This window comes from Amphiura filiformis, chromosome 2 (genome assembly GCF_039555335.1).
Source record: "Amphiura filiformis chromosome 2, Afil_fr2py, whole genome shotgun sequence".
Lineage (NCBI taxonomy): Eukaryota > Metazoa > Echinodermata > Ophiuroidea > Amphilepidida > Amphiuridae > Amphiura > Amphiura filiformis.
In genome coordinates this window covers 31,113,468-31,185,556 of record NC_092629.1, presented here as the reverse complement: position 1 = coordinate 31,185,556, position 72,089 = coordinate 31,113,468, and the positions used below count along the sequence as shown (strand labels likewise).

Genomic DNA, 72,089 nt, shown 5'->3' with positions numbered 1-72,089 from the left:
GAGTATTAAAGTATTCCTTTGTGCAATTTTGGTTTATTTTGATTGACAGTATTTTAAGATATGACCTTGCGATTCACAAGTTGTAAAAAATTATAAGTTTCTTTTTGAGCTTAGTTTAGTTTCACCTGATATTAGTGGCATTTAACTGTGAGAGTTCTGAATATGAGAAAATTCCACCCGAAATTAGCCCTTTTCCCATTGAAACCCGTGTAAAGCATAATTAGTGGTATTTAACCAAATAGGACCAATATATTTATCCCGATGAATAAGCAGTTGGACAACCACATCATGCAAACATTTTTATGGCCATTAGCCAAAGCTACAACATGCTTTATACTAAACTTTTGGCTTCAGTTTTTAACCGTTTTCGATATACCAAATCTGTATATTCGCTTTAACCAACGTATCTTAACAACCAAAGGTCACATTTCCATCATTTTTTGTAGCCTAGATTTAAGAGTATGACCATGGGTAATTTCATCTGGCTGGCATGAAATATAACAGAGATGTGATAATGGAGGTATACATTTTTGAATGACCCTCGTAGCATACTCGCGAGATTTATTATATGGAAGCGCCGGATGACGCAATCAATAATGAATTCGTAGGATTCCGTTGACTAAGAAAGCAGTGGAAGAATTAAAATGAAATGAAATCTCATGTCACTTAAAAACTGGGGGCTAACCCCAGGAGATGGTAAATCCATAATAAAATAAAAAATGCTAACAGTAGTAACTCTTGTCATAAATATTTAAAAATATATAGTTTCTACTATCCATGAGATAATCAAATGTCAAAGGGCAATCACACAGGTCTCCAAGTTCTGTACAAATAGGCAGAAATCATATATCATTGTAGAACGTTTGAAAATGAGTCTTTCAGAATCGGATTTTCTTTTATTACTCCAAAATTACAGAATAGTTTCAACATATTAAAACAAGTTTAATTTGAAAAGAAGAAAGAAATTGATGCAGATTTAAGGAAAATATGACGGAAAAACGAAAATGACCTTGATGGTTTTGATACCATGTAACGGTCAGTTTACAAGTATTTCATTCAAAATGAAAACGTCCTTGACGGCCCAAAAATGGCCTTACTAAGCAACCGGTAGACATATCAAATCCCCGTAGTGCCTCAATGTTAAACGATCAGGATAGTAAGTGACTTTTGTTTCAATTTACCTCGTAAGGAAATTTAATATTTCGGCTAGAAATTGTCAGAAATCCTTATACCTATCACTTGTGTTGAAGAATAAAAAGAAGTTCAAATAATAGCAATCATATACCAATCGCTACATAGTGCAGTTTTGTCCACGACAAATTCACCGTGAGCTTTTCAGCCATAAACCTGCTTAGTGAAGATTAAACCGAGACATGCAGTACTAAACCATTATAGTAATCGATTGTCAAATGCAAATTTCTTACCACGTGAAAAATATTAATCCAATGAGCGATCGAATTGTCCGCTACGGGCGACTAATCCAATCGATAATGATGCTATTGATATGTACGGGCAGAGCTCCACTGACTGAGGTTTGGGTTATTTTTCACTGGTTTGCTATCATTTACTCATCAAGGCGGTCCCCCGGTATTATAAGGACTATGCTAATATTTTAAAGATTGACATGTAGAAAATAAAACCATACTTGATTGACAGAAAGTACTAAATGTGTACCTATTACGGTTTCGTGGCACCCCTCGTACAAGTGCGACCGAGTCAGGGCGGCCCAGTGAAGCAAAATGTGCATTGGATTAACACGGGAGTTTGGATAAGATGTAGATTTTCTTTCTCATACAAATGTATGGTCCCCCGTTATTAAAGCTTGTACCGGATTAAAAATTCAGTAATTGAAACATAGTGCAAGTGCTAAAATCATAGCTTTTATACTTTTTGATACATGCCGCTAACTAGTTCATCTCCTATATCTACAACACAGCGCTACCAGTACGGGTCAATTGCCTATTGTAAGTGCCACTGTGTTGTGTACATACATGTAGTTAACAATAACTGCATGCTGAATAAGACATACCCAACCACTCACAGCATGCGCACGCGCAAAGTATCAGTGGTTTTTCGTAGACTGGGTCTTATAAAATAGACGCAGAGCCGGTGCGGCGTGATGATGTGATGACTTCAGACCTGAACTGTTTCCGAGCTGCAAACAAGAAGATAGTTCAATTATTTTTCTTAATACCAACAAAAGAAGGTAACTATTTACATTAAAGGAAAGATCCGTGATGAGATTATATAGCTGTACCGCCCTACTGGTGGCCTTATCGGGTGAGTGTTATTATGTTAAGTGTTTCTTACCGTTTTCAATTAATCAATGATGTTTCTCGAAATGAAACTATGCAACTTGAAACAATGCGCACTTTCGGATTGTGTTTAATATCTTATTTCAATATAACTCTATAAAGCTGTTATAAGATAATTTAAAAACCATAATCTTTTAATCACAAACTAAATTTATATTCCATTTGAAATTGAAGTTTAAGGTTCATACTATTAAACTGCATCTTTAACAAGGAATAGCCACTATAGGATAATAGCTAGCTCTAAACCTATACGCCATTATGTGAAACGGAAAATTTGGAAAACTATGTGTTGCGACCAACGGACTAATTTGTGAATAAACAAATTCCCTTATAAAACTTATAATGAGTAGATTTTTTCAAAACACCTTATTAAAGGAAGTAGAGATGCGATGCATTACGATAACTTTATGTGTATATTTATTAAGCGATGGAGGTGCAGTGGTCCATTCAAAAAATCGAAAGTTAATTACCATGATCACTAGCTGTATCGAAGACGGGTTAATTGTTTAATGAAATATTATTTTTTTATTTGAATCATCGATATATCGTTTTATAACGTCGGTATAGAAATAAATAACAATAATTTGATCATTTGTGGTAAATTATTGTTCCATTAAGAAATACTACACCCTGTGGTAAATTGTGACTATTTTTGCATTTTTCTCAAAAATAATAAAACTATAGTAACCAAAGTTATGTATATTATCAGGGGCAAGGAATCCAAATACTACACTGATATTTCAGTGACTCAAGACAAGTGGTTCAGTATATATGATAGGAATTGAGGTACATCGTAGCGGTACCTTATTTTTGATCATAAATAACAAACCGCTTGTCTTGGGTCACTGAAATTCCAGTGTAGTAATTAGATTCCTTGCCTCTATAATAAACATAACTTTTGTTACCAGTGTGTTATTAGTTTTTGAGAAAAATGCAAAAATAGACACAAATTTTTCGAGGGGTGTAGTACCCCCTTAAAAAACCCAGAATAACTTAACAACATGAAAAAGAAACTCGGTGGGTTTAAATATTATCTGGGGTCAACATCCGGGAATAACATTTATTTTCATTTTAGACTTTTGAAAGTCTATTTTATTTTTCATTTGAGCATAATCTAGCAGTTGATGTTGTTGTTGCAAACTGTGCGCACAGTAATAAAACAATAATTTGTTTAAAATATTTAGTTTTTCTGATGACTTGCAGTTAATTCTATTTGTGTGGCTATATTGTAAATGATGATGACGACGATGATGATGATGATGATGGTGGTGATGATGATGGTGATGATGATGATGGTTTAGATGATGATGATGATGTTTATGATGTTGTTGTTGTTGTTGTTGTTGTTGTTGATGATGATGATGATGATGATGATGATGATGATGATGATGGATAATACAACTGATGTCAGATGATTATTAGAGTCGTGATGGTGACGATGATGGCAGTGATGAGGGATTTAATTTAGTATGAAATTCTCACCCCCCCCCGCACCCACCAGTCAATGTTGTTTTGATACTGAGACAGGAACGGACAATTGGTCTAGTATTGGCTCCAACATTGCTTGGGGGGGGGGGGGTTGCAAGCAATATGAAACATTAATGTTTGCCACTCATGTTACTTGCAATGTTTAAACAAAGAGCACGTTTCTATGGTATCAGTCACAGCAGAGAAGATGTAACCTGCTTACTTCTCATGTATATGTTTTTGCTTAACACGTGTGCTATGACCCAAAAAATACATCATCTCCAATACACAGTTGACCTCGAGGCCTCCATTCAACAAGAAAGTTAACCTGTTGTTATAGAAGATCATGCATTTATACCCAATACACTCAGAGGTCAATTTATGAGTGCACAAACATTATAAGGCCAACAAACTGTGTCTTTATAATCCGAACAACATGTGACATATTTTCAGCAAGGGCCCGTGCCAAGGCCAAATCGACTTTTACAATGTTTATTGAAGAGATAAGATATGCATAATCTCAGTTTGCGAGTAGATAAGAGGTCAAATTTTTTTTTGTTAAAAATAGAATTACATGCTAGGCATGTTTGTTCCTCTTTTTCGTTTGTGTATTAATCATCATCATCATCATCATCATCATCATCATCATCATCATCATCGTCATCGTCATCATTATCATCTTTGATTTCATTTGATTTGTTCATCATCATCATCATCATCATCATCATCATCATCATCATCATCATCATCATCATCGTCATCATTATCATCATCATCATCATCGTCGTCGTCGTCGTCATCATCATCATATCATCATCATTACCTGACTAATAGCCACAAACCCATACCAAGGAAAATAAAATATCAATTTTGCTGCAAGCCCTCAGAGAAAAGTAATATACAAATGTTTAAAATCATGTTTTATTACAACGTATCTAATAGTAATAGGAATTTGCACACAACCATGACAACTGCTAAATTAAGCTGCAATGAAGAAAATATAGACTATAAAAAAGTCTAAAATGAAAATAAATGTTGTTCGGGGTGAATTTCTTAAATGGAATATAGCATAATTGAGTGATTATGAAAGCGACGAATGACGCAGGCCATACTGCACTATAAGGCTGCGATCACATAGAAGTATACGGCATACGGTATTCGCTATTCGCTATACGAAATACGCTCATTCGATCAGGCTGAGTTCACATACGAGTATACTATGTGAACTCAGCCTGATCGAATGAGCGTATTTCGTATAGCGAATAGCGAATACCGTATGTTGTCGCGCCAAGAGGTTGCACTAGTATATCAGCTGGAGACATGCTTAAGATTTTCTACTGAAATTAGTTTGATTTTCGCCTTGTAAACTTAACTACTGTATGTTTGTAGGACCAGGACAACACCTGACTGTGTCATTTTATGATTTATGGTGTCACTTTCCTGCATTTTGGAGACATTTTCTGTGTTAGAACATACATCAATTTCAACTGATCTCCAACACACAGTACAGATCTGACCAGTTGTCTATTTTTACTACTGGTCAATATAATCCTTCTCAAGTAGCAGTTTTGATTTTAGTGTTTTCACACTTGACTCTCACCCATGGCTAGCTTGCTTTGGTTAATCATCTTATTTTGTACAGTAACTGTGAACTATACTGTCAACATGCCACCTCTAAGCTACTGTAGAGAAGAACTTATGCAGTTAAAGCCTAAAACTGGGACAAGAGTACCAACTGATGTGTACAAAACTATCAGAGAACTTGATATTTGCAGTGTAAAACCAACTAAAAGAGGTCACCGCTCCTTTTTGAAACAACAACAGCCCATTTCTACTGTTATAAGTAACAGACGAGTATCCACCGGGCTCTCAACTGAACGTGGTGTCAACTTTTCAAATCTCAAAACATTTCAAAATCATGACTTAGCCCCTACAAAACTCAATGTCTGTCTTTGGAATGTGCAATCCTTAAGAAACAAGGATGTTTTATTCACTGATTATATATTGGAACATGACATCGATGTCATGCTTGTTACTGAATCATGGCTTAAACCAGATGAACATGTTGTAATTGGACAATGTACTCCACCTGGATACGAGTTTTTACATATTCCGCGTCCAGCAGGGGCTGGATATGGTGGGATCGCGGTTGTGTTCAAAACTCAACTGAACATTTGTCTTAGAAGTAATCAGTTGCAAACAACATACTTTGAGTCTGCCTGCTTAACCGACAGTTCTTGTCAACTGAATCTAGTTGTCATTTACAGACCTCCACCTTCGAGTGTGAATCATTTCAAGATTTCAGATTTTCTCAATGAATTTGACAGCTTTCTGGACGATATTGTATTATTACCCGGTAAACTTCTTCTCGCTGGCGATATGAATGTCCACTGGGATGAGCAACAAAAGCCAGATGTTAGACAGTATATCAACATCATCTCTTCGGCAAATCTTGTGCAGCATATAAACTTGCCAACTCATAGGTCTGGACACATCCTTGACCATGTGTTGACCTACAAGGATGACAATCTTTTCGTGGACTATGAGGTTCATGAGAACATAATCACATGGCATCATTGTGTTAACTTCAAATTGAACCTGAAGAAACCAGCTCCAAAACGTATTACTAAATCATTCCGGAACTACAAGAACATTGATTCTGATCAGTTCTCAACCGCTCTTAGTGACCAATTAAATCCGGTTCCTGAGAGCAATGTAAATGAACTGTTGAACTGGTATTGTTCAGTTTCTAGTGATGTCCTTGAAAAATTTGCTCCAGCGGAGATCCGCACACGTACAGTAAGAAATCATCAGCCCTGGTATGATGATGAAGTTCATGCCACACGACGTGAAAGACATCGTGCTGAACGGAAATGGCGGCATACACGCTCTGAAGATGATCGCGATAAATATGTATCTGCCAATAAAGCTGTTAGTGACTCCATCACAAAAGCAAAGAAATCATATTATGCTGACAAACTTGCTGACGCAAACACCAAAACCGTCTTTCAAGTTGTGAATTAAATTCTGAATAACCAAAACAAACATTTGCCCACTTTTGATGATCCTAAAGATCTTGCCACACGATTTACTAGATTCTTCACGAACAAGATCAGTGACATTCGCGATAATCTGGATAATGATCCAGACAAGCTTGATGTTTCACAGTTCATTGATAATTGCCCAGCAAACTGCGGCCCTCTCACTGGATTTGTTGAAATGACTTGTGACGAAGTTCGCAAAGTGATAACTGCTTCATCAAATGCGTCTTGTTTTCTAGACTCGTATCCAACTTGGCTACTTAAGCAACACATTGACCAACATCTACCTGCAATCACTGCGATTGTTAACAAATCCCTCTGTTCGGGTATTTTTCCATCTGCCGCTCACAATGCTATTGTGACACCGCTCATCAAGAAGCCTTCATTGGATAAAGAGATACTGAAGAACTACCGCCCTGTGAGCAACCTGAGTTATGTTGCTAAAGTTATAGAGAGGTGTGTTGCTACCCAACTTGTTGAGCATCTCAACTCAAACAATCTTACTGATCCATTGCAGTCAGCGTACCGCGCTCAGCACAGTACGGAGACTGCTATGATCAAAGTACTGTCTGACATTACATCTGATATTGACTCAAGACGGGTTGTTTTTGTTGTACTTCTCGACATGAGTGCAGCTTTTGATACTGTTGACCACAAAATACTACTAGACCGTCTTGAACAGAGCTATGCAATCACTGGTACTGCCAAAGCATGGTTTGAGTCTTATCTTAAAGGCTGGGCTTCGAAGGTGTGTATATCTGGCTCGTTATCAGAACCTGTCACTCTCAGTTATGGTGTGCCACAAGGGTCAGTGCTTGGCCCTCTTTTGTTTACTTGTTATTCCAACCCCGTTGGGGAAATTGTGCGCTCGTACCAATTAAGATATCACATCTATGCTGATGACTGCCAGATTTACGCATCTTTTGATCCTCGCATTCCTAAAGATATGGAAAACACGCTCATCAATATAACAAACTGTATCGCTGAAATCAGGAGATGGCTGTCAGCAAATTACCTTAAACTCAATGACTCAAAATCCGAGTTTTTCATCACTGGATCTAACTACAACTTAAAACTTGTTGATACTAAAAACACCGAACTTGTCATTGGTGGCTCAAGTATCAAGCTCTCCCCTGTCATCCGGAATCTTGGCTGTTTTCTTGACGTAAACTTATCCCTCACGGCTCACGTCAACAATCTTCGCAAGACAATCTTGTTCTACATCAAAAATCTCTGGCACATACGTAGATTCATTGACAAAGAAACATGTCACCATGCAGTTCGTGCTCTAGTTATTTCCAGGCTGGACTATTGTAATGCTGTCTTCACTTTACTATCTGCCAGGGATAAGGATCGTTTACAGCGACTGCAAAATAATGCTGCACGTCTTGTGTTTGCGGTTGGACGTCGAGTTGAAGCTAAACCACTTATTCATAAACTGCACTGGCTGCCTGTTGAGCAGAGAATTCTGTTCAAAGTCCCTTTGTATGTATACAAGGCTTTTAACAACTTAGCTCCTAAGTACATCGCTGAACAATTTACTGTTTATGTTCCATCCCGGCCCCTTCGATCAGCCATGGACACAAATCGGCTTGTGATACCAATGTCTGAATTGGTCACTGTTGGTGATCGAAGTGCTGCAAATGCCTGGAACTCTTTGCCGAGACAACTGCGGACTGCTGGATCTACAGAAATTTTCAAGGGAAATCTTAAGACTTTTCTATTTTAAGAACTTTGTAATTCATTTATTTGTTGTAAACGCTATGGTACCTTGTGAATAGCGTCCTAAATACCTGTTTGTTGTTGTTGTTGTTGTTGTATATTTCTATATATGTGATCGCAGCCTAAGGGTCGCATTTACGATTTTGGTGATCGAAAGAGCAGGGGAACGATTGATGGTTGCTCAGTGGCGTAGCTTTTTCAGAGGGGGTGGGGGGGGGGGGGCAAGGGGTAAGGCAAATTTCAAGGTGGCAAACATTGACGAAAATGGGCAAAACATTACATAAAAGGGGTGGGACAGCCCCATTACTTCGGACAGACATACATCTTGTTAGTGTATATCGCAACAGTGTTATATTTATCAGCATTGTTGCATCGACGTGGGTCTGCGGCTTGAGTCCCGGGCACACCGACGTGTTAACCGGCGGGATTAAGCACTGCAATTAAGTGCAGTGGTCCAATCAAAATCGAAATTTAATCACCATGGTCACTAGCCGTGTCGTAGACGGATTCATTGTTTAATTAAATTTAAATATTTAATTAAATTTAAATATTTAATTAAATTGAAATATTTAATTTGAATTATTGATATATAATTTTTCATATAAGTCGACATGGAAATAAATGAGGACGGTGGTAATTTATAAATAAAAACAATTTGATAGTTTGTTGTAAATTATATTTCCATTGAAAGGATGTGTTTTTATTGTGTCATTATTTGTGTCTGATCCCCCTCCTCCCCCCAACAAAAATGTGTCTTGCGAGTGTTTGATTTAATATACAGTACAATACTTTTTTATATTTAATAATACGATTTTCGAACAAATATTAAAGTATATCAAACAATCTTCATGAATAATGTAATGTTGCTCACGAAATACGCTGTGGCATGATTTAAATTCGTCAGTCTGCGTATCAGTCACGATTTAAAGTCATCAACTAAAAAAAACGTCAACTCTTCAGAACATCTTAGCTATAAAAGACAAAATTAAAAGGACTGAGGTCAGGGCAAAGGAGTACCGTGATTATACTTTTTTTGTTGTGCAAAATTTGCACAAAGATAGTATTGACCCTTTTTTCTACTTCCCATCGTGCACCATTCCAGGGTGTACTTCCGCCTATCGGGTGTCGCAAAACACATCATCTCCCCGCAGGTGTACAGAGTATTGGTGCATTACATTCTGGGATACGGACATTTCGGCTGGTGCCGTCATCGGAAAACGGAATCACGAAAAATGGCGCAAAATCACTAATACATTACGGGGCAAAAAAACAAACCCAACACGTATTAGAGACCAAGAGGTGAACAAATAATGACGAGACAATATATTAGCATGATTTGTGTTGGTATTGTGAAGGTCTAGAAATGAAAATTATAATACAATAAAACGTGTGATAGGTATGAAAGGTTGTGGAATCGATAACTTAACTGCCCTCCAGCATGGCTGCCATTTTATTGTTATACCGTTCCGGTTGGTTTATTGCATACACTCTACACTGATATATCGTGTAATAATAATATAATAATATAATTGCTTATATAGCGCATTACACAATTAAGTCTCAGAGAGCGACATAGAAACAATAAAATTAAAACAGAACGATAACAAAAGGTTAAAAATTTACTATGATTACAGCAAAATATCTAGTAATTGAGTAACTTAATTAAACATTAAATAAGTATGTTTTCACAGAACATTTGAATTGATTAACAGTCTTCATTTTCTATGAATTTCCCCACCTGATTATGACTATTGCAACTTATACTACCAAGTAACTGAGTATCTCTTCGAATAATTTGACAACAGCAAAATGTTACCCCCAAAATGAGCGGAAAGGAGAGATCTACGATCCTGACGTATTATGATTGCAGGTGATTTGGTTTCTTACCTGACTGTTTTTCTTTCGCTAATTTCTAGGAAAGTGTGACTGTGTTTCTAACAGTGTTGTAGTCGAGTCCTCGTCATCCGAGTCCGAGTCCGAGTCCGAGTCCTTGGTGTCCGAGTCCAAGTCCGAGTCCGAGTCCCGGCCAATTTTTGATGTCCGAGTCCGAGTCCGAGTCCGAGTCCTCGATGTTCGAGTCCGAGTCCGAGTCCGAGTCCTTATGTATCAAATTCCAGCCCGGGGTTTTCACCAATACTTTATCAACGTAGGCCTATACTTAACCAGAATTTTAGTTCTATAATATTTTCTTGTAAATACATAATTTGCTAGTGTCTAGTATTGTTTTGGGGACTTTGCAATAATTATGCGGAGCCCAAGGAGGGGTGAAATTGTAAAAAATGCTTATCCCCTCTCGGCCTGCTAAAAATCACTTTGGTTTAGATATAGGTCTATGTTGCAAGCGCAGCGAGCAGGGAAATTTGCATATAAATGTAAGTGTTTCGGTATTGTTTTCCAAGCCTTTTAGAGCGTTTTATTTTAAAGGTGTCCCATATGTGCCAAAAAATTTTACCCTCTCGGTTTACCAAAAATTGCTTCCACCCTCCCTTTTCGATTGGCCAAAATTCTTACCCCCAATTTTACCTCCCCCATGCTCATAATTTTTGCTCAGCCCCTTTAAAGGGAGCATACCTTGGAAACAGAGTACAATCACAGGCTCACAGTAACTTATTAAGGCTTGTTTAATCAGTTTAAACTTACCTGAAATCATTATTAGGCTTTTAATGATCGAGGCAAAAGATTCAATATGACAATCAAAATATGACGTCACTACCAAACTTAGGGGTGTTGGATCTGGCTGTAGGCCTATGCAGTATTATTCCGGGGGTGGGGGGTCACTCTATGTAAAGGTCGTACGGGTATGTGCGGCGGTCAAGGGTCCATTTTTCAGGCTCTATGGCAGTTCCTTAAGACCCACATTTGCATCATGTTCCAGTTGATTGAGCCTAACACTAAATTGCAGCTCTTTGGCTCAAATTTTAAAACATTTTGAATTTGTTAACTCCAAAGCCTATAATTTGGCCCAATTTCAGTTCACTGAGGCCTCCACAAAAATGTTGCAATTTCAGTTCATCAAGCCCCTATTCCCGGTCCCTATTTTGCTCCCAAATCAGTTCTTAGTTCCCAAAGTTCGGCACCTCACCCCTACCAAAATTTAACTTGAGTGTCCCAGGATATTATTATTCATGTACATTTTAGACTTGCGTCTTACAAAGCAGTCATGTCAAAACAAACGATTACGATTAAAATCCATTTAACAATTAAAGATATAGGCTAACTGAAAGCAATCTTGCTTTTTGGTTGTACTTTTATTTTATACAAACTGAATTTATTTACATGCAAAATTACTTAAATTAATCACATGATGTGATCATTGATCAAGCAAAAGAAGAAGTTTACAATGAACGAAAATAAAAGACCTAAAAAGACCCTATTTTGCCGGACTCGAGGAGGACTCGAAGCCGAGTCCCCGAGTCCTTGGGGTCCGAGTCCGAGTCCGAGTCCGAGTCCAAGTCCTTAGCTTCCGAGTCCAAGTCCGAGTCCGAGTCCTTGAAAAAAGGACTCGAGTCCGGACTCGAGTCCGAGTCCGAGTCCCGAGTCCTCCAACACTGGTTTCTAATTCATGTGAAAATGGAGCCACTTGTCATGACAAAATTTTGAAATACATCTGTACATGCTTGTATGGATACTCTGGTGATTATTTAAGAAAAATATGTACAAAATCATGATGGTGAAGTGCCAAAATAATGAATTCCAACTGACATTATAGCCTTGTAAAATGAAAAACAAAAGATGGAAGCCGAATTTCCAGGTTAAAAGCTGTATTAACTGAAGAGTGTCGTTGCAATAGTTCATACGACCTGCTCGTTATCGCCAAGAACAACGGCTTACACTTCCGACATATAATATTTAATCCTACAACGTTTATATTTAGCTTTAGAATGTAATTTGATGCTGAAGCTATTTTTATATCATTGCTATTAATAATTATTTAGTGTACATACGACTTTCGTGCACAAACGCTGTGAGCCTTTTTTGATTTAATAAAAAAAGTATATAATTATGACACGCGACTTATGTGCATCCAGCAAGATACAGCATTTCGTCGTCCGTATTCCATAGTGGCGTATAGTGGGGCGCCGCGAATAAACAACTTTTCGAGAAAATCGGGTTTGAAGAAATGCCAATTTAAAATCGAGTTGTGTAAATCAGACATTCATTATATTTTGTAAATGATGTAAAATTTCTGTAGTAAACTAAATAGATTTTATTGTTATATATTTTTCAAAAGAAATAAATACATACTATTGCTGGCAAACTGAAAATAAAACTATACGTCACTATGGAAAACAAACAAAACGCAATACCCTAACCTAACGTTAACCGTACGCCACCTCGGTCGCCGTGTAATCCCTATGGCGTTACTTTTCGTCGTTCGTATTCCATAGTGGCGTATAGGTCCGATACGTGTACGCCACTATGACATACGATGTTTTTCATTTTTGCCGATATTTCATAATTATAAAATGTGTATAAAAAGTGGCGTATGGTCGATACGCCACTATGGAATACAAAAAATGTCACTTTGTAACTATACGCCACATTTAATTAATTAATTACTAATTAATTAGCTAATTGTGACTGATGAGACTTAGAAAAAATGAAAGAGAACATCATTAAAAACATATGTGCCAATTTTCAAAAAAATGACCAAAAATCACTATACGCCACTATGGAATACAGCCGACGATTTTAGTTATTTAAAAGCGAGTAGGAGCCTTCAGCCCATATTTTTGCTTAAATAATATATATATAGTTTATTTCTGCATGGCAATAATATACATTGTTTTGTTTTTGTAAGTGAGTCAAAGAAGCCACTTTTTGCATTTAAATTTCCATGTGTGTTGCAGTCATTGAGTTATGACAAATAATAAGTCAAGACGGTTTTACTTCTTGTCTAGGTTGTCTAGTTTTGCCTATGACTGGTATCTTGAAAATAGATCAATTAGAATACTGGTATAAAGTACTTACACATGCATCTGGAGTGCGGCCTCCCTCAGGGGTCCGTAACTTAATATCTTTGTGTATTATATTCATGTTGTTGGGAAAGTCTTACATCAGCCATAATACCCAGATTTATTTGGTGGTCAATCCTACAATTTCTGCTGATGTAGTGTGTGCTTTATGGAAGCTCGCCAGATGTGTTGCAGACATACAGACTTGGATTTTTTTCTGGCAGCATATCCCCATCAGTTTAAGGGGGCCGTTAGCTAAGAAAATGACTAAAATGAGCATATATGTGTAATTTGAGTTTTGCTACTTATTAAATTCAACAGAGTTTTAGCTTTAAAATATTTTTTACCCCATTAAAATCGGATGTTGCATTGCCAAGTTTCGGCTATTTGAAGTAAACAAGGTGTCGAGAAATATGGTAAAATTCGTTCGTTTCCTATTCTTATCCATGCATTTGAATTTTAATGTATTTTATTGTTTTTCAAGGTGCGATATGTAAAAAGAATTACTAACAAAAATATTTACCTGGCAATTACAATCATAATTTAACATTTATTTACTTTATTATTATTAAATATACTTTATTATTATTTTTGCTTCAACAAATTTATATTCTAGTATATTTATACTATATTTCATAATTCCTCACCTGGCTATTATTAGTCATTTTTAAAATGCGTTTATTTCAAAATGGTAATTTTAGCAGTAATTCAAGTTTTTTTCAGCCATTATAGGTCCAAATGACTTGAAACTTGGCAGAAAGGTGTATTTTAATTAGATCTAGAGAAGTACAGAGCCCTTTTTTAACAAAACCCCTCCAAATTTGAAATATGGTGATTTTTTCCCAAAAATGTCCAAATTTTGAACTTTTCGCATAAACACAATCTTAAAACGTCTCAAAAACAAAAACGGAGCAAATTTTGTGAAAAAGGGCTCTGTACTTCTCTTTATTATGCTTCAAACAGTTAAATATTGGTGGTTTCAGACTCATTGTTGTTTAAATTTTTCTGAAAAACTTGAATAACTAAGTGTATAAAAATCCAATATGGCTGCCGTTACCATGGCAACGGTAGATGCGGCGACGAAAAAAGATAGATTTTTGAGTTGAGAATTGTTATAGGTATACACTAGTGATAATTGTTTATCCAAAAAGTCCAAAATAGCCAAAAATGCCTTCTTAGCTAACAGCCCCCTTAAAAACATTGCCAATGTTAGCCTTATTCTTGGCGGTGTTGAAATCTTTCCATCCACTTCTGTTCGTAACCTTGTGTGTATGCCTGCTCGCATCACCAAACTATGTAAATCTGTAAACGCAGATGGGTTCATTAGGATCATTACCAGAATTCGTCCATAGTTGGATTTAAATACTTGTCAAAATACTGTCAGAACCCTCATTCTCTCACGTCTTGATTACTAAAACATGTTGCTAAATGGAATAACACGGAAAGATCTCTCCAGACTACAGAAATTAAAGAACAAATGTGCCAGGCCGATATATCGCAAGCCCATGTCTGATCATGTGAGCCCACTCTTAAGAGATCTTCATTGGCTACCAGTTCATGAGAGATTCAAGTTCAACACATTCACGCTTGTGCATAAGTCCCTGAATGGGTGTAGACTTTAATTTCTCAATATTTAGAGAATAAACGACAAGAAGTTTTGTTTTTACTATCCTCTACCGTGCAATAGACGATAGGCTGGTCCAATATTTCGAGTATTTTATTCAGCCAATTTGTAAATAATATATGGTTAAATGTACGGGGTTAAATTGTAATGCATTGTATTAAAGTGTCCCAAGACTGACTTTTTTAAAGATTGTAGGTTATCTAAAATCTTAATCCCGTCCCTTAAAGTAACCTTTGAAGACTATTTGAACCATTTACATAAAAAGTGACCCCTTGCTACGGGCTATGACATGAGTCAGTGTAGCAAATGCAGGCTTTACTGTCACCAAGAAAATAGATTGTGATCAGCATGTTTTACCTTAATTTTGTTTCAGTTGCACCTAGTATGGCTGACATAAGTCTGTTGGTTAACTCTGAATCGTACGATAACCAAGATACTGTCAACGATTTCTTGGAAGGGGACTCGTTTGATTTTTTATGCGTGGTCTCAAGTGGTCTGCATACTGCTACTGTGTCATGGACTATAAATGGCGTCACAACTGATGGAGTTTCCACCACCCGGGTTCTTAATGCAAGCTCGATAGCAACGTGTTTAATTGTTAATTTTGCAGGTGCTGCTACAAAACAGGTTAACCTGCCGGAACCTGCAGGTAAGCAGGTAAAACAAGTCGACATCGCCGTTCTAGCCGCCATTAGATTTTCGCGCGAGTGTGATTTATGTTGAAAAAGCATTCCACGAAGGATTCCGTGCGATCAATATAATAGACCTCTATTATGAATTCGGAAGTTTTGTAAATATGTAAGGCTAAAAACTTTTACGGATTACATTATTTGGGGATTTTTTCCTTCTTTTGCGATGCGAAGAATAGGGCCGTCCGCACCGCACCGAATTTTGTTTTTTGTTTACGTTGAGGGGGTCCAATGAAATTAATTAGTTACAAAATGCACCTCGCGGCCTACTAGTAATTTACCTCCAATTAGGTTGCCATATTTTTCACTCGCATGGTATTTTTTGTCTGATATCCGATACATATGATTTGGCTCAACGGTTTTCGCGTGTATTAATATTATTTATTAACATAAGCCTACTTGTTTGTGATATTTTAAGCGTTTTAAAAATTTCAAAATTATCCCATTCAATTACACGGCCGACAAAGGAAACTTACTAAATTTAGAGAATTCGTGGCGCTCAACACCCGAGTAATAGGAGGTTTAAATATTATGTAGAATATATGTGACCGTTCACGGCGAATGAGCCGTAAATTCCTCCCCGGTCAATTTTGTTTTATTTCGTGTTTAAAAATAAACATCATAAACTTAAAAATGGTATATCATTTGACTTCAAACGATATCCAGAAGCGGGGTTATGGTTTGTTAAACTTTGCTCCTTCAACAAAATTATAGCTTTTTACGTTTTTACATGTGTCTCTTTTTTCCCACATTGCTGGCAATAAATATCAAACAGTCATAATTGGCGGTCATTTCAAATCATCCCCAAGTCAACGAGGTTTAAGAAAGTTCTCTCATTGTTAATTGTTGGTTATGCATACCTGTACAAAATACAATGCCTGTTAACCCACCACTTGAACAGGATTTAGGAAAAGCAAACAAAGACCAGAGCTATTAAAAGTCCTATAGCCATCTAAGGTAGAAGCTTCTCCACTTCAACAATAGGATTATTGATTAGTTTTTGACTATCAAAATGAGACAGATGTCGGGCCAGCTTAAGTTACCGATGAATACGACCTTCGTACACATTTTACACCGTAACTCGGAATACAATTTAGGGAATTTACGGCTCATTTGTGCTGCCGGGTCACATATTGCAAAACTGGAGTTCAACTTAAACATGTTAATAACACTCAGAAACTCCCTTTAGGACTCCTAAATACAGACGCAGTACCTTTTCTTTTCCAGAACCTCAGGATTGTTATGAGATCTTGACCACACACGGAAGAAACACGAGTGGTATTTACTGGATCTATCCCATTGTAAACGGCAGCACTGCACCAACACGTATGCAAGTATGGTGTGACATGGATACAGATGGTTTAGGCTGGACTGTGAGTAAATTTCCTTAAAATTCCTTTACTATTTCGTTACAGACTTTTGATGTCACCAAAATATAATGAAATGTGTGATCATTTACCCAGCAAACACAAAACGTTTTAAATTGGTTTTAGCTTGGTTTCGTTTTTATGAAACGTTTAAAAGACGATTTAAAAACGCTGCCATGTAACAGTTGAATTCGTGATTGCTGAATCTTTGCACCAAAACGTTTTAATAACGAAATGATAACGTATGCAACGGCTCTTAAAACAATCATGATGTTAGAACGCAATTACAATGTTATAAAACGTTCCAATACAACCAATTATTTTCGTATGTATAAGCATAATTTGTCATTTTTAAACCGTATGTCGTCATTTATCATCATCATCTTCATATCATCATTATCATCAACACCATCATAATCATCATCATGCATCATCGTCATTATCAGCATCATCATTCCATCAAAGAACACATTTTCATAACATGTTTTTATATTATAAAGGTTCGGGAAAATGGTTCATGTTAAAAATTCTTTCTGATGATATTTTTGGTCATTTGTAAAATGTACAATTGAAAGTTACTTCCTCAAAACGTATTTTTTAAATGTTGTGCAAATATTTCAATGAAAAAGCTTCCCTTTTATTAGGAAAACATGCTGCATATACATGTATTGTACTCCCTGCAAAAATAGAGATATCGATGAACTTTTGAACCTGTGGCTCATTATATTGGCACGATCGTAAATGTTTTGGATTTTGTAACAGCTTCAAATAATGCAGTCTCATACCACGTGTACCATGTAGCTTTGACCTCTGCCTTGGCTGCTAGGTGATAAAAGTATATGCAGGCAGTTTGCGTAATGAGAATGCATACTTGACCCCATGGTATGTCAGCAAGACGGCCCAAAAATGGGCTCAGATATCAAAATTGAAACAAAAAAGATTCAAAAATCTAATTCCAACATTTTTTGACAAATAACTTGACACTCATTCTCTGCCAATTTCATAGAAATCCATTAAAAATGGGGTCCACAGAGTGTACCGAAGGTTAAAAATCATCATTTTGGGAAAAAATGTGTTAATATCTAGAAACACCTTTTTATATTTTTATGCAAATTAGATGAAAATTTATTGCATGCAACATGTAAAAAAGCAGCCAGTTGATTTATTACAATTTGCTGTGAAGATAACATGATAAAAGCTGATTTAGTTTTTGTTAAAATATTATATATTGAAAAACAATAAAATACATAATAAATATCACTGCTTGAAAAGCAATAAAATACATAATTAATATATTTGATCGCGCAAGATGCTTCACTTCATATTGCAATTTCTCGGGAACCGTAATTGCAATTTCTGTGGAATAAAAAGTATGAGAAAGAAAAACATCTGCTCTTTTACCTGGAATGACAATGAAATATGACTGTAAATGGGTGTTTTTGATGAGGGTCTTCCCTTAACCATTGACAGGAAATCTTTTCCAAAATATTTATTTGCTTTTGTAACAAGCCATTAAGATTCTGGTAACAAAACACCAAGATAACACTTTCTACGTACAAAAGGCGCTTAATATAGCACATTTCCAAAAGGCAGCAATGTGCATTACATGAAAAAATAAACAAATGAGAAACAAAATGACCACAGCAATACAGAAAAAGGGAAACATACGCAATGAAAACAACTAGTATAAGTGAGTTTTTTTAACTTGCTTTAAAGGCATTAACAGTGTGCGTTGAACGGATGGTTTATATATAGGAAGGTCGTTCCGCAATTTGGGCCCACGGACACTTAAAGCTCTATCGCCATCGCCGAACATCCTGTTGTTTTTCGGAGTTGCACGACTGTTTACATCCAGAGATGAGCGGAGACCTTGTCTTAATGGTTTGTGTATCGTGATGCTATTTGTGATTTAACCCGAAGCCAGATTGTGCACAGTCTTGAAAACATACAGGACATTTTTGAAAATGATACGTTTGTTAACAGGAAACCAGTGAAGGGTGTCCAATAAGTCTGAAGCTAAGTGGCGACGTGGGAGTTTCTGCGAGCTGCTTTGTTTTGCAGAAGATGAAGACATGAAATGTCCAGTTTGGACAAAGGTCTCTCATATTGGACAATGTAACGAAGTATACGCGATATGTTGCACAAAACAAAATTCATATAATTGCAAAGAGCAGTTATATAGATGATTCCGAATGATTGTAGCAACATATTCATGATATTAGGAATATTAAAGCAGTATATGCCCTAGGACCAACAATTGATCCTTGTGGGACACCATAAAAACAGTCAAATGCATCCCACATCGACCCAATTACACTCACGTCAAATTCACGATCGGCCATACACGACCTTAACTATTGAAGAGCTGCCTTTGATGCCAAAGTTGACCTATGAAAGAGAATGTCGTGATCAATGGTATCAAAGGCAGCAGACAAATCCAACAGAATCAACATGGCAGCTCCATTATTTATCATCCAGGGCACGTGCGATGTCATATTTTACTTTGAGCAGTGCATGCTCGGTACTATGTTTGTGTTTGTACGCAACTAGTGAAACACAAAAATGCTTCTTCTCTATTGAAGAATGGAGAAAAATGCATTTACGTTAGTGTTTCTACCGACGAAATAGTATATTAATATGGTTAATAAATAAACAGATCGATTGTGTACATCTCTCCGACTGGGTACTTAAACGAACCGGCTGTTGTGCTACTCATCCATTCTTGAATATTCTTATAGCAATGACATCTTACAACCAGGCAAAATCGCCAGAAACCGGCGGTCGAACTTTAATCTCGCCCTTAAGGCCTTCACCTCACAGAACCGCCACACTTTGGGCCAGGAGGAGTTGAATGGCCAAAATTGTGTTGTGGTGGGTGGTCAGGTTCTACAAAGACGAAGTGTATTAATAGCTGTGATGGACCCGGGTCGTTTTGACCAAGACGGACCAGGCCGGGTCTATAACACCCAAAATATTTATGCAATAGCCTGACTGCACGCCTTCCCTCAGTCGGTTTCAGAGGGGAACATGCCAACTTTGGCTATTGGCTACGCCACTGAGCTTATGTTCTAGTTCATTTCAATACTCAGTCAGTCGGCCGTATCAAATACTGACGCATTTGCAAAATACGCATTTCGAAAAAATCGAACTTGAAAATCTAGCGATTTTTATTTGGTGCATTTTCAAACATTATTGTCGATTAAAACCAGGTTAAAAGTAACGCGAATATACCATATATTCAATATAATTCTCTTATCACTATCAGAGCATAAATTATTCTGCACAAAATCAATGTTAAATAAAATACGTCCCTATGTGAAAAGGACAAAACAACAATTCTACCGTGCAATGACAAAGTCTCGCAAATACGTAGCGCAAATACGCCACTATTATGTGAAACGGCAAATTCGTTATATTGTAGACACGACATACTGGGCGTGTTGTTATGTGATACAAACATTTCAAGGTTTTGCAAATACGACATAATTGGATTAATTAATATCTTGCTAATTAAACCACTAATGTACCAATTTTCTCAAAAATGTTAAATATTCTTTCACAACCTGGAGAGAATTGATCCAAAATTGAATTCTCTCCCAGATCACAAGGATGTCATTATAGCTAGAGGCAGTATATAACACAAATGGGTCAATGAGTTACATAAAATGACCCTGTGTGGTAATTAGTTCCCAGAAAGTTAGTTATACCTGAGGCAATTTGTAGTTAAATGTTAATCCCTCACTACAAGAATTTATACCGTCGATTTGGTTGAAAAAGGAGGTGAGACATGATCAAATCTCTGCAGGTAACAAAACGTAATGAAATGTCGAATACGTCAGTATGTGATACGGCCGACGAATCATACTTTGTGGTAAATTTGACTCATTGATATCTAATGCCAGGTGTTTCAGAGGCGTGTCGATGGTTCAGAAGACTTTTACCGTGACTGGGCAGATTATAAGGCAGGATTTGGTGACCCTGCAGTAGAATATTGGCTTGGTAATGATAACATCTATGCCCTGGTTAACAATGGTAAAACATACCAGTTAAGATTAGACTTATTTGACGGCTCGGAGTGGGCGTATGACTTGTATGCGTCATTTGTCATCAGTGACGAGGCGGATAATTACAAATTGACGCTTGGAGCTGATATTGGGGGAGGAGGTAAGATAAGATAAGAGAGGAGAGGAGAGGAGAGGAGAGGAGAGGAGAGAGAGGAGAGGAGAGAGGAGGAGGGAGGAGAGGAGAGGAGAGGAGGAGAGGAGAGGAGAGGAGAGGAGAGGAGAGGAGAGGAGGAGAGGAGAGAGAGGAGAGGAGAGGAGAGGAGAGGAGGGAGGAGGAGGAGAGGAGGGAGGGAGGGAGGAGGAGGGGAGAGGAGAGGAGAGGAGGAGGAGGGAGAGAGGAGGGAGAGGAGAGGAGGAGGAGGAGGAGGAGGAGAGGAGAGGAAGAGGAGGAGGAGTAGAAGGAGTAGGAGAGGAGGGAGAGGAGGAGGAGGAGAGGAGGAGGGGAGAGGAGAGGAGAGGAGAGAGGAGGGGAGGGGAGGGGAGGGGAGGGGAGGGGAGGGGAGGAGAGAGGAGAGGAGAGGAATTTGAACGTACTTGATCCGCGCCTGCTATACGTCTTTGAAGATCCATGCGATTTGAATATACATGCGATCGGTCGTTTATGACATTTCAAAACTTAAATCGTTAGTCACATTATATTTGTTTTGTTTTCTCTAGCGGGCGATTCATTAACTTATCATGATGGCCATCCATTTACAACACGTGACGTAGATAATGATCTTTATGTGGAAAATTGTGCCGTCACATACAAAGGTGCTTGGTGGTACGATTGGTGTCATCGGTCAAATTTAAATGGGCTCTATCTTAATGGATCTCATTCTACTGTAGGTATCGGTATTAACTATTCGTCATGGAAGGGTCTATATTATTCATTAATTGCTGCCGAGATGAAAGCGCGCCCCGCAGCACCTTAAACAAATTAATAGACGTGGCTAAGGTGACGAAAAAAACCTGATCTGTGTTCCTGACCGACCCAGAATTTGCGTTTTTGAAATCGACCATACCTAAAAGGTCCGTCCGCCTGTAGAACAAGGTTTTTTTCGTCGCCTAAAGGCATAAGACATATTGATATTTGCAGAGGAGCAAATGCGTCACGGCAACAAGTTGAATAATTATAAATAGCCTTAAGGGATCCAAAATGAGCGTTTATTGCGTTTCGACAGTATTTTTTGTGGGACATGAGAGCACCTCAGACCTATCGAATTGCATTCTGAATACGAGGCATGTCTTTCTGATATCAAATAATTTTCATTTTTTTAAATCACAATATAATACAAATTTTATGACAAATTATAAAAATTTGATATTTTTCAAATGTTTGATATATACCAGTCCTCGAAGTAAATTATATAAATCTAATGATATATTCTTAAAGTGTATGTAGCAGGGAGGAAAAGCCGACGGTCAATTGAAAATTTTGACCTTTCATATTGAAGATATGGATTTTTTCCCCAAAAGACCTAATTTTTTTTGATGTTTTGGGAAAAAAATCCATATCTTCAAAAAGAAAGGTCAAAATTTTCAATTGATCGTCGGCTTTTCATCCCACCTACATACACTTTAAGTATAAATCATCAGATTTATAAAGTTTACTTCAAGTACTGTTAAATATCAAAAATATCAATTTTAATGATTTGCCATAAAATGTGTATTAAATTGCGAATTTCAAAAATCGAAATTATTTGATATCAGAATGACATTCTTCGTATTCAGAATGCAATTCGATATGTCTGATGTGCTCTAATGTCCCAAAATAAATACTGTCCAAACGTTCATACCCCAGCCCTTAACATGGGGGTAATGTTTATGAGGGGTAGGAGCGGGTGGATATGTGCTTAAGACACTTAACATCAATCACCATATGGGTGACACATGATGCAGTGACGTACCTATAGGGGGCATATGGGGCAGCTTCCTCCTGTGAGAAGAGAACAAAACACAGAAAAAAGAATTTCATATATAGTTCAATCATTCTTTTAAGGTTAGCCGAGAGTTTTTCATGCGCTTGATTTCAGAGGGGTGTAAGTTCATAACAGAAACAGCCATGCAGAAAAAGAACAAGCGTACCGGGACGTAGGCCTACTTACAATAGAATATCGATCCACGGTCAAGACATGAAAAGGCTATGAAACTTGGCTTAGCTCGTGCCCGGAGCTCGGATGCCGGGGGGTGGCACAAGCCGTTTTCGGCAATTTTCACAAGGATTTTATAAATTTTAAAATTGATTGGGGGCACTTCGTCAAGCTACGCCCTGAAAAATGTGTTGATTTTGAATTTATAGCCTTGATATCTTTGATGAAATCAATGCTGCTATTCCCCTGATTACAATGTAATAGGGTAGGCAACAACAACAATATCAAAAAGCAATTATTTGTAAATCGAATTTGGGATGAAAATCAACAAGACAGATTTAGCAGGCCTACAAATTTCTGAATTATATAAAGTGAAAAACAATCAATCACATCAAATAAAACTAAAAAGAAAGGAGCAAGAAAGAATAAAGAAATAGTGAAACAGAGAAAGAAAGAGAGAGAAAGAAAATGAACGAAAAGAAAGAAAGAAAGAAAGAAAGAAATGAAAAGAAAGGGAGAAAGAAAAGAGGAAAGAAAGGAGGTAAAAATGAGAAAAGAGAAAAAAAAATGAAAATTCAGCCACACGGAGACTCGAACCCACAAAAATAGTTCATATTAGATTCCCAGTCCAACGCTCTATCCACTCCGCCATAGATCAGCTTACGGAATTGACTGTTCTCAAAGCGAATGATATAACTATAATTGGATGCAATTACATATGATTACAATCACGTCCGCATTATGGCTCTTAGAATAAACACGCATGTCGGCGCTGAAATTTTGAACGAACTGATGGAGGAAAACCTCGTTTTTGCAAAACAAGCTTCAATTTGGAGTGAAAATCAAATGGAATAGCAATTGGCAGAATATTGAGAAATAATGTAGGTATTCAGATGTCTAAATTAACGTCTCGTAATCAAGATATCGATAATTTCACAAACCAGCTTTTTCTCAAGCAAATTCTCCAAAATTTTCCCCCAAAACGGGCTTTTAAAATTTAATCGGTACTGTATTTGGTTCTTCCCCATGGCAACATTATTTCTTTGATCGATTTGTAATGCAATAAGAAAAAGAAGAAAACAATCACTCGGTGTGGATTTATACGGAGCGCACATTTGAAAAAAACCTCATGGAACGTGTTTTTGATCTTGTGAACATGGTGGGTAAAAATGCTTTAAACGAAGGATTTTCAAATTTATTCTAATAATTTGTATATAACACACACAAAAATGTTAAGCTACATCCAATGCACCAACATTTCACTCGCTGCGATATTTGATTACTGAGAAAACTCTGTTTTAGAGAACAACTTTATACGTCTTTTATACGTTTTTTATACGTCTCTTTGTGTAACCTTAAACAAATTGAACGTTTGACGCTTGCTCAATGAACGATCCTCCTGCACATTGTTGCATGCTTAAGTGTGTAGTGAAATGTAATTATTCAGATATTACACACATTTGCAGCTGCTAACTGGTATAGATACACGTTAAGATTAAAACTTAAAGCCTTAACGTATCTAACATCACAACCCAGGGGAAGGTCAGTGGTAATGACCGCAACGTTGATTGCTCCAAGGTATGTTGGAATAATCTGGTTGACTAGATCGAATTTATTCTCTCATCTAAACGTATCTACTGTACAAGCGCTCAATAAATAATACTTATTATTTTATGTAAAAGTGTGATACTTAATTCAATGTGTGATTGTCTGATGCGTGATTAAAATATTTGTATAATATTGAATGGCTTTGAGTGTGATACAAAAATATATTGCACGAGGTAGAAAAATATTGCACGAGTCGAAGACGAGTTCAATATTTTTCTATCGAGTGCAATATATTCTTGTATCACACGAAAATAAGCCATTCAATATTATTATTATTATTTATATCAGGCTTTTGCTATGCGGTAAAATGAAAATTTAAGCTTACCAAGCCACCGGGTTTAACCAATGTGTATTGTAATGTAAGCTTACCTTTTGACCTTCTTGTTTTCTGCTCTTTACTCTCCAAAACCAATTTCGGAATAATTATATATAGGTTTATTTGTAGATGTGGATTATATTTCCTAAGGTTATCATCATCCAGAATTGCCGCGAATTCAGTTTGTGATTTTACTTGTTTATACAGTACGAAATTTCCTGTGGGCCGTTACGATGTCTGTAGTGTATTGTTGTGCTGTTGTATCATGACGCGTGTTGGTGCCGTCACCATGGTAACGCGCGACGCGTACGCGATACGCGTACAATATTCAAGAAATATTGTATTGCATCCGGGTATTTTGAAAATATTGTACAATATACAGTTTTATTGTATCGCTTAAAAGCCTGATATACGTTTGACGTTGTCAAATCAGCGTATGATATGCAGAATGAATGGCATTTAGCAATCCATAGCAAAAAACCATAATAATTAGTTTCACTTGCATTTAGCCCTCGAATTATAGATGACAGCACTTGCACTACGCATCTTGATTGTAATTCTACCATGCCATGTAATGAATATAGCAGAATGCTTTGTAAACTCTCATAAATGTTTACACTTAGCCTTTAGGATACCATCACATTCTATAGCTGACATAGAAGTGTTTGCAATTGGCACGCCTTCGATTTAAAAATAGCTTGTTTATTTTTAAGCTAAACTTACTGCTACCATTTTTTTTTTTATAAAAGAACAACAAAATTCAAATTTCACAGATATCATTATTTTGTGTCTTTACTTCTACTACATACCTACTACATCAAGGTATCCGTGTCCAATTTATTTTTGAGAAATACGCATACCATCTTAAGCTTGGAAAATAGAGCCAGCGCGATTTCAGTGTTGAGTGGTAATCTGAAATATTTGCGAGCTGCAAATAAAAGTCATTTTTATTAATTTTGTGGCACAACCAATGAAGATTACCTTTGACATCTAGTACGGATCCGAGATGATATTAGAGAATTGTGCCACCTTACTCATGTTACTGGTGGCCTTGTCACTAGGGCATGGAGGTACGTTCATCAAATCTGTTTTAAAATTTAGAAAATCACACAGGGAAATTGACAAAAACTTTACGCATTACCACGTGGCCTTCCAACATGTCCACATGGGCTTTTTGTACCGGGGCCAGCAAAGCTGGCCGCGGTACTTATTAGTTGGATATAAAAAATTGCTGTTTCTAGGCTATGTATGAAACAGAAATTCATGAAGAAAGCACGTACCTGAATCAAGTTGTTTTTATGATGTTTTATGCTTGTAATGTGTAAACATATAACTTGTGGTTGAACGGATATCAGAAATATTGTGTTGATTTTGCATGGTAAGGTAAAATAGGTATATGTTTTAGGAAAATAATTTTTCTGAATCTAGACTAGGAAGTTTTGCTGGTTCTCTTCACTAGAACACTTATCTTGGCAGGCTATGGGATCATGTGGGCAGACACACCGGGTACCATACATGCTTTGTGTGAGTTCAGTATCTCAGTGTGTTGTATGGTATGTGATCCAATATCTCTGGTGAGAGCTACCTGCTGAGTTGTGATGACATATTTAATTTACACATCTTACTCTATTCATGTTCCTAGTGGTCTGTCTGTGGTGGTCTGTTATCTTAATAGGCCTATGTGTTGGATAATTTTCAACTACATGTAACATGTTTGACCATGCAACATGCAGTAAACATGGTAAAAGTTGAATCCCTCACATCGAAGACCTGTAGGCCTATTAATAAATAAGCAAGATCACTGAATATTGGAAATATGTACATTTCCTGGTAACACGATGATGACCAAAAGCTATTGATGCACACATCACCTTCAAATATTTGGGTCTATTTTTATGATGACAAATATGTCACAACTAGAATGAAGCTTAGGGCATAGGTCCTAAGTAATGATTGAATTTTGTTACTTAGAATATTGGCTATCTTTTAGAATACCCTACCACTTTTTACATTCACAGTGTGGCTTTAAAGGTGCTATTTTTGGGTTCAGTTTTCGAAAAATAATATTTCTCGAAATTTTGCTTGTTACTTTGTATGCTTAAATTCTCAAAAACAAAAAGAGCTATGAATGAATTAATCTATAATATAGGCCCTAAGGTGCGAACGTCGGTTGTTTTTTAGGCCACAAGACCATTTAGCAATCCATGTATGTGGGGTATATGTGTAGGGGTGTTTGTACCCTAACAGTATCTGCTTCCTACTCACGCCATCCAAACCTGGTGATAATAATATTTGAGTAGAAGGACATGTGAATTAGCGTCAACTAATCCTTTTCACCAATAGGCCCTACCACCAATCAACCAGTACTTCCCACCATCCAAAATCTCCCTATTTTGCCAGCCAACAATATCACATAATTATCAGAGATTACCCCATATGTTTAATTGCAAGCATCCAACCAAGGCCAATCAATTAGATGTACATCCTTGAATCACAATTGTCATTTTAAAATCATGTCTCGCCTGTCAAATATTACACATTACAAGCATCTTTCAGAAGGATTATTTAATCATCACATGAAATCATTCCTGTCCTGGTACATCCCTTTTTTAAAGGGTTTTTTTTATTAGGAGATAAAGTACACTGCACGTTGGCGAATGTAAAGTCTTGCTGAACAACCAGTAGCCACGCCCTTATAGGAGGAGCGTGGTGCTGGAAGGTATGTCCTCGTGTCTTCTGCAGTTTTGGAGATGTTATAAAATATCGCGCGTTAAAATCACGCATTTTTTAATGGCTGATTTTTTACCTAAGTACCAGTGATTTGACACTTGACACTACAAACAACTTTTACTATTTTAACAGCGGCGAAAGCAGTAAAATTAAGGGGCATATTTTGTACTTGTTTGAGATGGACATTTGCGCGTGAAGCGCCCAAAAATTGTAATTAGAGCCTAAAATGATAAAGTCTGGTTTCTATACAGTGTGGGCCAAAAACAACTTTACCCAATTTAAAAGGTTCATATCTCAAAATTGAAAAGTCTGCTGCAAATTGTTTTCACATATTCGTAAAGAACATCTTCTTTAGAGTATTTGCTGAAAAAACTATCCAAAAATGTATTAAATTAAAAACGTGACGCTAGTTTTAAATCAAAGAGTCAAAATTAACTTTGCCTGGGTGCTCAGTACCGGCGTTTTGGGTTGCCGGTTTTGCTTTTATTGCCATATTTTTTATATTCTTTTGATTTATTCAAATAATATTCTTTATTTCTTGCTTTTTTTAGGGGATTAGGGAGGGGAAATTGCAAACTGGACTTTAAAAATAAAGGAAATATTAGATGAATAAAATAAATTTGTTAGTAAAAAAAGAAATAGGCCTAAACATGATCAGTAAACAAAGTATAATTCAATAAACTAATATGATGAATAAAATACATTTTTGTTAATTGGTGGTTATTTGAATAACTAAATAAATAAAAAGTTAAGAAATAAATAAACAGGAAGAAACCAATAAACGAAGAATGGAAGAAACAAAGAAACACTTCGAAAGAAAACAACTTGAGAAAAATGGCAAATAAAGAAGTTAAAAGTAGGAATATTATAAGAAGCATGTAGGCCTATTGATGAATTAAAATATTAAATGTGTATAATTATAACAATATTAATTCATAACAAGCATCAATATTTGCGTGATAAAAAATAAGATAATTTCAAACAAACATTGCAACAGGACCAGGCCTATATTGATGTGACACCGATAGGCATAATTTGATAACGTAAAAAAAACATATATCTATAAAAGCACCATTTTGAAAAACTGAAAAAGAAAATAGCACAAGCCAAAGTTTTGCATAAACTTACGGCAGTAAAAGTATAAATTTGCAGTAGACCTTTCAGGAAAGTGACAAGAAGTAAAACAAAATGCATGCTAGGCCTATAAATCAATTTTAAATATAACAGAAAAATTCTTGCTTCAAAATAAGTTTTTGGCAAATCAAAATGTATAAATTGAAAATGCTAGGCCTATAATAGGCATACTTTGCGAACTTCGGCTGAAAATTAATATCTCTTTTAAAACATTTAAAAACACAATTCGTTTTAAATATAAAAAAAAGTTTCAATAGGCCTATATAACGTTATCATGCAAAATATGAAAAAATAGGCCTAATTTGATAGCAAAACATGTCATCTAACCACTGAAGTAAACAAAGCAATGATATAAGTTTTGTGGGAAAACAAGCAAACAAATAAACAAAATAAAAATGTTTGAAATGAAAAAAACAGATAAACCAAGAACAAGAACTGCATATAAAACACACACAGTTGACGAGATTATTAAACAGGCAGCACAAAAAGAATTAAAATATTATAAAAGAGAACATTAAATAAATGAAACAAAATGAATCGGAAGTCTCACAGTTGAAATATAAATGATAAAGAAAGCAAAAGCACGATAAAAACAAAACAAAAACAAAGACGGCAGTAGAACCACAGACCCACTGTACAGCATGCATCAATCAATTAATTATAAAACCAACTCATTCCATTCATGAGCGTATACAAAGCAGTAAACTAGCATGATACGCGTATTTGTCATCATCAGCGCGTATTTGGTAGATATACGCGCGCGTCCCCAGAGTGTTCGAACTCATAACAGGGTTCGGTCAACGACCTTTCGGCAGCGTAGTCACCTTGAAGTTCGCCGACTGGGCACCGAGCAGGCGACGCATGGGCACTGGCTACGGAAGTCACTTTGATGTGACTACAAGATGTGGACCACTGTCGGAATCTAGTCGGTGGTGTACATCATGAGTCGCCGATGCGGCATCGAGCAGGTAACACATCGGATGCTAGCAGTTGTAGTCACTACGTGATGACACTGCTGCATAGTACCCTACTGCCTTGTTTCCGATGTAGTCACTCTCATGTAGTGACTCTGTCGGCCACCATAGAGTAGGTTATTCTGGAGTGACAGCGGTAGTGACTTCCGAGTTCCAGTGCGATGTAGTCACTCTGTCGCCAGGAATTTTGCAGTGATAGCTGTCGCGTCGCACCACTTGCAATGACAAGTTCGATAAAGAATGAGAACCACTCATATACGCACAAATTTGTTCAGCAATTTTATATAACACAATCAAATAAATCAAACATGAACAATTTAAATGTCAAGCTGAAGCTATGATATTTCGTCATGATATGCAGCTTTCACGCTCCAAAGATAAACACAATTCTCTTCAAATATGCGCAAAGCAATTGTAACCTCAGACCTGATTTGTTTGTCATTACGAAATGCTATCTACAAGAAAGTTTGAAGTTATTGAACTTATTGCGTTCGTGGTATGTTCGGCAAATTGTTGCGTCGACAACTGACTCTGGGGTTAGCTGCAAGATCCCTTTGAACCGCTGCAATATTTGCAGCTGAATGACCAGTTCTTGGACGTCCGCTCCGCGCTTTGCATCTATTCATCACACTTCCGAGGTTGTGAAAGTTGTTCGTATGTATAGAGTTATTGTAAGTTTCGGTGGGATCTTATGTTCGGGAAACGAATCCGAAATTGACGCTGCACTACCAAAAAGCTTTCTGTTCTTTATTAATTATACCTCTGCCATAAAAGTCATCTCTTGTGTTGTGAATTGCCTTATCTTGACACCTTGCAAACCTTTTTAGAAATAAGCCACGCAGTCACAAAATGCACGAAGGCCTATTTAAAATTCAAAAATTGCGCCAGATAAAACCTTTGTAATTGTGTAATTTTTATGCTGATTGTTGGTCAATAACAGGGGTGAAGTTCGAGTACATGACAAGTAAATGGGGGTTAAAACCGATTGTATTTCTTTCATGCATGTAAAACAATCATCAGTTTTCAAAGACAAGCCAAACGTGTTTACCAATTACATGTATGCCTAACGCATATGTATGCCGTACTCTTAGCAATCGGACACATACCATTGAATTACGTGTGGACAAAGTGATTTTTGACCCTCGGACGTAAAACTAGCACCATTTTGTTAATTTAGCTTCTTTTGCTTTCATTTCTTCATCACATACTTTTAGAAATATATACATTTAGAATATGTAGCAATATTATGAATAGCTCTTCTACAATTCGAGCAACCACCCTCTGAAATTGGGTAAAGTTGTTTTTGGCCCACACTGTAGTGAGTAGTTTCTAGATTCGGGTACTAGACAGGTTTGTGAACGCACATAATGTATACCATTAAGTACCATCCGTGACATATGCGCCCACTTTTAACAATCGTAATGTATGCAATCATCCTGTAATTTTCATTAACGATTCCATTTCTATGAATTACATTTAGGCCTATTAATAATAGTAAACATACAGTGTTTTGTGTGTGTACAGTATTTTTTTGTGGGACCTGAGAACACATGTGACACATCGAATTGCATTCTGAATACGACTATTGTCACTTTAACCTTGGACATGACTTTAACGAACCCTAACGAAATGAATCTCTTTGTACTGTTCGTATGTGTGTGTCGGATTCTTTGGAGCGGTAAATCAAATCAATAGCATTTTACTATACGTATTCCGCATATGACATTGGCAGCCAACGAGGAAAACGGTAATATTATTGCTACTTGCTACAAGTTTTGTGTGTGACGTAAAACAGGTAAGATTTTAATTAATTTATCTTTGATCTCCATAAGTGATATTTTAGCCATAGTATATGAGGCCAATATGAGGACAAAGTTAAAATACACTATAGTAACTAAGGGAAAGGAAAAATAAATTAGAGGGGAGAAAATGCAGGTTATGTTAAATTTCATACACATGGTAAGAATCTTAAAATGTTACGCCAGCATAGCAAAGAAATAATTAAAAGTAAGTTGTTACATCATATAGTACAATTTGACATGTTAACAAGATAAAATTAAGAGAGTGTTCATAAATACTTTGGTGGGGGGTTGGAAAATATTGGGGGGGGGGGGATCAAAAAAATTGTGGGTCCTAAAAAGGGGGGAAAAAATTCAGTCCTTAATAAGGGGGATCAAAAAAATTTGAAATGTACGAGAAGGCATGTACATTCCAAAATTTTTGCGCATCAATGTTATGTACGGTGTTCAATTTTGTAATTTCAAGCTTCAAATCAACAAAATGTGCGCACTTTACAATTTGGGTGTAACGCTATAACTCCAATGAGTTAATGACCATAGGGGTAGATTCCCCCCCCCCAATATTTTGATAGGGGGATGGTCCATACAATCATCCTCCAATGTTGATGCCTGTATATGGGTTCCCAAACCAAAATTAACCCCATATTTGGTCATTTCAAACTAAAAAGTGCCAATTTAATTCCAGTTTTGTACTATATTGCACCAGTTTAGCTTCAATATGGCAAATGTGTTTACTTATTTTACCCGCAAAAGGTGCTGGATTCACTGGACTTCCAAGAATTTTTCTCCAACCCCAGTGTCAAAAAGAAATCTATGCCACTGTTAATGATGTATATTTTTGGTTTCTTTTTTAGGCCATGAAGGGGGGGGGGGTCAAAAAAATTTAGAGAATAAAAGGGGGGATCAAAAAAAAATCCACCCATTTTAGGGGGATCAAAAAATTTTGACGTCCGAGGTTCAAACTTTTCCAACCACCCCCACCAAAGTATTTATGAACACTACCTAAAAAATAATTTCAATATACAAATTTCATGCAATTGCATACATTTTAAAGAAAACATTGAATTGATTATGGAGACATTTGCATCAAGTTAATTGCACAGTAACATTTCAGGACTTGTAAGTAGAAATTTTGAACTTTTCAAAAGATAAAATTCAAAATCAAAATCGTACATTCACTTCATAATAGACATTTTGTACACTGTACATGTACATCTTTGAAATACGTCAAACAATATTATTTCTTACAACTGACCCGTAAAGCCCATTGTACCTGAACAGCGTGAACACACAAGACCAGATTCGGTGCTTACCAACCTTACGCTCGTCTATAAGTAACTCAACTAATGAACAAATGACGGTATTAAACTTACTTTGTTATCAGCATGGACTCTGTTGTCGAGTATAGAGACCATTGACGACACGGTATAATTCATTTCATTTCATTTCATTTCATTTTATTTGCCAGATAAAAAAACATTAAACATACAGTAAAACACATACAATGATTGCACAATATTAACAGTATATAACATTTTCAATTGACCAGCAATTAACATGAGTTATTTTCATATAGTTATTAAAAGGCAAGACTCCAGTCCATGATGAGGAATCCAAGACTCCCTCGGTGTGCAAAACAGGAGAACAAGACACAGAGCCTCTGGCAGGGATAGCCAAGAGTAACAAAAGTCACTTTCAAAGTGGCTAAACCTAAAAACTCTGCAAAAACAACACATCAAAACAGAGATCACACCGAAGGAGACAGGATTTCTCCCCATGAACTAGAGTGGGGTAAATGAATAAACTAAACATATTACATAAGAAACACTCTATAAAAATCAATTCCAGCTGAGATTTTTGAAGTGCTCTTTGGAATTTGTTAAAAACCCATTTAAACTGAAAAGAAGTTGATTACGGAGATCTTGAGGAAGTTGATCAAAAAAAGCAGGAAATCTGTTGAAAACAGTGAATTTAAAACCATCTGTGCGAGCATAGGTGTGACTAAATTTTAAATTCTCGTTGTGGCGGGGATTCACTGAGATAAACGTAAAGGGATTGATATCATACCTCCCATACAAACATTTTGAAACAAAAGACAAAGCAAGGTAAATATATCTGTTACGCATTGAAGATAAACCAAGCACTTCTAATCTGAAATTGTAACTAAGCTCCCCCCCGGGGAGCAGGAACACAAACACGAGCCAGAAGTTTTTGAATTTTTTCAAGTGATTTTAAATGACCAATTTGGTAAGGGAGCCACCCTGGTATTCCGTATTCCAAGATGGGTCTACATAAGGTGGAAAATAATCTGACGAGAATATCTGGATCGTTACAACGGACCAGCCGCCTAATAAAACCAAAGAGTCTTGAAGCTCTTGAAAGAGGGATTATTCCCACTTGGTCCAATCCCATTTGGTCCAATCCCACTTCGTCCAATCCCATTTGGTCCAATCCCACTTGGTCCATTCCCACTTGGTCCAGTTCCCACTTGGTCCAATCCCATTTGGTCCAATCCCACTTTGGCCAATCCCACTAGGGCCATGTCCCACTTGGTCCATGTCCCACTAGGGCCATGTCCCACTTGGTCCATGTCCCACTAGGGCCATGTCCCACTTGGTCCATGTCCCACTAGGGCCATGTCCCACTTAGTCCATGTCCCACTAGGTCCATGTCCCACTAGGGCCATGTCCCACTAGGTCCATGTCCCACTTAGGCCATGTCCCACTAGGGCCATGTCCCACTTAGGCCATGTCCCACTTAGGCCATGTCCCACTTAGGCCATATCCCATTTGGACCCGTACATAGGCCTAGATGTACATAAAAAGATGAAAAGGTTTAGAAGAACAGAAAGGAAAAAAATGAGATAATGTAGAAGGAGCAGAATAAGGTGGATGAAAAGGGTGAAGAATAGACAGAGGTAGGAAAAGAGAAGGAATCAGTAGGACAAAGGAAGGAGATGGAGACTGAAGGAGAAGAAGGGATTGTTTGCCAACATAATGCCGGAGACTATGAACAGAAATGACCCATAAATGATGATCTTTGGCTTGTATAATAATTCTAAATGTGCATAATCATACGAAAGTGGCATTTTATCATAGGCCTATGTAATTTGCATAGTTCGCATTATATTATATAGACCATTTAAGGTTTGCAAATTGTGTGAACGCACATCGTCACACACCAATTTTGCAAGAAAAATGAGAGTATCTTCTATCATGCACGATAAGTTGACGAAAAAAAGATACCCTGTTCTACGTCGGTCGGCCTTTTTTTTCTTTTTTTTTTTTAATAAAACAAAAAATCACCAAAATTTGTAAATAATTTGCAATTTGAGAAAATACAAATAAAAACTTTTGTTCCTGAAGTTTCCGAAATTTGGGTCGGCATTCATTTGTACAGGTAAAATTTTTTTCCCAATTTTTTCAAACTCTGGGTCGGTCGGGCCCGTAGAACAGGGTTTTCTTTTTTCGTTGCCTAAAAACAAAAACAAAATTGCTCCTTTCAGACTCAAATCAAAATGGGTACCATTAGACTCTGAAAACCAAAAATGAAATTTGTCATCTAAGATTCACATGACCACAACCAAATCTTGCAACAAAAGAAAGAAATGCTCTTTACAATAAACTCTATATAACATCCACGATATAGTCATCAAAACCCCCAAAAAATGCATGATAAAGCTCAACATGTACATAACACACTCGTAGATATGTACAACTCCAAATATATCAAGGAAGATGGGCCTTTCTTGACCCATATATAACAAACTACACATGCCTTTTACCAGAAGTCCATAAACCACCTCCAGATAACTTACTCTTCCATGCACATCCTATTATATAAGCCTACTAATTATTAGTCATAATGGACCTACATCCAAAATATCCACATGTTATGACTAGGCCTATTTCTTAAAACTTATAACCTCAAAACAATCTATATAATTATGTGAACGATGCTTCTGATATCATAAACAAACTAGAGGCTAACAAACCAGTCCCACTCTAATATCTCACTAGAAATAATAGTTGGCACAGCTATATATACTGAAACATTATTAATCTGAAGCAATAGGTATAGCATGCAAAGCCTTTGAAAACTCCAGGTTAATAACATGTTTTAACAAACCACCAACTGAACAATTTAGAAATCTTTTAAGTCTCGTTCTTGACAACAACACCTTTTTAAAAAAAAAATGTCATGGTCATGCATGGGACCCACTCTCAGTGCAACTTTATCCAATCTTACATTATATTCTCAATTACTGGATATCCTTAGACGACTGTGATCCTATACCAAAGAACAGAAGAACTTAGACAGACATTGACTATCTTTCCGTTCACAAACACTTGTTAGGGGACCTAAAATTATTTTCAGGGCCCCCTTTTGGCCATGAAAAATGTATGTCAACCCCATAGAAAATATAGTGTGCACAACTCATGTTCTGCGAGAAAATATTTGGGTGATTTTTTTTGAGCCTCTACAGCAGGGTTTTCTTTAACGCACAAAACACGCATATTTACGCGTTCAGGCACTTTTCTGACTCCTTCAAATCCCTAGTTCCAAAGTCCAATGCGTACCAAATCTTGAAAACGTACGCGTTCAGATATTGCAAGAATTGAATAGAGAAACACCTGATATTGTGTATTTATTCTCGGCTTTTGGCATTTAGGACCTATAATCCCGATATGTTGGACAACGAAAGGCATTATGGACCGGCATTTCACAATTTTCAGCTTTTCAACTGTTCAAATTTAAATTTTACACAATAATAGTGCCAAAATGGTCCACTAAACCGCTTCAATTAGGTCTTCATTTTGCAAAATCTTCCAAGTTTTATGGGGGGGGGGGACATCACCCTGCGTAGTTGATAATGGCCACTTTCACTTCTGCTTTCGACATTTGCCAATTAATGTTTAACACAATTTATAGGCCTACCATAATAGGGAAAACTTGCCGTCCACGAAAGACTCCATGGACTGCTCATTTCACAAATGTTCGGCTTTTTTAAACTAATATTTTACACATTAATATTGCCAAAATGATCTACCAAATTGCTTCAATTAGGTCTTCATTTTGCAAAAGTTTCTTACTTCTCAGGGGGCTTCTTTAAATATTATTATTTTCTTCTAAAATTGCCCCACCCCCTTCTGACTGCTCTAGATCCGCAACTGCTCCAAACAGTGGCGTAGATTTCTTTGACTCGGGGGAGGGAGTAATGTGTCTTGAAGTATAGTGAATCCAGCACCTTTTGGAGAAACAATAAGTTTATGGTACAACAAATTTTGCCATTTTGAAGCTTAACTGTTGAAATATGGTGCAAAGGTGGAATAAATTCGTGAGAAGCTCTCAAAAATGTGCACTTTTGGGGCTAAAATGGACAAATATGAGGTTAATTTGGTCAGAAACCCACATACAGGCGTCAACATTGGGGGATGATTGTATGGACCATCCCCTGGCAAAATATTGGGGAGATCCCCCAAATCACCCCAATCCGGATCTACGCCTATGGCTCCAAAAACACACATATTGTTAAAAATATCTTCAAAAATAATATTATAAAAATACCCCTTGGGCAATGTTTTTGACTCCTTCAGAGGCAAAATTCACAATTGAAAATTTTGAAAATACCCCTTCAGCAAAATGCTTAAAGAAAACCCTGCTCTACAGACGGATTAAAATATTTAGGACCCACTTTTTTCATCAGCTCCCCCCCCCCCTTACAACTATAGGCCCTACTATGAAAACTAAAACAAGTACTGAAAATGACCAAAAACAAATATTATAACCATAGTGGGACATGGCCCTAGTGGGAGGATCAAGTAGGACATGGCCCAAGTGGGACATGGACCTAGTGGGACATGGCCCTAGTGGGACATGGCCCAAGTGGGACATGGCCCTAGTGGGACATGGCCTAAGTGGGACATGGCCCTAGTGGGACATGGACCTAGTGGGACATGGACCTAGTGGGACATGGCCTAAGTGGGACATGGCCCTAGTGGGACATGGACCTAGTGGGACATGGCCTAAGTGGGACATGGCCTAAGTGGGACATGGCCCTAGTGGGAATGACCTAAGTGGGACATGGCTAAGTGGGACATGGACTAAGTGGGACATGGCCCAAGTGGGACATGGACTAAGTGAGATTGGACTAACTGGGTCTGGACAAAGTGGGATTTGGACCAAATGGGATTGGACTAAGTGGGATTGGACCAAATGGGATTGGACCAAGTGGGAATAGCCCACTTGGGAATAGCCCACTTGGACATGATCACCCCATTTCATATTAGAGGAAATTAAAACACCAAGGTATTTATAACTTTGGACTACATCAATGGGCTTATTAGGAATGACATACGATGGGACCTGTCGACCAGCAACATTTCTCCTGGATAACCTCATGACCTTACATTTGTCTGGGTTTAAAGCCATCTTATTAATATTGCACCAGCTAACAATTTCATTTAAATCATTTTGAATGATATTGACGTCATCTTCCGAGTATAGAGGCCTATAAAGGAGCGTGTCATCTGCATATTGTGGAAGAGGAGACTGAACAAAATTTGGAAGATCTAAAACAAAAGATTAAACAAAAGAGGACCCAGCACAGACCCTTGTGGGACCCCTGATTTAACAGGGACCCACTCAGAGGATGCCCTCTGAACTGAACACATTGGTAACGATTTAAAAGAAAGGAGGCGATCCAGTGCCAAAGCGGACCACAAATGCCATACAGATGAAGCTTCCTTAAAAGAATAGAATGACTGACCTTGTCAAAGGCCTTACTCCAGTCAAGAAAGATGACGTCAACATCAGGGGGAGATCGTTTATCAAGAATTTGGGACCAGTGATGGCCCCGGGGTGATGGCAAACCGTAGTCAGGAGAGTGGTACAAGAGCGACCGGATATAAAACCGTGTTGTTGAGGAGAGATGAGCCCGCTCGTGTACATATACTCAACAACATTCCTTGTAACAACCCTTTCCAACAGCTTGCCAACCACGGAGCACAAAGATATCGGTCTATAGTTTTCAATGCTACTAATGTTACCAGATTTGTGTATTGGGACGACATTTGCTCTTTTCCAGTCATCAGGGATTTTACCCTCACAGAGGGAAATATTAAAAAGCAATGAAAGAGGAAATGCAACCTGGGTTGCAGTATGCTTAAGCATGGTGGATGTTATACCATCAGGCCCAGGTGCTTTGCCATTTTTTAAAGACCGGATAAGTTTAAAAATCTCATGTGAATTAGTGGAAACATTGGTCAAAAAGAAGAACCTTGATGACCCTCACACCAAGTATCCAAAAGGTCAGGGTCATCTGAAGTAGTGAAATTTGAGGCAAAAAATCATTGAACGCATTTGCAATGACAGTAGCATCAGTAATACAAGAATCATTTACTTTAAAAGATGTCGCACTGGGTTTGGCCTTTGAGGCACGAACAAAAGACCAGAATTATCAGAAGCTATATCAACAACATAGGAGTGATACTCTTTTTTGAGGAGAGTTTTCATACGATTTCTACACTTCTTATATTTGTTCTATTTTTCAATGTTGTCAGGAGATTTCCTACTGGCTTTATATAAGCGCTGTTTCCTTCTGGCAAGTTTTAAAATTTCATCTGTAACCCAGGGTTTCTTAACACGTCTTCTAGATTTTTTGCTGGGGATAAACTTATGAATGCACTCGAGATATCTATCCTTAAAAATGCACCAGGCATCATCAATACTCTTATCGTGGAGCAGCTCATGCCAGTTGGTAGAATCAAGCTCACCACAGAGCCCTTGAATACAGAAGAAAAGTGCCAGGAGGAATTGTTTGCTTAGGCGCAGACAAATTTAATTTAAAAGCAATACCAGCGTGGTCACTACCACCCATCCCTTGGTGAGGGTAAACTTCATTCATGGAGCTTGTGTTGTTTGTATACAAATGATCAATAAGTGTTCCATCAAGACTATCTTCAGAATATCTGCGAGTTACAAAAGTGATAAGTTGAGACATATTTAAAATATCAAGTGTTTCAATAAGTGAATTATACAGTCTTGTGTCACCATCACAAAAAGTTTTGGATGACGGTTGGTAATGAGGTGCGTTTACATTAAAGTCCCCAACGAGAATTACAGTAACATAAGAATTTATTTTTGTTAAGATGAGTTCTAAACATTCATTCAGGTGAGCAAAGAAAGAACTGTCTGGTTTCTTGGGGCAATACAGGCTACCATACAAAACTTTGCCTTTCTTGGTAGAAAATTCAACCCAAATGATACTAATATTATTACTTTCAAATTGCGGAACTCTTATAGGGTTTAAAAAGTGTTTTACTCCAATCATGACACCTCCGCCATGGCGATTGCAATCACGTCGGAAAAGTATGTATGAGGGGTCCACTATTTCGGCGTCAGCTATGTTCTCGCCTAAAAAAGTTTCATTTACGGCCACAACATGAGGATTTTCGAAATCCAAAAGAGCGTGAAACTCTTGCAGTTTGCTTACTATACTGCGAGCATTAAAGAATATTGAAAAATATTGTTTGAATATGCAGAACATGCAACCGATGAGTTGAGAGAAGAATTCGGTGAGCTAAGAGATGATGAATTCACTGAGTTAAAAGAGTTATTTGCTGACATGGTTTCATCACCCGGCCCTGGGTTCGACTCGACATCATTAGCCAGTGTTAGGCCATGGTTAGGCGTTGACCACGGTATGCTGCCGAAGAGTTGCTGTAGTATGCATGAGCAAGATCCATGGTATCTACCAGCTTTTATTTGGGTGAAATTGAATGAATATGGGAGAACAGGTACAAGCACTAATTGTTCACTATCATAGGTTGAAAAGGCAGGAACAACTGCACACCAAAAGCATATGAGATGGAGCAATACAGCATTGGTATGCATGATGAGTACCGGTATTGGAATCAGTCAACTGTGCGTGAAATTCAGATAAAAGGAGTTGTGTTCACTGGACCGTGGACTTATAGCTGTTCACTCACTCACTCACTCACTGTGTCACTGTCATTTAGCACAAGGCTGACATACAGCCTGAAATAATGCGTAGCTGTTGGGTGACTAAGTAAAATAATGTCAGCCCTAGGTACTATAGAGTCTTAAACAAGCAAGCGTGAAGTTGTGGCGCATTTTTTTTTGTTTCGGGGAGTACTAGACGAGAGCATGTTATTTTAGATTCAGCCGGCATCAAAGTGAGTACACATAATGTTCTTCTGGTCTCAAGGAATGAAAAAAAAAACCCCTTGAGGGTAGACGAGGTATTGTTGGTCGAAGCAACTTAAAAATCGATTTTCATTATCTAGATTAATATATTATTGAAAAATAACACCTTGATGTTTTGCAAAAGTTCATTCTGCAAATCATATACTTTGCAAACTTGCTTAATTTATTGTTGTTAATGAGTTTTACAAAAGTATTGTTGTTTCAGCCCTCTTTACAACGTAACTCAAGAACCGCAGCACCTATAAAAGTATATCTATGATATTTTTATTCTTCTACACACTCGCTATGAATTGAGCAATACAGTTTTTGCCAAAGCTCACTACCATTCGTAAGATGCTGTGAACTACCAAATCACAACAGTTTAAAATAATTAATAACCTTAATGTTAATTGTCATGCATCTCCAAGACGCCTAGTTAATGAGTTTAGGTCAATATTAAAGGGTATTAATAACAATATTTACATATCTACATTTTCAAAATGCTCAAAATTGAATAAAATTTGCTATATCTGATAATATCTGACAGCATTCGCAAAATGTTAATAACAAATGTTCCCAGAAAACGTTCAAATATCGAGGGTCGAGGGTATGAAACGTTTTCATAACAATAAAAAAAAACTCAATGTAAAAAATTCTAACATAAGTGTTAGCGAAATATTTGGCAAAAAATGTGGGGAAAACATTTTCCAATAACATTTTGACAACATTTTTAAAAATTAGTTGTAGTGTTAGAAGTTAAATTCTGAATAAATTTCTCTTAAATACAATTTTCAACCAATCTCATTGGACCTTCATCTGGCAACCGCAAAGAATCTCAGGCCCCCTTGTTTGTTGATGGATGGCTTCTCCATTCGTTCCAAAATCGCTTCTCGAACTCCCCGCTGAAACAACCGAGAAGCCATTTCTTAAAGAAATTACAGATTTGTGTAAAATGTCTTCTGTTGTCTTTAATACACGACTTCCAGCTTAACCACTAGCAAGCTATGTTAGCACATTTATGACACTAACAAAGGTGCCAAAATCTGAATTTTGATGATTTTTACGATCTTCCCGATCAATCACTGAGTGGGCCTTTATTGTTATTAAAACGTTTTACCAAAACTAAACACCAAAATACATTTAAAACACATTTAAAACATTTTAAGAACGTTTTGTTTTTGCTGGTATACATATAATATAACCTTAACAGTGTAGATGTCACAACATGAAATGTAGACTCTGTAGATATGGGACACTTTAACATTTTGTGTTTAATTTGGTAAAAATTGATCATTTGATATCATTTTAATCCTGAACTTTATATAAAGGGCACACCATTTGATTTCCAGGGGGGTGATAAAAATTCCCACTGCCCACTAGTTGGACAAAAAAATCCGCCTGACCCAAACCTATCATGATTGCAAATAAATCATGAATATGTGGCATTACAACAGGAATTAAAGAACAGGTCCAAGTTGCATTTCATTAAGTGTTGCAATAAAATTGATCTAAATGCATGTATAGTAGGCCTATATAATACAAAAATACAGATATTTATACAGTACAGACAATATTCGATATTATAACTTTTGCATAATGGGTTTTTATCCAATAAAAGTAGACTTAGAGACTTCGACAGAGAGTTTATTTAATTCCATTGAATCAAAATTTTTACGGAAATAAATAATAATATGGCACAATATTCAACAACTATTCACCTGGCGGGCTAAAATGTTAAACTTTGTCCGATTTAGCTTAAGTAATTCTCCCTGAAGGGAGCATGAACAAAATTAAACCGAGGGCTTCAGAGGTCAAATGTCATATGGGGGTCAATGAGGTCGAACATTTAAGTGTGCCCGTTTGGGCTTAAATTTGGTAAAAATAATCCTAAAAATAACGGCTATATGTCCAAAAATTCAAAAGGATGATCATGTGTCAAACAGTGCGGTATCGGTACTTTCACAATTACAGGTGCTCTAAATTATACCAAAAACAACAACAACAACAACAACAACAACAACAACAACAACAACAACAACAACAACAACCCGTGAGCATAATTATTATGTGAAAACAATTCTAGCCCTATATGTTGTGCCTAGACTACAAAACAAACAAACACATACCCCACACACCCATCCCACCCCGTATTTATGCAATACGTTTGTGTAACTCTAGGAAGGTCAAGATATTTGAGTAATATGTGCTTACATTCGTTCTTTTTACAGATATGAAACAACAGATCATGTTGCAGTGCTCATCAAGGCATGTATTACCACCATCAGCATATAGGGATGACTACTCTGATGTAGTCTAAACATAGGTGACATAACTTCGACTGCGAGCTACAGTGAAATTAAGTTGAGCACTGGGATTCAAGAATCATCATAATACACAGCGCCCTCTCTGACCATATGAACTAAGATTTCAATACTTGAAAGTTCACTGACGACCAGTATGAAGAGTTATAGACCCTACGGGGTTACATGGAAGAGAGACGGATTCCGAAACGAAAATGAGTTTACATTCCGTTCTGTCATATCCCGAAATTCTTACCCAAAGAAACTGATATTCAACTATGTTACACGACGACCCACGTCAGGAATGCTGTATTTCTTGCTGATATTATTGTTTATGTCGACATTTGGTTTTTGGACAATTGTAGGTGTGTACACATGTGTACCTTTGACAACAATTTCAACCATTTATTAATCATATTTAACATTTGAAATATTTATCGTACCATTTATAAGCATAAGACCACATTTAGCCTCACTTATAGATTAGAAATGGAGGGTGCCCCTGGGCTTATTTCACTTCTTCAATCCAAAGTAACATACATGACAATTGAAGACCTGAGCGAAAGAAGACCGTAAGTCCATATTTGGCATTCAAAAGCCTTTTTGCTTTCAAAAGAACAAAAACTCTTATTTTATTTTTAAATGCAACAATATTAAAGAGAGCCTTGACTATATGCCATGTTGTATTCCATTTCAATGTCACCGTCACGCCCTGGTCGTAGTGATGACTGTGTGACAGTTTCAACACCGACCACGTTCTATACTTCACTTTGTGAATCATTGCCAAACTGCCATTCACTGAACCCTGTGCGATTGTCTTTACAAGGTCAGAATAACGCGTGACGTAGTTATATTACTATCTATAAAGTTGTTCATAATGGACCGACTGCTCGGACTCTTATGCGCACCTCTTCATTGGTGACATGGTTGTTTTACAAAAGTGGTTAGGATCTTATCAAACTGGCAGCATCAACATAACAAATACACGACTTAATTCAAAACAGAATCAAAAAGACTAGTTTGCGTCATCCAGCAATAAAACTCGAGCACGGTTTGTTTACAAGTGTCGAGTTGCTGAACGCGGCGTTAAAACCGGGCGCTTTAATGTTAATTTTGCACTTTCTAACATACAAACAATCTAAAGAGATCTTTGCCAAAGGCACCAATGTGAACAATGCCTAGAAAAGTTGCTATTTGCTTTGTAAAAGTACGTATTTTTTCGCCATTTTCTGCTATTTCTTTTCTCCGATCAGCACCATATAAATCGACCTTCCCCTTACCCCTTTTACGCGCCTCCAGCCAATCAAAGACCGTAGGTAATTTGATTGACAGTGACGTCAGAGGCAAACTAGTCTTTTTATCTCTGTCTTCAAATATAGCTATTTTGACAGTACATTTCCAATAACTCTTTTCTTCCTTTCATGATTCATATTGGAATACAGGTCTTTCAATCAATGGTGCTAGTCTAGGACAACATAAGTTAAAGTCTCGTTACGATTGGTCAGTAGATATGTCCGATGCGGCAAACCTCTTTGAAATACGACCAGTAAAAGAAGCAACTATAGATAACTCCTCCACGGAATATGATTTCCTCGTTAATCGACACCATAGAAGCAAACAAGATACACTAAAAACCAATAAACATGTTGTATCTCACACAGGTAGGTCGATATTTCTGTTGGAGTCCGAGATAGTAACTTGTCTAGAACCAATCAAATATGAAAAAGTTGCACTATTGTGCTCCATGACATCAAAACTTACCAGTTATCTTCGGATGTGAAAATTGAAATTGAAAAACAATGGCAAACTGCAATTTGTAGCTCTAAAATGACACGCTGTTGAAATTACGTATGTTTTAATGCTCAAATTTCTTTTTTTTTCTCATATTCTTTCATTGATATTTGCAAATGAAGCCAGCGATCAACCGGTCAGTTTTAATATAATAGGTCAGCATTAGATCACACACACTGACCGAATACTAATTGCCAATTGCCAAGGGAATCCAGCAACGGCGATCATAATATTGCCCTACCAATGTAACAGACAAAAACTTCATGGAAGAGTTTTATGACAACTTGAGATTGACTACATCCCTGCTCATAATGTCTTGATGACCACCGGAGAATGCAACGCTAGAATTGGTCAAGAGCATTCAAGGTATACAGATCATGAAACAATACTCAGGAATGGAACATTTATTTTGGACCTCGCTACTGAGAAGAATCTCATCATCACAAACACAACGTTTTTTAAAAAGGGCAAACTTTGGACGTTTGTAAGTCCTGGTGGAAACAAGTATCAACGAAAAAATGGAGAAAAAGCCTGTTGAATTCCGAACCATAATTTGCAAGTGTTGCAAACCAAGTTAACAGAAGTAGAAATGGCCCACGTTATTAGCATGGCCAAAGTCCGAGACTTATAAATAACATCACATGCAGATTGGCATCTAGAAAAGGACAATACAGGAGGAATACAGACAGAAAAATCCTAGAATTCTGTAACCGAGCCTTGCATGAAGAAGAAATGCCAGTACAGTGTGCTGTACTTAACTAGTACCAATACTTAAGTCTGGAGATTTCAGCCAAGCTGGAAATTACAGCGCGGATGAACTTAAAAGTTCAAAAGTGGCAAAAATCAATAGCGTAAGACCCGAACTTGATCACCTTAGAAACAACAAAGAGTTACGGAGTCTTATCGAAGGGTTCAAAGCTAACAACCTTCCAGCAATAATTACCTTTACTGTCTTTTGATGACATCCATACAGGCAAAATGCCGAAAATCATGAACCCAACGACTGACTACACTGACATGGCGCTCATCCTTTTATATATATTTTGATTATTATTGCAGTGAAAGTTGATAAAAACATTATTGAACCAGCCGTAGAAGTTTGCCCTGAAAACGACATTCCGCATTTGGGTAAAAGAAACAATCATATTTAGATTTTTCTTTGTGTTATGGTGCAGGTTTCTTTCTATCTTAATTTATTTATTTCTTTCTGGGGACAGGTGTATTTCCATTGCTGTATGTCGATGCTTCAGAACCAGAAAGCCGTAACTCGCCCTCACAAAATGAGCATAAGTTGAATCACATTGTCTTTTGTTTTCTATTGAATTTTATCATGATAATGGACTGTATTATCTTCTATAGTGCCCTGGCGACTTTATGCTCATTTTATGGGAGCAGGTGATTGTGAGTTGAGGACTTTCATTGAGTCCTTGATTTGTTTATATATGAGTTAATGACAACATAAGAGACACCATTATGCTGTAGCTAAAGATCTTATTTTTTCTTTTTCAGTCGGAGCTGCTAAATCCCTTAATCTCAGCCCTGTGCTAATGCAGACGGTAGAACAAGAACTATTCGGCAAAAGTCTTGTAAACGTTACGACATTGATTAACGAAACCAATTATTTCTTAACCAAAATAAATCGCACAAATCCCGAACAATACACCAACTCTTGCATTCAGCTGAAAGAGATCAAGAAATGTCAGAAGATGTTCCCCACGTCCATTACGACTCAGTCTATACCCGTGTCATCATACACATACATGTCTGGTGGACATTGGAAACCAACAGATTGCATTCCAAGATGGAAGGTAGATTCTATTTATTTAAATGAATCATTATATTAAAGTTTCTTTAGTATTTGGTAATATATTGTTGTCGTCATTAATGCTAACATTGTTGTTTTGATGTTGCTATTGTTCGTATTTTACTTTTGATGTAAGCGGATGTTGCTGTTGTTGTGTTGAACACACTATTATATACAGAGATTTAGGTTGACTTTGAATCATAGGTTAATAAAATAATACGTATCATTTGTTTGGAGTGAAAATGTACAAAATAATGCACGCGTACTGTTCGGCCCTGATTTGGTAAAACGATCTAACTTGAAATTTGGTCATTTTAAGATAAATCCATATCTTGGGTAATGTGAGAGCGCTCTTTCCATTGCTGACATCCTCAAATCACCACCATGCCACTAAATAATGAGATTTTTTATAATTTCTAAGACATTAGATCTGTTTAATAATGTATTTTATTCAAAAAGAAAAACGTCAAGTGTTCAAACTTAAGAGCTCTTTTTCTCGAAACAGCGATTTTAATTTCAAGTTAGATCATTTTACCAAATCAGGGTCGTGTTATGTTGATACATCTAATGCACGAGCCCCGCGGGAAGAGTTCATTAAACCCATCAACATCTCAGTACACAGGTCACTAAGTCCCAGTCAGTTATTAACCACATTCAACCAGGGCGTAGCAAGCGGTTGAATAGGATGGACGAAGTCCAGGGATCCCTAGGGTTCAAGGGGCCCCGAGCAAAAACAAAAATGGAATAAAGGGATAAAGAAGATGTTAAAACGGCCCTGAACAGGGGCGTAGCCAGCTTTCTTGGGGAAGGGGGCAAAATAACAATTTCTAGGGTAACGACGAAAAAAAAATCCGGTTGCAGCATTTTGACCTGGTATTATATTCGTGGGTTATATTTTCATATATTTTTTGTTAACAGCGACTGAGCATGTAAAAGTCTTTGCGCTTCAAAAACGGGACTTTAATGGAATTATTTGCAAACTTTGGTATTTCACACTGTTTTGGCCTATGTTTGGGGTGAAATTTGCTGCCCCTTTTATTTTCCTTTGCCTTCATGATTTTCAATTTCATTTTTTGTCAGAGGAGCATTATTCTCTTTCATTTATTGTCAAGGGCACTCAGTCTCCACTTGCCCCCTTGCTGGCTACGCTGCTGGCTTCACTGCCCCCTTGTCTATGCCCCCAATGCTCTTGCTACGCCCCTGCATTCAACACCACGACCACTGGAAAGTAAGCTACGTTCCAATATTCATAATTACCAAACGAGAAACGCAGATAAATTCAACTTAATGAAGAACAACAAAACATTTACTGACCATGCCATTCGTACTGCTGGTCCAATATTATGGAATTCATTGCCAAACTCAATAAAAACGGCAAATTCATTGAAACATTTCCGTAAGATATATAAACGTGACTTGATCTCAAAATATGATTAATTCTTGAGCATTGTGTTTCTCGTTTGTTTGTTATGCTTTGTTTTGTTTTTACTTCTTTTGATGGAAACATTTCTTTGTTAAGGGGGTGACTTCCTCTGGCCTTACTGGCCTTCTGGTCATCCCCTCCATAATTCGTTTGTTTGATATTGCCTTTGTTTTTTTTAAATTTATACTTGTGTGATTTCATGTGAATTATGGGAAAATAAAATATCTTGTAATATCTTGTAATATCTTGTAATATCTTGTAATATCTTGTAAGCTTTAATCTGATAATGTCAGAGTGAGTGAAACAAATCCAACAATGTCTACAAAATCGTTAAAAATATGTTTGACCAAAAATGGGTCTTAAATGGGTTGGTATCATCCAAAATAGGATATAAGATCAAAATGGCATCTTGGATTGTTTTCACTAAACTACCATATTGTAATGTCTATGATTTCAATTCATGATTCAATTCATGTCCCCTTGGTATAGACCTTTCAAAAAGCACAACGAGATTTTGCCCCCTGACTGGTACCGTATATCTATATTTCCCTTGGCCCAAAGACATTTTGCGTCGGATACCCTTTTTAGTCGTATTGTTGGGGTGGTACATTCGACCAATTAAATTTTCCAAGTGTTTACGTTATTTTGCAGGTTGCAATAATCATTCCATATCGAAATCGCTCCATACATCTACCCATACTACTACACTATCTTACGCCATTTCTGCAACGTCAATTATTGGAGTTTCATTTCTTTGTTGTGGAACAGGTATGTGTTGAATCGTTTGTTTATCAAAAATTTTAAAATATCTTTTTCTAGATCACCTTACGCCCCTATGGAGTGTAGAAGGCCGTAGGGATTACACGCCGGACAATGTGGCGTATGTGGCGTAAGGTTTGCACACTTCCGCGTTTTGATTTTTTTTTCAAGCGTATATATCTCAGATTTGTGACATGTTTATCTCGTTGCATATCAATAAACAGCTATTATTCCTCTTTACAATGGCAACACTTTTGAAACAAGCTCCCGTTTTACGACTAAGTACACAAATTGTGAATGTGCCAAATTGACCATTATTCTGTGCAGCAAACTGGAATCCCATAATTGTCATTTTTTTCTTCGCAATATGATAACTATCGCCCCAGCAGAATCAAAGACTACTTAAATACAGATTGGGATTAGAGAGAATGGTGAAACAGAGAAATACCTAGTCCCAATCTGATTGTTGTGGGACCATCTTGGTCGTGCTGTGTGTGCCAAAATAGGCAATGCAACTGCATTGAATGATCTGCGACGAATCATGGTTGAAGAATGGAATGCCATCCCACAGCAACGTGTGACCAGGTTGGTGAGCAGCATGAACAGGAAGTGCCAAGTTATTGTGGCTACACTGCGGAACTCAGTTTTCAATGATAGTCAGTCATTTATCTATTCGACGTTATATGACTATCATTTGAAGACTGAGTTCTTATGATACATCCTCTGAGAGCATTTTAAGCCAATAGCTTGGGATTATTAGGGCAGAGGTTATCTTTTGAACTCAGTCAAGTTAAGTTAGCTCAATCGATAAGGCGTTCGACTATGGTGCGCGAGGTTGCGGGTTCGAACTCTGGTGGTGACTTTATGCTCTCGTGGAAAAAATGAGTTAGCTTGAAATTCCCCTGGACAAGGAACTCGCTGCTAATTGTCTCGTTGTAACCCGTACGAAACTCGGGGAGCTGATCCTGGTTGCGAAGGTTATTTGTGGAATGTCTAGGGTATGCGCTCCTGAAGCTGCAAAGTCACTGTGTTGTTGTTTTAACACTGACCACTACGGCACACAACATTCCATAAACCATCAGTGACAACCTGTAAAGTGTGCTGAGGCTTGTGGATCAACGTCTAGGCGTTGTGCCTGTGCGTAGCGCACTATAAATCACTGCGCTTCTTTTTTGCTTTTTTTTATGACCACTGAAGCATAGCCAAGTCTGTCAAGTACACTCAGCGCGAATTGATTGACCATGTAACTCTCCACAAAAGAATGTCAAAGATCATTTAACACCAATTTGGTGTATTCCGCTCCCAAGAATATGTACCTAAATGCCTGTGGCTGGTTGTGACTGCGTATGGTTTTCCCACCCACTATAGGGGTTTATAGTGAATAAAGTTGTTTGAGCGCTGGGTAATGGTTAAAATATCCCATTCAGTTTGAGACCCCGCTACATTCACAAGACGTGTACTCAGATGTGAAAAGGGGATTGTTACTAATGTCGTTTTAAATGGGAATATTAGGTATCCATTAATATGCACCACGATATGAGCAACAAAACTGAGATATTAATGCTTGAAAAAAGTTTCAAAACTTCACGTCAGTATGGAAACCTTATGTCACCTCGGCCGCCATATAAATTCCTATGGCCTTATTTTATGTCGGCTTCATTCCATAGTGTCGTAAAGTGACCTTTATACGCCACCATAGAGGTAAAGGGGAAACGACAGTATGCCGTGCAATGTTTTAAATTTTGCCGATAAATCTTGGTTTGTTTACAATTATAAAATGTGTATAAAAATGTGTATAAAATGTGGCGTAAGGTGGATACGCCACTATGGAAACACAAAAAAAGTAACCACACGCCAAATGTAATGAATTAACTATTACTTATTCAGCTTATTTTGGCTGCTGATATTGATCAAATTGGAAGAAAAACATGTTCCAATTAAATAAAAAAAAGACACAAAATCACCTTACACCACTACGCCACCTTACTTCGGGACTGAACATGCTTGGCCTTTGTATCTTACGGGGTTAAAGGCAATCGCCAAATACTTCAACCATGTAGCTTAGTGGGCACAGACCAGGGGCTATTTTAGAAGAAAAAAGTCACTGCACGTTAGCAAACGTAAATTCTAAGAGATCAACTAGCGGAGACAAGCTTGAGGGGAAGGGAGGGTTGGCTCCACTCGAGTTCTGTAAACATTACAAATCAAGCGTTAAAATCACGCATTTTACTGACGTTAAGGCTGAGAGCACATCACTCAGACATACTAAATTGCATTCTGAATACAAGGAATAGCCTTAACTGATATCAAATAATTTTAAATTTTTTAAATTTGCGATATAATACAAATTTTATGACAAATTATTTAAAAATGATATTTTTCATATTTAACAGTCCTCGAAGTAAAGTTTGTCAATCTAATGATATGCACTTAAAGTTGAAAATTGATATATGTCTGGTTCACTAATGTATTTCACTAATTCATTTTATTGGCTTGTCATTATTTTTAATTATCTACAGCTCCATGAAAGTACACCCTAGGATCATTAATGTCATTAAGTTTATGGTATTGATGGTATTGATATGCAAAAACGAATACAACCTCTGCAAAAGTGCATAAAATGCACACAGGTGCCTACAAATTAATATCTGTAAAATGTAATAATAATAATAAAAAAATCCTTTTGATTTACTTAGAGAGGTAGGTTTCATTTAGAATGCCATTCCATTTTATTATCATTTTCGATAACTCCATAAAAGTACAGAGAACCTCTTTATGTTGAATGCAACAGACACAGCCACCAGAATAGGACCAGCTCAGATCGCGAGCAAAATAAGTTTGCAGTTCAGAAATTGCATTTTTTTTCCAGCCTTGAAAAAATGGGCAGAACTGGGAATCGAACCCGGGACCTCCAATTCATAAAACTCAGTGCGTTACCACTAAGCCAACTGACCATCAGCTGTGAGAATTTTGATAGTAATCCTTGATATTGCTGAATAGAATAAAGCAATACTGATAGGCCTATTCAACGCACTGAAGGGTATATTGTTCAATTGTGTCCGATTTGAGCGCTGACATATTGGAAAATGTTGCCAATCAATATTTATGAGAGTGTACATTCAACGTCCAGTTATCGAAATTGGGTGACTTGTGTTTGGCAGGTGTGAAATACATCTGACCGGTGTTTTAATTACATAATGCATAAAGGTTTTGGCATCATTGAATGGCTGCCTAGTGCTGTTATATGCTTAGTTTCTATAATAATGATTATTATTTTCTTTATTCATTCCTTTCTTTTCCCTTCTCTGCACTTATTCTTTCGTATGCCTACACTTTAGCAGTGGCGTAGATTTCTTTTTGACATGGGGGTGGGATTTTTTTGTCGGCCTATCCGGTATAGTGAATCCAGCACCTGTACCTTATGGTACAATGCGCGCGAAAATTTTTACCATAGGCTTGTTGAATCTAAACTGGTGAAATATGGGACAAATGTGGAATAAATTCGCGCGAAGCGCTAAATATTGACATTTTTGTGGCTAAAATGGTCAAATATGAGGTTGATTTCGACAGAAACCCATACACAGGCATCAACATGGGGGAGGGGTGATTGTATGGACCATCCCCTTTGGCAAAATATTGGGGGGATTTACTCCCCCCCCCCATCTATACGCCTATGCACTTTAGGGACCTGTCACGCCATCGCTCTCCTTCTCATTCTCTCTACTTCTCCCCTATTCCTTTCTTTTCCTTTTTTTTCCTCCCCTCCCTACAATCTCGATCACCCATCCGCTTCTCCTCATTTCACCCCACGACTGACTTGATATATAAACAGATGCATTAACGTTGATTAGATTTACGGTTGAAATGAATGTCAGATTGAAAAGTTTGCGTCAACGTCAATTAGCGTCAATCAAAATCAAATCAACGTTGTATCAACGTCGATATGCGTATATGCGTCTGCATTTTAAACCTATTATGTGACCATCCACCACAACTGAGCCCGGATGTCGCCAGTGCCACTATTGAGATATGCTCCATTGAACTTAACAATAAACAATAGGACACAAAGGATTTATTGACTGTTTTATTGATTTTTCACTACTTAAATGTCAAGTATACTATAGACATGACTTCAGGGCTCAGTCGTGCTGGATGGTCACATATTGGGTCAAATTGCAGCCGCATTTCGACTATATTTTGACCCGATATCGTGTTGAAGATAGACACGATTTCAACATCAAGGTTGACGATCGACGAGTTGATACGTCGACGGGAATCGACGTGGAATTGACGTCGACCATGAACCAGATTTCAACCATAGGTTGAAATTAGGTTGATGATCGACGAGTTTTAAAATATTAAAGTTAATATTTAAAGTTTTAAAATATTAAAATACGTCAACCTTAAATCAACGTCGACTCAATGTTAACTTGTCAACTTGTGCATACTTGGGCATTATTGACTCATTGATTATTGACCCTGTGAGTTGTCATCTTCGCTTGTATTCAAATTGCATAATTATTGCGCACTTTATACGTATCTTCATGCTTCTTCTTTTTCTGCAGATGAATGATCTATTATTCAATAAAGCCATGATAATGAATATTGCAATATTAGAATCACTTAACTTCACAAAGTGGGATTGCTTTGTTTTTCATGATGTTGACCATATACCACTTAATGACCACAACTACTATGGTTGCAATGGAATGCCGAGACATTTCATGTCTGGTTCAGACCAGTGGGATAACAAGTAAGACGGAGTTAAAAGGAACGGTTAAATTGATTTATGTTTGGGGGGTTGTCAGTGTTTTTGTACTTCCATTCAAAGTGCTTGGTAACTTACGAATATACTGATAAATATTAATACATCCTGCTTGTTATAGAAATACAAACTGCAGTTACTGTTCATTTCCCTATACACAGTGCTCTCATCATTGACGCCTGACTTCTACAAACAGTAGGCCTACATGTTATAGGTAGAGGGCATTGCTTAGTTAACGTCACTTTGTGAAAAATAACCGGTCAATATGTTTTGTACTCTCTGAAATTCTAGAAAATATAGTTTTGTAACATGTCCTAAATTTGTAGCTAATTTAGATGTTTGAAACTATTCGCACTTTGGTGATTTAGTAAGGAAGGGCACGCATGGCCTGCAAAATTCCCTGTGTAAATCAAATGCAACTTTTACCACTCACTTGTGGACCGCTCTCTTCCGAAGGACATTAAAGCTAAACCACTTGACGGATATTTGTTTGTACTTGAAGTCAATCAAGAATAATGTATTTTTTACATGTATGCTAAAAACTGAGTAGGTGGGGCATCTGCAAATGTTCGTACCTCCCTGATATGTAAGTGACAAATAACAGCAAAAACAACTACCATATCTGTCCATAACTTTGGTCAGTGGAGCGAGCCAAGGGATTACAAGTGGGTGATTATTGATTGGCAAGTGCCATATTTGGGCATAAGTGCAATCCACGATTCAATGTGGAGGATGGGCTAGACTTTATCGATTAATTTTGCTGGAGTAATTTCCTGTTTCACAGGTTTAAGTACTGCAAAGGTCGAATCATGTTTGCTGTGCAGAATAACTGCACTATGACCAAAACATTCATACAATATGGTCAATTGAAAAATGTTTAGATGATATACTTTTTATTGGAGAAACTTTAACTTGAGTTGAAGAATGCGGAATTTGTATTTCCCAGTGTTTATATCATAGAACTGTGGCTGGTATATCTTTACTGATTTGAAGTAGACCTCAGTGCCTTCATGCCACATGCGGTTATGACCGATACTCCGATAGCATCATACTTAATCATCTGATTGAAATAACGCGTAAATCAATGGCGAAATCAACTTTTTTATATAGTGGCACAGTATAAGAATGCTCGACAGTTTCTTATCTTTCGACCAGCTCATCTGGTGACAGTTGTAATCCTCATACTTTCTCCTTCCATTACCTAGGTTGCCATACGACTCAATCTTTGGTGGTGTGACCGGTTTTACGCCAGAGCAACTATTTAATATCAATGGTTTTCCTAACGTTTACTGGGGTTGGGGTAGTGAAGACGATGAGATATTTGAACGCGCCAGACAAGTGGGAAAGTACAACATAACACGTACCAGGGATCCAATCGGACTTTATAATATCATCAAACATCATCACCAAAGCGCTCCCAAAAATCAAATCAAGTAAGGTTATGAGTTAGGGTTTCACCTAATTCATTTTAAATTAGTTGAACTGTAATCTTTTGCACTAATGAGTTTTCTTTTGTACTCTTTTTTCAAAAACTGTGGAGAAACAGAACTTTTAAAACGCACTTTATACAGGCTCTCCCAAAATTATTTTTCTCATCCGCGTTTCTGAAAAGTTTGTCTCTTCCAAACGCACCTCGGTCCGTTGGTTTCATCATCTAATTACTTTAGAACCTATCTTGACACTTTCCGCGTATTTAATGTAGTAAAATTAGCTATCTCAAGTAAGATCACATTACCTCATTAGCCAAGACCCTCTAGAGGGACCCTAACGCATCAATGAGCAGACGGCAAAACAATCTCAAGATCATTTGACCATCTGTGTTTATTTGATTACGAAATAGATTAAGGTAAAACAATCTAAAATCACAATTACTTGAACAAATTAGCCAAATTTGTGCAAATAGTAAAATCTTTATATTTTACAAGATATTAAAATGTGATTATGAATTTATTTGATGAAAAAAGAAAAACGTCCAAGTATTCCAATTTAAAAAATCTTATTCTCGAAACCGCGATTGTCAAGTTCAAGATCATTTTAGGATCCACCTTTGGATCCACCTAAGTTGATCAGACCTTTTACATTAGCAGGTGGGGGATCTGCTTGTTCTCTAACAAGGGATAGTTTTCAGTAAATGGTTTTTCAGAGCCATCACTAGGCAAAGGGCGGCCAACATGTCTCATTCTCAGGTATTTTATCCTGATGAAGTCAGAGCTACTCCTGACTAAAGCTTGACAGTTCTAATTTTGTTCGACTAACTAATTGTTATGAATTTCCATCGTAATAGCTTATCCCACAATTTCCCCCAACAACAAATTGATTTAGTTTGACCTAAACGTCTAGAAAAAGGAGATGGACAAAAGGCTTCGGCTATTGGACATTTACCTTTACCATTTTTGACCATGTAAATACTTTAAAGTTAGGAAGTAAAATATTAAACGAAAAATGTTCAAAGTGCAAACCAGCTACGTAATGAAAACGGTAATAAATAATTTGAAAAATAAAAAATAGATAAAATTTAATACAAATATGATATAAAAAAAAATAATATTCTGTATACCTTTCTCTAACAGAGATGATTTATTCAACCACTTCTTGCCAAGAGTACCGTTTGATGGATTCAGCAATTTGATGTATGACGAACCGGTGATAACGATGCGTCCACTTTATACACACATTGCCGTTAACATCCAAAACCTAACTATCCCAGGATACACGGAGCCACATCCAGCAACCAAATTACTCAAAACAAGTAAATAAACACCAGCCAAAGTAATCAGGAACCGCAGATTTCATAAATATTTACTGCAATGTAGGGGCTTAAATAGTCCGGGTAACTCATTACTTGTATCGGTCATTGATTTTGTGGACAGATCCTCGAACTAATACAGGGTGTCCCAAAAAAAGGAGGCCAATCATTGCGCCCTCTTTTTCTCCTATTTATGAAAAGTAGATCAAACATATTTTGGTATGTGAAGAAACCTTGAGTCGTTAGCTTTAATAAACCAAAACAATTATATCAATCGGCTCACAACATTTGAAGATATGCTCTTTTAAAGAAATGTACCCGTTTTTCACTCTGTCCACGGAGAAGGTTTGGCTACTTCAAAGATTTATGGAATGGGCTTTACCGGTGGATTTATGGGCAATGGATTTTGTTAATAGTGTCATTAATTTGTGGGTAAAATGGATGCCGAATGGGACTTCCTTTGCTTTACTTACAATTACTTATTTTTTCTTGGTTATTTATGCCTTTTTGTTTTATTATGTTTGTTACTTTCTTACTTTATTGTTTCTTGCTTTCTTTTTGTTATTTACAACATAAGTCATTTCTCTTTTTAGGATAAAAGGTAGCCCTAAAAGGCTGTTTGGTTTGTCTTTGGTTCTTCTGAAGTGAGTTTACTGTGCTGCTCTGCCCTCTACCTGGTTGCCTCCTTGGCGAATACAGGTTTCAGCCCTGGTCCTCATTGCATCAATTGCGTTGCGTACCATCCTTGTGCGCCGGATACTTGCGAATGCATTCACTAATACGTTTGCGTGAGGTCTGGTGATCGTGCAGGTCACTCCACAGCATGTACCATCCCAACCACTCTGTTTGCTATCCGTGGACAGAGTGAAAAACGGGTACTTTTATTTAAAAGGGCATATCTTCAAAAGTTGTGAGCCGATTGAAATAATTGTTTTGGTTTATTAAAGCTAACGATTAAAGGTTTCTTTATCTACCAACATATATTTAATAAACTTTTCAGAAATAGGAGAAAAAGAGGGGCAATGTGGGGCCTCTTTTTTGGGGACACCCTGTAGTAGGCTGAGAATCAAGCAACGGATGTAGTGCCGAGTAGTAACGTGGATTTATCGTGATCACCGTGAATGAGGAACAACTCCGCACCTGTTTGCAATTTTAAAAATGGGATTAAGTGAGCGAGAAGTGAGAATGGAAAAATGTTTTGAACTCCTCCAAATTCACGAAACCAAAAGAATAATCCAATGAGAGCCGAACACATTTCCAGAATACAGGGTAATATTAAAGGGCAGGTCTATAGCAAAAACAACATCATATCATTGGCAAGCTAATATTATGAGGACAATGAAAATGACTCCTTTTTTGAGAAAATAAGACGTTTAAAATTGATATTCCGCAAAAACCAACTTAAGCGGTGAGTTCATTCGAACGAGACAGATTTGGCCTAGAAAACCGGTGACGTCATGAAATGAGATGTGCCCGCTGTGAGAAAAGGGACTATAAACGCTCTCAATGGACAGAACGTATACTGTTGCTGTTCACAGAAAAAAATTCCAAATTAAGTATTACAAATTTCGTGGTTTTTAAACATATGGATAAAATCAGCCGCTTGTTTTCTATATATTAGACAATTGTGATATTACAATTCATATGTATATCAATATCATGAGAAATATTAGGCCTAAAAAATAAATACATAATTTGAGCTTAAATTTTCATCTGAGACTAGCATAAAAACCGTGTTAGTCCACAAACTCATGTATCTGATTTCACTGTATATTGCAATGCTATAGTTTCAGTTGGATGAAATATTACAAAGCAAACGCATAGTAACAATTACTGTGTGGGCTTTGTTCCCGAAAGAGAACAATAGCGTGCATATTGTTATGCAGAATTGTTATGGTAAGTGATAGTACAACTCATTGTTGCTAATGTCAAACTTGTCAAAGTGATTGTGATTGTATGATGAGAGCACGATAAAGTGCCCGCTTCATTTACCTACGTCATCAGTCAAACGAGGGGAGAACACGTACGCTTCAAACGGGGGAAGAACACGTACGAGGCTGAACTTTACCAACACAATTTCTCCTTTTTCAGGAGAAATACGCACAAAAAATTGCAACAAGTGTCAACTTGTAATGTAATAATTATTCTCTTCGAATAGAGATAAACTTGTTTTTGCTATAGACCTGCCCTTTAAAGATGTTGGTGCAACTTTCAAAAATTTTGATACCATTGCAACAAATGAGGAGCCTTTGCATTCAATATATTCATATTTATTCATGGGTGTACACACATTGAATATTGCTGAGTACAATGGTAAGAATATTTTCAGGTGGTGAAATATGGACAAGGGTAATAGTAATAGTAATTTGGCAAAAATATCAAGGTATCATTTACAAAATTATCCATATCTTGAAAAGCATTGATGCTATTTATGTAATTTTGGTATCATTTTAATGCTTATTATCTAGTGCTTACATTTTTGGCCCAGAAAGCGACTTGTTCCTGGTTTTTAGAGCAGGTCAAATTTTCATGAGGTGAAATGAAGTATAAACTGATGTAAACGATGTGTAATGCCTAGCTGGACTTGAATTCTTTATTGGGTTAAATGCGCAATCAAATAGCTGTCAAATGATTGGCTTTCCATAGTAAACCATTTCGTTATAAACTAAATGTAAGTGTTCAATTTATCTTGTGTAAACTTCACATTTGTATGTGAATTTTTAGTGCCGAGCTCAGGTGAAATCTAGTTCAATCTAGTAGTGTCAAATTTTGCTGCATCACCCCGTCTGAACGACAGAATTCTATTGAAAAAATTTAAATGGATGAGAGATAATGAACGGGAAAGGGAATGAATATCATGAATTGAACCAGATGAAACAAATATTAAGTTTAAGAGATTCATTGTGAATTAACATCATCAGACAAACTGATCAAAATACATAATGTGTGTGTGTGTTAATAAGTCTTACCAGAGTTACATCGCAGCACAATAAGTATAATTGAATAATGATTCACGTGCAAGACATAATGACAATATATTCGCCATCATGTTGACCAATATAACTAACTAAACATCACGAGCCAGCCTGGGCACGTCTGTATCGGTTGCAGGGTTAACAAGGAGTGACATCTTTATCAAAGCACAAACAAAACATCGCTTCACTCCGTTCAATTGATGCGCGGGTCAATACACCGTTCACTTGATGAACGGGTGTCATGGCCTAAGGCACAATTATCAATATTCAATTATGCAAATAAATTATCGTCACAACAATACACATGCAAATTTTAATTGTAAACTACATGTAAACCAGTCGCCAATCTTAAAATACTGCTGGCTGGCCCACGTGCTTTTCCCAGACACGTCATTGAAAACCTCAGTGTGACCTCAGCCAGACGTTTTTGGTTCATTCGTGCTTTACTCTAACACCGTAGTCACTATTGTGTGATTCTCTTTACCTACCTATAAAAACAATAATTCATGTGTGAAGCCAAACACCATAATATCTGATTAGTGAACAGTGACGATGAGGATGGTATGAATGTGAACACATACCACCCCCCCCCTCTGGCTACGCCACTGATTGAGTGATTGAGTGACGATTTGGATTTTTCCAGTGTTCAAACCGTTTTCGTTGATATTTTCGTAATGCTTACACATGTTCCAACTTACACGTAACTAAAAACAGAAAACGTTACGTAGCTTGTGTTCGTAGGACAACTGAACGAGTTTGTATGTTGCAACACAATACAATCCCCGTTTAGTCTCGATGTTAAACGCTCAGGATAGTAAGTGCTTATTGTTTCAATTTACCTCATAAGAAAATTTCATAATTTGGCTAGAAATTGACACAAAACCTAACAGCTATCATTTGTGTCAAACAATAACAAAAATCCAAATAATAGGAAAAATTATAGTAAGGCTAATAGGTCCTACCCAACCACTACATCATGCGCACGCGCAACGCATTTGTGTTCAATTTATTATTTTTTAATGACAATACCCAGACAGAGGCTTATAAAATAGACGCAGAACAGGTACGGTGTGGTGATGTGATGACTTCACACCAGAACTGTTTCCGAGCTGCAAACAAAACGATATCTTAACTATTTTTCTCGGGACCAGCAAAGAAGACTATTGACATTAAAGGAAAGATCCGTGATGAGACTAAATAACTGTGCCACCTTACTGGTGGCCTTATCGGGTGAGTGTTATTATGTTAAATGTGTCGTACCGCTTTCAATTTAACAACGATGTTTCTTGAAATGAAACTATTCTACTTGAAATAATGCGCACTAATTTCGGATTGTGTTTGATATTTTGTTTCGGATTGTGTTTGATATTTTGTTTCAATATAACTCGATAAATCTGTTATAAACTAATTTAAAAACAATCATATTTTAATCCCAAACTATGTCTTGCTACATGATATATTTAACTACATGCTGCCGTGCAAAAAGCTCCATTATTTACTCAAAAAAATGTTTTTTCATTCGTATGCATACCTCCCAGGACTGCTTTGTGAGTTAAAGCAGTGTCTTAGCTAGGTTTTCGGAAGGGGGTAATAAACGCGGGAATGTACTGAAGGAATTTGTTAGGAATTTTTCTCTTCCCATTGACAGGCTAACTATACCTTACAACATCTAATGCCACTAGCAATGCACATTAAACATTTTTATTAACAATATTAGTCCCTAAATTTGCCAACGGTTTGTTCATTTTGAAGGGGATTTGCCATTTGGTCTAACACCATTTGGTCTAATATCCATTTCGTCTACATCCAATTAATCTAAACCCATTAGGTCTATATCCAATACGTCCAATAATCATTTGGTCTTATAACCATTTAGTCCAATTACCATTTAGTCCTATAACCATTTGGTCTATTAACCAATAAGTCTAAAACCATTTAGTCTAACAACCATTTAGTCTAATACCCATTTGGTCTATAACCAATAAGTCTAATAGCCATTTGGTCTAATATCCATTTGATCTACAAACCATGTGGTCTAACAAGCCATTTAGTCTATTAGACCATTGGTCTACTAACCGATTGGTCTAATAGCACGTGTGAGGCTGCATAGGCGCAATAACGCTATTGCAAAATGTGCAATGCACATACCGTGAGAGTAAGTGTGAGGTCATAGTCCAGGGTCACCGTGGTCTTAAAGGAGCGCATTGCATAAACAGTGTAACAGGAAAAAACATGAAAACCTAATTTGTTTTAATGTTGGAATGGCAATACCGGCAAATGCCCTGCACCCGTGGCACCCCAGTGATGCGTAATGAGCCTATTATCATATTAACCTTTAAGCGACCGAGGAAAGAAGGACAACTAATAGTACGGCAAAATGTCACTTTCACTCGAGTAGGCATATACAATACCTGCAAGCTACATGTAGGCATATTAGTCTTAATTTTTTTTTTGGATATGTCAATAAACAATAATAATTCTACTAAGAATGCATAAGATTTGATACATGTAGTATGTTTGTTTACATGTGCTCATCTCATTACACATGCTCGCCTCATTACATGTATTTTCAACCCGTAACCAGTAGTAGACAAAATGGCAATTTTTTTAGACGAATTGGCAAATAGACGAAATGGCAGTAGACTAATTGGTTATTAGACCACAGGAGTATTGGACCTAACGGTTATTAGACCAAACGGTTATTAGACCAAATAGTTATTCAAAAAATATTAGACCAAATGGTTATTAGACTATATGTTTAGTAGACATACTGGATATTAGACTAAACAATATTAGACTAAATGGACATTAGACTATATGATTATTAGACTAAATGGCAATTAGCCTTTCTGGTAATAGACCAATAGAATATAGACGAAACGGGAATTAGACCAAATGGTATTAGACCAAATGGCAATAGACCATTTTGAACCGTAACAAGTATTTTGGGAACATGTATGGTTCTCCCCGACTGGATTGCTGATACACACAAAATTGTGAATTTTTGAAACCTAACTATTTTCACAAGTGACCGTCGTGCACCTCCAATGTTCCGATAGCCCATGACTTGGGGGTGGGGGTCTCTTTGTTTAATAACCACTCATAGGATATAGGATTGCTTTTGGCAATCGCCCCTCTTCAGAAGTATTATAATTATTTTCTTATTTTGGTGTGAATGTTGTTACACAGTTTTTTTATTGAGTTATTTTTTGAGCATTTATTATATGCCTAAAGTGACCATCAACATTACATGTAAAATTCAAAGTTAAAAAAGAACCCAGTTTAAGTTTGTAATTTGCACAAAATACCAAAAGTACATGATTATGCAATGCACTAGTTTTCGAGTTTGGCTATGCAAATTATTTTATGTAAGATATCATGGCACTTGTATATGTATGATTTTTGCAAAGAACATAATGCATACTATACTATACTATACTATACTATGCAGGCACTTTTATAGCGCTCTTACAAAGAAAACCATGTATCACAGCGCTTTACAAAAGAAAATAAAGAAGAAAAAAACATACAAGAACAAACAACAAATCAAATATCAAATAAATGAGTCTTTAGATTAGACCGGAAGCTTGCCAGCGTTGGAGAGTGGCGGATATGGCGAGGGAGTTTGTTCCAAAGAAAAGGTCCTGCTACAGAGAAGGCTTTATCACCAGTTAGAGTGCGTGTATGCGGAACAATGAGAAGCCTGGTGTCCTGGGCAGAGCGTAATCCACTTCTACTGGGAATGTAAGGCTGAATGAGTACAGTAATGTATGATGGAGATGTTGTTGAGTCCATGAAACATTTGTAGACAATGGTTAACAGCTTGAAATGGATGCGACTAGGTATTGGTAACCAGTGGAGTTCACGAAGGAGAGGTGTGGCATGATCATACTTTTTTGCCTTGAAGATGAGCTTGGCAGCACGGTTCTGTAGACGTTGGAGTCTCTTTGAGTCTTTTGATGTAATATCATAAAGCAAGGAGTTGGCATAATCAAGCCTGGATGTTATAATGGCTCGAACTGCATCTTGACAGGCAGCTTGGTCTAGAAACATTCGGATACGCGCTAAGTTGCGGAGGTGGAAGCTTATTGAACTGCGTATCGAAGAGACCTGGTTTGACATTGATAACGTTTTGTCAAACACAACACCAAGGTTCTTTATGGTAGTAGATGGAACAATAACATCAGATCCAATATTCAGCCTCACCTCTGATATAGAGTGCTCGAATCGTGGGCTGGATATGACAAAGAACTCAGTTTTTGTTTCATTTAATTGAAGCATGTTGCGGTCCATCCAAAGTTTGATATCCATGATGCAATTAGTGAGAGTGCTCAGTGCATTGTCCAGTTCAGATTTATTGCGTGGACTGAATGGAATGTACAGTTGTATGTCGTCGGCATAGAAGTGGTATTTTACATCGTTATGAACGCTGATGATGTTTGCAATGGGATGGGTGTAAAACGAGAATGACTGTGGGCCAATTACAGAGCCTTGTGGCAGGCCGAAGTTCAAAGTTTGCGAATCAGATAATACACCGGCAACCTTCACTCTGTTTGTGCGATTACTCAGGTATGACTTAAACCAGTCACAAACATTACCACAAATACCAAAAACACCAGTCAACCTGTTTAACAGAACATCATGATCAATGGTGTCAAAAGCCGCCGACAGGTCGAGCAACACCAGGAAGACAGCCTGTTGATTGTCAATATAACTCATGATGTCGCTCTTGACTCTCAGCAAGGCTGTCTCAGTGCTATGGCCCGGCCTGTAGGCGGACTGATACATTTGGGCAAGGTTATTGTTACAAACATGATTATTAACACTACACAAAGCAGATTTTTCAATAAGTTTAGATAGAAAGGCTGTATTTGAGACAGGCCTAAAGTTCTTAAGATTGTTTCAATCCATGCCTTGTTTCTTAAGGACAGGGGTGACAATAGCTTCTTTCAAAGAAGAAGGAAAAGACCCACTAGACAAAGATGTATTCACAATGGAAACCAACACAGGCAACATGATGTCAATATTCTCTTTGACAAGCCAAGTAGGCATTGGGTCTAACCCACATGTTTTATTGGGCGATTTCCCAACAAGTTTGGCAACCTCATCCTCACTGAAAATAATGCATCTGAAACGGCCTAACCCCACTGGCTACGTCATTGCGATAATTGATAAAGCACCACAACCCACGGGATTCTTTCCGTTCACGTTGACCATCGCCATATTTTGAACCGACTTCAGAGGCTCAAGATACGGTGTCCCATCGACGCCAAAAAATGCATGGAAGGGTATGGATGGGTTGTTTTTTCTGTGTTTCTGATGCAGTTAGGGTTTTTGAAGTGAACTAATTTGTGTAGAAACAAAACTCATGTAACTTATAAAATCAGTAGATTTATTCACAATACTTTATTAAGTAGGAGGTAGAGATGCGATGCATTACGCTAACTTTATGGGTATAGTTATTAAGCGCTGGAGGTGCAGTGGTCCATTTAAAATTGAAAATCACTAGCCGTGTCTAAGACGGATTCATTGTTTAATTAAGTATGAATTTTTTATTTGAATCATCGAAATGTTGTTTTATAACGTCGGCATAGAAATAAATAACATTAAAGTTCCATTAAAATGGGGCGTACTAATATTAACAATATGAAAAAGAAATCATTAAATATAATCTGACGCCAACATCTGGGCTGAGTCTTTTAAATGGAATATAGCATACTCGGGTGGTTATGGAAGCGATGAATGACGCAGGCAATAGTGCACTATTAAGGTCACATGAACCATTTTTGTGATCAGTGGCGTAGGCAGGACCATTGGGGGTGGGGTGGTGTGAGGGCAAGAGGGGTAAGGCAAATGACGATAATGGCCCAAAATGGGCTAAAAAATAGCAAAGGGAAAAGGCACATGGGTGGGGGAGACAGCTGCCCCACCCCATCTGCCCCCTCGGCTACGCTACTGTGGTTGATATCGGTTCTAAGAGCTAATTAAAATAAAATGAACTCCTATGTCTTTCCAAAAACTATGTCTTTACTCCAGGTGATGATTAATCCCATAACCACTAGCCCAGTTTTTTAGCGTTAAAGCAGTGGCTTAGCCTGGTTTTCGGAAATGGTGGGCATAAAGTCGTGAATATACCGAAGTAAATACCAAATCGGCGAATATATGGTTCTTCCCCTGAAAACAATCAAAATTATAAAATATTTTCAAACAATACGATTTTTGTGTCATGTCGGAGAAAAAACTAGACTGTGTTCACAGAACACGAACTCGTTCATACCATTTCAAGTGAATGTTACTAACCAGGGAAAGCTGTCCTGCCATTTTCTTTAAAATAATAATGTATACACCATAGTTCCATTGAAAACCGGCGTACCTAGAGTTTTTATTATACCTTTATTTTTGTCTGACAACAACAAAATGTTTCTTCTCCGCGTTTGAATCTATTATTCATTATTATTCCGACAATATTAAAATCAAAGGAAACTTAATCTATGGGACACATTGCACCCTGTATAGTGAGTTGAAAATAGGGTGTTTTTTTTCAAGGGTTGATATTGTGGAGATAATAATTAGAATTGGTGTAAAATTCATAATGTTTGTGATGTAACGGTAAGGGTGGCGAGTTCAGGACACATGGCCATAATCATTGTTCTTAAGCGAAAAAAATAGTTGAACAAAGCCAATACATATCTCAATATGTGCTAAAAGCGGGCATACAATATCAATTTTGTTCAAACTTTTCCCTCTCTAACTCTGCAGGGCTTCCAATAATCACCTTTATTCAGTTATTTTAGAAAACAATAGCCACCGGTCTGCAGAATACATGACGTCGAAATGTGTTATATTGGCCTGCACCAAACAAATTCCAGGGATGAGACCATCCCTGGTTTTTGAAACAAGAAAGCATGTTTATCGATGGAATTCCTGGTTCCTTGATGGACAAAGTAACTTTTTGGATCATACTGCAGTTACTGTCCGTTTTCCTATACACAATACACAGTGCTCTTACCATTGACGCGTAACCTCTACAAATAGTTTATGATAGAAGTATGGGTAATTGCCTAGTTAACGTCGCTGTGTGAAAAATAACCGGCCAATATTAAAAGTACTCTTCTAAAATTCTAGAAAATATAGTTTTGTAACATGTCCTAAATTTTAGCTAATTTAGATGTTTGGAAATATTCGCACTTTGGTGTTTTAGTGTATGTTATAGGTAATAGTACATTGCCTAGTTAACGTCGCTGTGTGAAAAATAACCGGCCAATATTAAAAGTACTCTTCTGAAATTCTAGAAAATATAGTTTTGTAACATGTCCTAAATTTTTAGCTAATTTAGGTGTTTGGAAATATTCGCACTTTGGTGTTTTAGGAAGGATATGTAAACGACAGATAACACCAAAAATATGAAGAAATTATTTCCAAACCGTGTTACGGCCCACAGCCAATATGTTTCTCATTTTCAAGAATGTGGTTAACAATATGCACAGTATTGTCTCATTTCGTGAACAAAGGCCACACAGTAATTGTTACCTTCCGTTTGCTTTATAATCGTTCACCCAACTGGAACTATTAATACCAGCTCATTGCTCATTGCGCAGGTAAAACAGACACATGTGTGTGTGTGGATTTAACCAGAGACGATCTGATGTAACATAGTTGAGCTGTTTTCAATGAGTGTTATCTTGGTTTAATAGCTTTTAATGGGGTTTAAGTCCTGCAAAGGTCGTGGTGAATTCTACTGTAGACATGAGTGCACTATGTCCCTTTTACTTCACAAAATACGAGTGCGCATTTTTGCCGTCTCTATTTTTCTCCAGTAAATCATGCCGCATACCACTGCATCGTACTATGTGGTCGTAATAGCGCCGTCTCTTATATGTTGTGCGTGTATATTTACCACATCATCATCGTCTACGCTTTCTAGCTATGTTGCCATTGCCCACGCTACTACTGCTCTCCAGGCTATTCTGTCTTTGGTCTGTGTCAGAGTTTTTGATCTACTTTTTAGTTTAGTTTTACGTTCATTTTTTAAATTCAGCTAGGGCTTGACGTGCTGGAGTTTTGTCTAGGAGTCTGTATAGATGACCTACCCAGTTTGGTCGTCATCTTTTGATGGTTTTGCTCCATAATTCAGTATTAAATTTTGTGCTTGTATATAAAATCAGCATTTGTCACTTTGTCTAATTTTGTGATGGATATTGTTCTTCTAAGTAGAGTTCTTTAAAAAACATTTACTTTGTGTTCTACTTTTGTTGACAGTGTCCATAATTCACTGTTGTATAGAAAAATGGACCCTACATAAGCATACAAAATTCTCATTTTTGTTGCAATGTTTGCTCCTTTGCATGCTGCTTTGCAGAAATTGTTTGAGTTGATTATAATGATGCTATTGCTAGACATTTTTCCTTTTTATATCTTCGAATAATATCTAGTATTTACATTTTTTGCAGTCTAATGGAGCATCTTTGTGTACATAGTATTGTTCTGTTTTGTCTTGATTTCTCTTTTTTAGTTTTGGTTTTACTGTTTTTCTTATTTGGGTGATTTGTTCAGTATTTGTCAGTAGCTTATGTCATATGCATATTGTTGATCAATTAGAAATGTTTGATCTGAGCTGGATTTGAAATAGGAGTGATCCTGTATATGTGGTGGTAGAGTATCATTGGAGACTTTCCTAGGTATGGAATACTTATGTTCAGTTTCATCCGCATCTCTCTTAGCCTGTAGGGATTTAGCTAAATAAAAAGTGAATAGTATTGCACTAGTGCAATCTCCCTGTGGAGCTCCTATATTTGTGAGTATGTTATCACCAGTGGGTTTATCTACCTGTTTTTGTATTTCTACATCTTTGAGTAGTAGATAGAACATAGCTAACTCATCATCATCAAGTACTTCTTTTAAATCTTCCATGAGTAAGTCTCTTTTGATAGTGTCAAAGGCTTTACTCATATCGAGTAAAAGAATAGTTATTTCATAATTTGATGATGTTATTGCTTTTTCAGCAAGAGTTTTGATAGTAAATACACAGTATTCCGTTGTTCCTCTACCTGATGTGTATGCTGCTTGAGAATCGGTATACGGCTTAACTTTTCTCCTGTTCTTGTGATCATTATTATGGCAAGAATGTTTTATGATTTAATCAATTTGCTATTCCTTGATGTATGACTGATGGGCTGCGTTTAATAAGTTCAGCTTTGAGTTGGTCACATCCTGAACTTTCGTTTGTTGTTTTTTAGTGATTTTACAGTTTTATTTACTTCACTTGCTGTGAAAGGTACTTCCGTTTCTCTTGGTTTTACTTCTGGCATTTCTTCCTCTGAATCAATGCGAACTACTCTTCTAAAATGGTTTGTTATTATTTCAACTTGTTCTTTGGCATTTGTTGTTAGACCAGGTTCTCCATCAACCACAAGTGTTTTCTTAGGTTTAGACTGTTGGAGTTGTCTAACTGCTTGGTACGTCCTATTTGAGTAATTTTTGTTGTTTTTTATTTCTTCAACCTGTTCAATTATTCTCTGTGTCTTTTCTTTTTCAACTAGTTTGTGTATTTCTTTAAGGAATATATTCCTTTTCTACCACAGAGTAGTAAACCAAAAAGGGATTTTCAGTAATTTCGCATTACAAGCGTTAATTCCCGCTGTTATATACAACTACTTTACTTGCATCAAATGCATATTAGTCAGTAACAATAAACTCAAAACCAAGTTACTTCTTTTAAGCGAAACAGATACGAAGTAAATCTAGCAAGACCCAAAATAATAGCAATTTTCAATTCCATGACAATACCAGGACCCTCCAGGTGCACCATGACAGGACTATGCCACTATGGAATACAGCCGACGAATTAAGTTTAAATACCTTATTATACCGTGTGGCGTAAAAACCAGAGATCTACTAAACTCAGTGCAACTCTGACAATATACAGTAGGAAGAAACGAACAAGAAATAGTTTGTTACACGCTACAAATTAAATTCCAAAGTTAATTTTATTAAAAGGACAATTGATAAACAGGGTGCCTCTCGGATGTTTATTTATTTATTTATTTATTTATTTATTTATTTATTTATTTATTTATTTATTTATTTATTTATTTGTATTTTAATTCATAAACCAAGCAAGATTGGATAATACAGCTGTCCTATTTTGATTGTAATAAGATTTCTTCACTTGTCAACATAAAGTAATGCAATAATCAAATGTCACAGCACCAACCTTATTATACACGTAGTAACAAACTAGACTAAAATATATAAATGCCCTCTTCACAAGTTTTACTTAATTTGTAAGAATTTGGAAAATATCGTATTACAGGAGACAGCAACCTCTTTTGACCAATTTTGTTCTGAATTTGTATATATATCTCATACACGATTTTACAGTTTATTTTGGCTAATTACCAAAACTTGAAGTCGTAAAAAAATGGCATCTGTTCATCAACATTTACGTCTGTGGTTTTGTTACATATTGCTGCAGTTAGTTATGATATAATATTAATGCAACAATCATTATTATTGAATTGCTACAAAATATGCAAGTGCATCAATCAAAGAAGTAGTTTCCTGTTTAAAAAAAGTAAAACAAAAAACAAAACAAACAAACCAAAAAAAAAAACCACATCAATATCTATCAAAAAAAATGTTTCAAAACATAAAATGAGGGACAAAGTTCTAAAAATCTTTCCTGTGTGACTTTTCACCCTATGTTAAACTTGGTGTCATTTAGTTAAGTCGTAAGAACATGAAGAACGGGCCACGAATGGTATTTATACATGCAACAATCTCCAAAAATAAATGCTCGAAAGCGGTGTAATATACAGCAGGCTATGCAATATAAAAAAAAAGAAGAATTATACTGCATGTTCATAAAGAACAGAAGAGCATTATATAGATTTATCAAATCTATGTCTATGAACCTACTCCATATATGCCTTATTTGTATACACATAACACGCATAACTCCACCTGACGATGAGATGGATTCTTTGCACCTTCTTCTTAAATCAAAACACAATTTATAACGTCTATACGGAAAATGTTAATCACGCAAGAACATTAATTCATCCACATAAAGAAATGCTTTTCAGAAAAAAACTGCCAACTAAGAACAACAACAAGTAAAGATGACTTTGTATTCGTCTTTACAAACATTCATAGATGGGACCAAGTTGTAAAATGGTGCAAAGTCACATAGGAAAGGTTTCAAACTTTGCCCCCTTTTACGTTTTGAAACTTTTATTTCTTGTCAATTTGATTTTGCCTAAATGCACTATTTCTAATCGGAAATGAGTGAACCTGAGACTCCTCTATCATATGGATATGGACACGGTTGTTAGATGTATATAGAATTGGCTTCATTATTAAGAAAATGCAACCTATAGGTGGCGCTATTTATCAAAAATCGTATTTCTTAATTTGAAAGGGGTAGGTAATCAATATAAAACAGATGGAATAGGTGAAACAAACAACAAAGAAATGTTATGAACATATTTCATCAAAAAATAAAAGGACTTTTTTGTATTAAAAGAGTAAACAGAGTAATTTCCAGTAACTAAATAGCGCCACCAATCTTGTCATAAATAGATTCATTTTATATACCGAAAAAGCATTAAAAAATGCTTTGAAAGTAGATAATGTTGTAAATAAGGGGAAATTAAAGTTGAAAATGACTCAAAAGCATCTGTATACATTAGCATGATACCACTTTTAGCTGTTTAAGCCTAAAACTGGGTTGTACATGATGTTTTGTTTGAAAAACTAATAGATGATCACATCAAAAAACCGTGTGGAAGACACAAGAAACTTGCGTCAGAGAAACAATGTATATCATAGTTTGTAAATTTACCAGAATGCACAATTTTCGGGCAACCCTGCTTTTTGATATACAATAAACTTTTCTCATTATAATGTGATGCATAGTCCACATTTAGAATGATATCTTCATCCTTGAAGGTCATGTGGGTTGAAAAAATAGGTTGTTTTTGTTTCATTTACCTCGTAAGACCCTTGGATTGACTGAAACCCTTAACGCTATCATTTGTGTGAAAGAATAACAAAACTATATAGTTTGGCTTTACTTATAATTAACCATATCTATAACGACTTAATCATGCGCACTCGCAAATCATCCATGTCCAACTTATGTTCATGAAATACCCAGACTGACGCGCTGCGGTGTGGTGATCTGATGACTTCAAACCACTTATTGCTTCCGAGCCGCACACAAAAAGGCATTTTAATTTATCTTTCTTGGTACAAACGAAAGAAAATAAGCATTGGCATTAAAGAAGATCCTTGATGAAACTAGATAAATGTACCACCTTACTAGTGGCCTTATGGGGTGAGTATTATTATGTTAAATGTTTCTCACCGTTTTTAATTAATCAACGATGTTTCTCGAAACTATTCTACCTTGAAACAATGCGCACTTATAGTATTGTGTTTA

At 36.9% G+C, this 72,089-nt stretch overlaps 3 protein-coding genes across 6 annotated transcripts; all 3 read left to right on the top strand.

The window, feature by feature from the left end:
• The first annotated feature begins 5,447 nt into the window (after positions 1-5,447).
• Positions 5,448-6,806, top strand: LOC140139866 (uncharacterized). Its single transcript, XM_072161629.1, has one exon. The coding sequence runs from the start codon at positions 5,448-5,450 to the stop codon at positions 6,804-6,806; it is 1,359 nt and encodes a 452-aa protein (XP_072017730.1).
• An 8,702-nt stretch (positions 6,807-15,508) lies between these two features.
• LOC140139850 (microfibril-associated glycoprotein 4-like) lies at positions 15,509-22,359 on the top strand. Its single transcript, XM_072161606.1, has 4 exons — positions 15,509-15,773; positions 17,041-17,186; positions 21,083-21,344; positions 21,902-22,359. The coding sequence occupies exons 1-4, from the start codon at positions 15,509-15,511 to the stop codon at positions 22,156-22,158; spliced, it is 930 nt and encodes a 309-aa protein (XP_072017707.1). The 3' UTR covers positions 22,159-22,359.
• A 9,387-nt stretch (positions 22,360-31,746) lies between these two features.
• Positions 31,747-57,667, top strand: LOC140146087 (beta-1,4-galactosyltransferase 4-like). Of its 4 annotated transcripts, none has more exons than XM_072167842.1 (9): positions 31,747-31,873; positions 43,313-43,749; positions 44,827-45,045; positions 46,235-46,303; positions 46,685-46,983; positions 49,054-49,170; positions 53,727-53,914; positions 55,132-55,359; positions 56,497-57,667. In XM_072167842.1, exons 2-9 carry the CDS (start codon positions 43,542-43,544, stop codon positions 56,681-56,683), a joined length of 1,515 nt encoding a protein of 504 aa, XP_072023943.1. In that variant the 5' UTR covers positions 31,747-31,873; positions 43,313-43,541; the 3' UTR covers positions 56,684-57,667. The 4 variants fall into 4 exon arrangements, with proteins under 4 accessions (XP_072023943.1, XP_072023941.1, XP_072023944.1 ...); XM_072167840.1 differs by having other exon boundaries at positions 46,232-46,303; positions 56,497-57,666; XM_072167841.1 differs by lacking the exon at positions 31,747-31,873 and adding an exon at positions 40,995-41,074 and having other exon boundaries at positions 46,232-46,303; positions 56,497-57,666.
• Positions 57,668-72,089: the final 14,422 nt, after the last annotated feature.

Coding starts and splice junctions, on each gene's coding strand:
- LOC140139850 (XM_072161606.1), top strand. CDS start 15,509: ATGGCTGACATAAGTCTGTTGGTTAACTCTGAATCGTACGATAACCAA. Junction 17,187..21,082: donor CAGATGGTTTAGGCTGGACT/GTGAGTAAATTT, acceptor ATCTAATGCCAG/GTGTTTCAGAGGCGTGTCGA. Junction 21,345..21,901: donor AGCTGATATTGGGGGAGGAG/GTAAGATAAGAT, acceptor TGTTTTCTCTAG/CGGGCGATTCATTAACTTAT.
- LOC140139866 (XM_072161629.1), top strand. CDS start 5,448: ATGCCACCTCTAAGCTACTGTAGAGAAGAACTTATGCAGTTAAAGCCT.
- LOC140146087 (XM_072167840.1), top strand. CDS start 43,542: ATGAAGAGTTATAGACCCTACGGGGTTACATGGAAGAGAGACGGATTC. Junction 46,304..46,684: donor AAACGACATTCCGCATTTGG/GTAAAAGAAACA, acceptor TTTCTTTTTCAG/TCGGAGCTGCTAAATCCCTT. Junction 55,360..56,496: donor GCTCCCAAAAATCAAATCAA/GTAAGGTTATGA, acceptor TTTCTCTAACAG/AGATGATTTATTCAACCACT.